At 34.9% G+C, this 55111-nt stretch overlaps 1 protein-coding gene and 1 long non-coding RNA gene across 21 annotated transcripts; both read right to left on the bottom strand.

Moving 5' to 3' along the window:
- Positions 1-9712: 9712 nt before the first annotated feature.
- Positions 9713-22808, bottom strand: LOC114265398 (uncharacterized). 20 transcript variants are annotated; one of them, XR_014348070.1, is made up of 8 exons: positions 22609-22808; positions 21667-21884; positions 21079-21568; positions 20440-20601; positions 20293-20352; positions 12127-12693; positions 10910-10974; positions 9713-9903 (listed from the first exon to the last, which is right to left on the bottom strand). It is a non-coding gene; the product is annotated as an uncharacterized LOC114265398 (long non-coding RNA). The 20 variants fall into 20 exon arrangements; XR_014348076.1 differs by having other exon boundaries at positions 21446-21568; positions 22609-22792; XR_003630294.2 differs by lacking the exon at positions 12127-12693 and having other exon boundaries at positions 10910-10981.
- A 1373-nt stretch (positions 22809-24181) lies between these two features.
- On the bottom strand, positions 24182-26663 carry LOC114265402 (uncharacterized). The gene is made up of 2 exons (XM_028206227.2): positions 25897-26663; positions 24182-25175 (listed from the first exon to the last, which is right to left on the bottom strand). The coding sequence occupies exons 1-2, from the start codon at positions 26491-26493 to the stop codon at positions 24441-24443; spliced, it is 1332 nt and encodes a 443-aa protein (XP_028062028.1). The 5' UTR covers positions 26494-26663; the 3' UTR covers positions 24182-24440.
- Positions 26664-55111: the final 28448 nt, after the last annotated feature.

The following is a 55111-nucleotide window of genomic DNA, read 5'->3' as shown; positions in this document are numbered from 1 at the left end:
ATATATTTGATAGTGCATGCACAATGTTGAGGGAGGAAGTGCACATTTTTTTTTTTTTTTGAGGAAATGCACAATTAAATTATGTTGAAAATTTATAAAATTTTAAACCGCCAACCCGATTCGCATCCATCCGTCAATCCGCTCAATTCTCATCCGCCGGATTGGCAAACAGATATGGCTTAATTTTCTCCAATCCGACGGACGGATTACGGATTGAAAGTTCCGTGGCCGTAACCTATCCTCACCCACCCCTATCATATGTGTGCATGGGTAAGACCTTTTAAATAATATGATTAGTGTCATGTAAGATGTTATATTAAATGTTATCAAAATGTTATAACCTTAATATTTTTTTCTATTTGATTTGAAAAGTAGATAAATATTTAATTATTATATAAGTGAACAAATCTTGCAATTTCTTTTAATTCATTGCCATGGCACCTATCGTATTATTAAAATGAGCCGCATCAAATTTTAAAATTTTAATATTATATGTCACATCAATTAATACGGAAAATATATAAAATTTAGTAATTTATGTAATATTTTCCATCTACAAATCTTGATCTCAACATTGGATCATGCCAGAAAAATGGTGTTTAAGTTTGCTCGTATTAAGCTCAATGAACTTTTTTTTACAAGCTATTATTCAAAAAACTTGATCTAAATAGACTTGAGAGCGGACTGACAAGCCGCCTCACATGAAGCAATGGGCTAAGTTAGTCTCATGTTAACAATTGAACAAAAAAAAAATAATAATAATTCTATTTATGCCACCCTCTTACATTCACAATTTTTTCTTTTTTTAATTACAATTGTATCCTTATCTCCACCGGCCATCATCACTATTACTATCGCTTACGATTTTTCCTTCCCATCCCCGGCGACTTTGCCACCTTCAACCATGAACCTCTTGCCCCTCTAAACACTAATGTTTGAAGGACAAAAGAATATTTTGGGCGTGTTTGGTAACGTTTACGTTTTCAGTTTATATTTATAAAAATTTTATAAACTGGTTTTTGTTTATTTTTTGTTTATTTTTAGGAAAACATAAACTACAAACGCGTTTGGTAATTGACAAAATATTTAAAAAAATTTAAAAATATAAAAAAGAGTGAGAAATGACAAGTGGCGGCAAGTGGCGGAGGAAGACGGTGGTGGAAAGTGGTGACGATGGGTGGTGGGTAGCTGGTGGTGGTGGCGGGTGGGTGGTGGGTGACGGTGGCGGGTGGTGGGTGGTAGTGAGTGGGAGGTGGTGGTGGTGGCGGTGGGTGGCGGATGGCAGGTGGTGGTGGGTGGTAAGTGGCCGATGGTGGGTGACGGGTAGGTGGTGGCGGGTGGGTGGGTGACGGTGGTGGGTGGTGGGCGGTAGCAAGTGGGTGGTGGTGGCGAGTGGGTGGCGGATGGCGGGTGGGTGGCGGGTGGGTAGTGATGGTGGGTGGGTGGTGGTGGTGGTAGCGGCGAGTGGTGGGTGGTGGATGGTGGGTGGCGGGTAGGTGGTGGGTGGTGAGTGGCCGATGGCAGGTGGTGGTGGATAATGGATAGGTGGCGGGTGGTGGTGGTGGGTGGGTGGGTGACGGTGGCGGGTGGTAGCGAGTGGGTGGCGGTGGCGGGTGGGTGGCAGATGGCGGGTGATAGTGGGTGGTGATGGTGGGTGGGTAGGTGGGTGGGTTACGGTGGCGAATGATGGGTGGTAGCGAGTGGGTGGTGGTAGCGGCGGGTGGTGGTAGCAAGTGGGTGGCGGGTAGGCGACGGGTGGTGGTGGTGGTAGGTGGTAGGTGGTGGTGACAGGTGGGTGGTAAGTGGTGGTTGCAAGTGGGTAGCGAGTGGTAAGTGGTAGCAAGTGGGTGGTGGTAGTGGTGGGTAGTGAGTGGTGGTGGCAGGTGGGTGGCGGGTGGGTAGTGGGTGATGGTGGTGGTGGTGGTGGTGCTGGTGGCAGGTGGCTGGTGGTGGTGGGTGGCTGGTGGTGACAGGTGGTGAATGGTGATGGCAGGTGGGTGGTGAGTGGTGGTCGCAAGTAAATGGCGGGTGGTGGTGGCGGGCGGTGAATGGTAGTGGCAGGTAGTGAGTGGTGGCGGGTGGATGACAGGTGGGTGGTGGTGGTGGTGGTGGCGAGGGGTGGGTGGTGGTGGCGAGTGGGTGGCAGGTGGGTGGCGGTGGCGGGTGGTGGCTGGTGGTAGTAGGTGGGTGGTGAGTGGTCGTGGCAGGTGGTGGTGGAGGGTGGGTGGTGGGTGGTGGTGGCGGAAGACGGTGGTGGAAAATGGTGGCGGGTGGTGGCTAATGTTGGGCGATAAAAAAAAAAACTGAAAACTCAAAATGGAAACACATTTTTTGTGTTTTCACTTTTTGACCAAATTTATAAACTGAGACCACTGATTTATAAATCAAAAATTTTACCAAACAAGTTTTTATTTGAGTTTTTTAAATTTTTGTAAATATAAACAGAAAACTGAAAACGTAAGTGTTACCAAACGGCACCTAAAAGTTTAAGTTTATTTTTATCTTTCCACAATAAGTGAAAATTAGTGTGCTAAAAAAAATTAAGAAGATATAATTATAACTATAGACTAACTTCAATAGTCAATTACACAATTCCTTTTCAACCTCACATGTTTTGTTTTGTTTTGGTTTTTTTTTTTTTTTTTTTTTTTAAATTTATATCTTGCCTATCATATGTAATTATGTGTATAAATTTCAATGGAACAACTTAGATGGAATATCCACTTTGGAAGACAAAATCTTCCCTATCCAATATGGCTCCTAGGGTTGTTTGTTACCCACAACTTACACGTGTATAAAGAACTGCCATCTTCACCCCACCCAATTCTTTCATAATAATGATGATTTAGTACATTCTCTGCATCAAACTTTTCGTGTAAACTAAAACATTGTGTTAATGACACCAACATAATTTAGAAATACATTATTTACTAGTTTTCTATGTGTTAAAAAATTATAAATATGATATAAATAATTAAATATAATATTTTAATAAATGAGAAATTGTGAAAGTATAATAAATGAGAAATTAGGAATATATTCTTCTATATCTACTGCCGTTCTATTTAATCTGTATATTATTGATTGATTGAGATTTGTTTGTGTTATTTGATATGTTGTTTATGAGTGAACCATTGACTTTTTAATTTTTATTTGGACCGTGATTGGTAGCTCGAAAATCAGCCCCCGAATCACCCAAAACCTCCAAAATGACGTCGTTTTGGGAGTTTTTCATATTCTCTTACCGGTAAGATAATATTTCGGGCTATTCGCGCTCTACATATTCACGCTCTACATATTTGCGCTCTCACGCATTTTTCTTTTTATTTTCTTTGCTTGAATTAGTCAATAAGGTTTGATTGACTCATACAATTTCATAAACTTTGATCAATAAAATTTCTTTGACAAAAGTCATTAAAACTTCACTGATTTCATGCAATTTTACTAACTTGGGTTAGCGAAAGGGTTAGTGAAATTTCATTGAGTTTGCTCTGAGAATTTTGTGTGTGCTAGCACTTAAATTTTTATTGACTTAATATAGTGAAATTTCACTATCTTCCAATTTTGTAAATTTTATCTATTAATTGAATTTATTTTTTTTGGTTTTAAAAACAGTAAAATTTCACTTTGCCGGAGAGTTACCTAAAATGGTCGCCGAGAAATTTCACTTCATTGGAGAGCTGTAGAAAAATGATCACCGACGATACGCACCGAAAAATTGTCATCAATGGATGACAATGGTGATATGAGAGAGGTGGTCGCTAGCGAGGTAACCGATGGTCATTGGTAGCGGTGATGGTTGTACTTCTACTAGCAAGTATATTTTGGCTGTCTTTGAACTAATAAAATATATTGACTATGGAGTTGAATAAAAAAAAACTCCTATAAAAAATTATTTTAAAATATAATTTATACTCTCAGTTAAAATGCTACTAAAAATGACACATGGTGACTTTTCAAGTATGTCAAAAAAAAGATATAATTTTATTTATATATTATATCATATATGATTTATGTAAAAACATTTTTTCTCTTTTTATTCCAAGTTCTTTGTTTTGGTGTGAAATTAATATATTGAGTCGTGATACTATGGTCGCCTTAAATTGAAATGATAAATAGAGGTATGGAATCAACTGAGCTAGCAAAAAATAGAGGGGGGAAAAAATTCAAAAATAAATTTCAACTCGTTAACCAGTTTGGACAGAACTTGAACGGCTTTACATTGAGCAGGCCTTTTTGAAAAAGGCTGCCAGACTTAAGGCACCATTTTTGAGGGTCAATCTAGCCTAATTAAGTCAATGTGACCCTTACTTACGGCCCTGTTTAGATTAACTGTGAGTGTGTCATGTGATATGTGATGCAAGTGTGTCCAATAATATAAAATAATTTCTTAAAAAAGAGTAATATTTTAAGAAAATACTTTTGTTGAACAAAATTTTTCATAAAAACTTTTAGAATTTGTAGAGATAGCATTTGAAGCATTATGAATATGGAAGTGGGTTAAGGTTGGGGTGTGTGATGGAAGCATGCATGTTAGTAGGCGTGCTAAAAACTTGGTGGGAGGAGGAGTGGAGAGAGAGAGAGAGAGAGAGAGAGAGAGAGAGAGAGAGAGAGAGAGAGAGAGAGGATTTTAGAAGAAGAAGAAGGAGAGGAGGGAGGCAGCAGCCGGCAGAGGGTGTTGTGGAGGGTGGGTGGGTAGGTGGGGGAGAGTATGGGACCCACGCCTCTCGACCTAGCCCAGCAGGAGGGAAGGGATGCTCTCCTGTCTTTGTCTCTTTCTCTGTTTCTTGGGCGTGCGGAGACTCCACTACATATCTATCTATGTAATCTCAGTATCTCTATTTATTGTGGACAGTCCACTCTCTCTCTCTCTCTCTCCATTTTATGAGACCTTCCCATCATATCCTCCATTTTCTCATTTTTTGTTTTGTTTTGATTTTTTTTTTTTCCTTTTGTTTTTTTTTGGCATAAAGTTGCCTGCTCAACTATTACATTCATGCCAATTTACCAGTCTATCCTGGTGCTGCAGAACAAATCACACGAGATTAGATATCGTTCTGACAAATAAACAAAATCCTTAAATCCATAAGGAAGAAAAAAAAATTCAAAAAATTGAATTATATTGCATCAAAGATCATTTGCCTTAAAGTATACATGCGTATTTATAATAAACTGAACCCTAATTAAATAAAGAAATAAGGAAATAGGACAATTCCTTACTAGATACGAAAATAAATAGAAAATTACCAAAATAGAAAATATGAGTTAAGTCTAAATCTGTATGCTAAGAAACAATAGAAAGGAGCCAAAACAGACGGCGCTAAAAACGGAGTTCTCAAAATAAAGTTATTCTCAAAACGAACCTTTCCTAAAATGGCAAAATCGCTAATTTGAAGGCCCAAACAAAGGGATTTGGCTAAAATCTACCGTTTATCATTGTTGAAAACGGAAATGATTTCGATTTAAAACGTCGTTTCCGATCAGAGTACCAAATTTGAGACAATTCTGAGCTCGTCCCAAAAGTGTCGCTATTACTCTTAATTTGGTTTTTTTCTTGCCTTTTGTCTATCCAATTGTTCCAAAAAATCTTTAGCTACTTGTTCTACATCATACCCTCTTGTTCTAGCAGAATACGCTCCTTCCAAATATTCAAAAAGCATTTTGCTTCCTTTTCTTTTCTTTACTTTGCAAAGTGTATTTACACATTTTTTTTTTCCTTTTGAAATTTTTATTTGAGTGAGTGTAATTGTTAAATCACATATTCCTTTAGACAAATAAAACTTCGTTCTATTTTTTATAAGCTTATTTTTTGATTACCCAAAGAAATGAAGCAACAATTTTAGATTGCAGACAAATTATTTTTTTCTTAAGAGTTTAAACTGTCACTTTTATTTTTACTTTTCTTTTTCTTTGTTTTACAAGGAATCTCACTAAACTATTATTTAAATCCAAAAGACGTTTGAATTTACAGTTCATTCTGGAGTTAGTCCTTCTAATTGTTGATAACACAATTAATAGCTACACACAATTGCTAAGAATGCAGATGGAAAAAATAAGGAGTTTCTAATTGCACCCACTAATCAAATCTCTACACCTATTTGTACAACAGTTGTATAAGTGTTACAAAGCATGTGTTATATGTAAATAAAAAAAATTAAAAATTAAAGAGTGTATTTAAAAGCACCCAAAATGAAGTGCTCATTTGGTTGTGAAGTTACCTTGTAAAAAAAATGATATTCATACACTAATTTTTTGTAAAATTTAAGAATAGAATAATATGACAATAACATTTTTGTAATTAGGAATCGTGCATTTTGATTTTCAATAAATAGATATAAATGAGACACATCATTGTGTTTAAAAATTTTATATAAAAAAATTATTTGTATAACATTTGTAATGCGTGGTTTAGTCAGGGCTCATTGTGAAGGACCGGCTCACAATTATTTAGAAGGCCATTGCTATCTTAAAAACCTATTCTCCTCACCTTTCTCATTTTGGGTCTCCATCTACATTACAAGTCAATGAAATTAATAATAATAATAATAATAATAATAATAATCCTTGAGAGCATGACCTCTCAAACAGGGGGTCAAACCTTTTTCAATAAAATTTTATAAGCCATTATCTTCAAAAAGGTCTCACCCACACCTATTATATGTCTTTATTACTTAGTATTATATAGATTACATAGATTTGTACGGCTAAGAGTGATTTGTTTCATTTCATTAATTCATTAATTCCAAACAAAGACGACGTAACACAATTGGGATTACTATATTTTCAATTACAACCTATAATTACACCCAAATAGTTATGCAAAATAAATAACATATTGTATCAATACTATGGAAACTCAGTCTTCATTTGGTAAGAGTTAAAATAGTCTGGCTTTTTAGTTTTTTAGCTATCTTAGCCTAGCTTTTTTAGCCTCATTTAGTTTTTGTTTTTGACTTTTTTAACTTTGTGAGATAAAAAGTGTAATGATTATAGTTTGAATGCGACATTTTATCTTATTGACTTATGTATCCAATTTTGTCTCTCGTGTTTTTTTAGCCAAAAAATCAAAACCAAACATATAGCTTCAGTTAACTACACCTACACCTATATCTATGGGCACACATCTACATTATATACAAGTAACTATCGATGGGTGCACACATCTACATTACATACAATTACTAGATATGAAGAACAATCTTAGAAAAGAAAAAAAAATAATAAATACATAATTTGTAAAAAAAAGCTCTCACAAATAAATAGGGAATAAAACTCACATGTATGTGGAGCTATTCAAACAATTAACCTCCTAATAAGATACATACATTTTGACCAAACAAATTATTTCAGTTAGTTATGCACATTTGATTAACACATTTAGGTACTATTTAATGTAATATCATCATATATGATATTAAAAATATCAGCAAATATCTCGACATAAGACATAATTAATGACATGTAAGATATCATATCTTGTTATAATCAAATGTATTTTACCTTAGTATTACTGAATCATTTTGTTAGATTTGACTTGAGTCATTTTATGACTATTGACTTTTACTTTTATATCTTATACCCAAAAATATCATATATTTTTAAATCAATAAGATTGAGAAAATTAAATGCAATGAAGCAAACAAACCATGATGTACTTCAACAATAATAACACAAACTGCCAAAAAAAAAATATATATATCAAAAAGGATAAGGAGATTACGGAGAAAAATAGTTTATTTTATTTATTTTTTTAATACAAGTTAAAAAAGAAAACATGGGATGAAGTAATTATCAAGAAAAGGAGGAGGAGTAGGGAAGAGGGGACAAACTCATGTCAATTTTTACGCCTTTTATTTCATGTGTTTGGTTTGGTGCTCCAAATTGTACCTTTTTTTCCAATAGCAAATAGCAAATGTGTCTAAAAAGTGTGTTGGGGCGTTTGAGGATATGGGAGTGACATGCCGTCATATTGTCTTGTACACGTGCTCAGCCTCCCCTCTCCCTCTCCCTCTCCCTCTCCCCACTCCACTATCACTATGTATGGTGTGTTGGAAGCTGACCACGCAATGACGTCTCCCCACTCCACTATCACTATGTATGGTGTGTTGGAAGCTGACCACGCAATGACGTCAACCTGATAATATCACCCTCTCTTTTTTCTTTTTTTTCTTTCTTTTTAATAATTTCCTTTGCAACCTCAGGTGTCCAAATCCATTTGTTTGTGGTAGCTTGACTTGCCTAGGCAGTTATGATCCACTACACAAGCAAATAGCATTTACCTCTATTTTTTCGTTTTTTAATGGCTGTGTTGGGACTACAATGCAAACCTTCGTTTGAGATATGAGTTCACTTTTTAATATTTCGATTTTTTTACTTGAGGCTAAAAAGTTTTATTTGAAATAAATTTTTTAACTTTTTTGAGAGAAAAAATAAAATAATTATAATTTAGATGTAACATTTTGTCTTATTAATTTTTTTAACTTATTTTGTCTTTTTATGACTAAAATAACCAAAAAAAATCCATGCCAAATATAGCAAAACACTTTAATGTTTGAATCTTGATTAAAATAATATAGTTTATTTTTTAAAATCAAGTCGTATCAGATTCAAAACAAGATGAATTGCTTTAATATAATTACTTATACCTAGTAATGAATGATACATGTGATTTTACTATATTTGATAATTGAATTTTCATAAATTTTATACACAATTACTTATACCTAGTAACGCATTGCTTTAATACAATTACTCTATCAGTGTCATGCTTGGTGTTTTTCTTTCTTACGCAACAATTGAGCTAGAGAAATAGAAAGAATTGTTGTAGATTCATCATCATCAACGTGAAACTTATAAATCACAAAATGAAATGTATTACATGTACGCATGTATATATTAACCCACTAACAAAAATTACATAGCTACCTACACTACTTAAATTTGCTTTCTTCTACACTCTCAACTAAGAAGTTACCGAGTCAAATCAATAATTAATTATTCCCTCCTCATTATGGATTTTTCTTTTCTTTTCTCAAGTATTTCTTGTATTTTATAATTTTTTTGGTGTTGAGTTTGTGGGTATGAATTGTTAGACTTGAATGAAAATTGTGTTTTGTTTGGGTCTCAATTTTTTAAGGGTCACCACAAAAAAAAAAAAAACACTTTTAGCGACCTTTTTTTTAGTCACCAAAAGTATAATTTTGGTTGCTGAAAGTATTCGCGACATCAACAAATTTGGTCGCTGAAACCCTGTCACTAAATGGTTTGGCGACCAAATCAATTTTGGTCACCTTATAAATAAATCGGCGACCAAATATTTCAGTCACCAAAAAACTAAAATTTCATCACCAAAAATTAACATTTAGTCGCTAAAAGTAGCATTAAGTGGATGACATGTTAGGTTTTAACGACATATACATGCGTCGCAGAAAATATCTTTCAGTGACTAAATGAATTAATTGTTGAATGTTAAAACTTTTGGCTACCAATCAAGTTTTGGGTCGCTAAAAAAATTATTCACACAGACTTTCAGCAACAGAATTAAAGTGTCACCAAAAGTAAATTTACAACTGAAAAACCTGTCACCAAAAATTCATTATTTAAAAAACAAAATTTACAATTTCCATGTTCAGTACATAATTCATAAGCCTATAAACATAAACAAAATATAATTCAAAGTAACACACTTGTGCAAAGCATCAAAAATATAAACTTAATTCAAAAGTAGTAGCATATTAAATATAAACAAAATATCAAATCCAAAACATCCAAAGTACAAATCCCTTACCATCCCAAACTTTAAACATGTAATTCCAAAAAAACTTCTAAGCTTGCAAATTTATAACAAAACCTATGACAAATATATCCAAAAAATCAAAATATAATCCTTTGATGCTCCTTGAACTATGTTCCATCCATTGCCAATTTGTCAAACATATGAAAAAAATTGCAATGTTAAAATGTTAATAATAAAGTTATTGGTCTGAAAACATTGGTTTCGCATTATAGATTAACAAATTAGGAGCAATTTTTCCTATGGTGAATTACAAGATTTCAATATACTAAAATCAAAAAATAACACGTAATTCACCAGTTAAAACTTGGCATATATGAACTAATTACAAGCAATATCTCTACAAGTTTGTAAATCAGTCGCATATTGTCTAACCAAAATCTAGCTCAAATTATGCCATAATGGAATACTGATTAAATCCAATTTTAAGGTTCCAAAACAAGAGCAAATATCAACTGAGTAGGCACTACCAACAGAATGAGATTTCATCCAAAATGCTACCTTTACTTTCATGACTAAATTGAAATTAGAAGGACCTAAATCTTAAACTTGAGGTTGTTTTCACTTATATTAAGGTCAAAAAGTTACTCAAATAAAAACTAGAATGAATATGAATAGTTTGATAGCATTGTGCGCACAAATCGTACTTTACTACCGATGATATGTTGTGATAGTTAGTTGTCTGATATTGCAAAAGCAAATTATGAGATGTGTGACAATTCTGGTATAGGATTATAGTGTTACATATTAGTTTAGTTATTTTTGTAAAGCATATTCATTTATTTTAGCAATTTGACTTATTTATTTGTTGAGTTAGACATAGAATTGAGATTTTTGAAGCAAAACATAGCAACCACCCCCTAATTAGCATATTTGGTCTTATCTTATTTATATATCAAATAGTTTCTTGGATCATCTAATTGTTTGTCATATCATGAATGCTCAAAACATTAGGATTTCATCTTTTTATGTATGTATGTGTTGTGATACGTTCACAGTAGTAAAACGAAACTAAGAATACAATAAGTGAATCCTGTAATAGCCACAAATTTAATAAAAAAGTGTCAAAATTCTTTAAATAAATTAAAAATGCCTTAACAAATAATCAAAGATTACCTGATGTAGTAATTGCCCCCAACGAACGAGTGTAGCTTTTTTATCTCTCTGCATTAACCGATAACCTATAACCTTGGCAATTGTAAATCGAAGTTTAAATTAAAATCGCATTATACATGAAATTAATGGAGAGTTATGGGCATAAAAAATGGAATCTTTTTTTGATCAGCAAAATAATATTTATTGATAAAAAAAACATACATTTCATATGAGATTACATCAATAGACATGAAAGAAGAAAGAAGAAAGAAGAAAAAGAGGAACAAAGCACAATGTTGGTGAGTGACGAACACAGTAGCCACACAACAAACAAGTCACACCCAATATACAAACCAGTAGCAGTCACACCCTATATGCAGAGTTTAATTTCTTGTAGCTTATAAATAATGTCACACACTGAGTACTTCAAGGAGGGGCATGAGATAGCCACACAACAAACAGCATAACAACATAAAGGAACAAAGCAGTAGTAGCCACACAAAGCAACTGCTGCAGCAGCAGCCACACCAGCAGAAACCACACCCAACAGAGGGACAAATTAGATTATACACAATAGAGGAACAAACAGAGGAACAACAGCAGCTCAACCCTTGATGCAGAATTTAACTTGATCAAAAAAGAAGGGGGAAAGCTACATGCATTACACCTCAGCTACATGTGTTATGATCTGTAAGCTTGTGTTATACTACATTTTTTTTTCTCTTTATTCCTTTCAGAAAAATTTCTTTTGTTTTCGATTTTATAAGATGCCATTTGTTCTTAAAAGGAGATACCATCCCTGAAAATATGGGAAATGAGGTTCAATCAACATGTCCCAAAGCACATCATATAATTGAGACTACCCTTTGTTCATAGTGCCACCCATGTTTTAATTATCATATATATATGGGACCTAATGTTCAATGATGAATAATGTGAAACAATTGAGACTACCCTTTGTTCATAGTGCTAACCTTCACTAATATCTTAACCGAAAGTCCAATCACTTCAGAAGGCACTTCACTCAATATAACATTAAAACTACATGATGTTTATATGGAAGATGAAGTGATAGTATTTGTTCCTTGATACAAAGATGAGAGAAGGATTAAGATATAATTTTTTTTTCTTTTTTTTTTTTTTTTGGAAAGGTAAAATTTATTCAAGAAGCAAAACAAAATAGCCCAAAGAAAGGCAAACAAAACAAGAAAACAGAAAAAGAAAAACAGAGAGCTAACCTCTACTGTTCAAAATCCTCAATGGAAGGTTCCAAGCTTGACAAACATCCTTATTAGAGGGAGAACTACCCACCCCAGTCCATGAACAACTTCTATCCCTCACATTTGTTACCACAGGATGAAAAACAACACAAGCATCAGAAGCTTTATTGCTAAAAATCCTAGCATTCTTTTAAAGCCAAATATGATAAATTGCAGCAGAAAGGGCAAGCTTAAACACAGTAACCTTGAAGCTCTTTCCTCTCAAATTTGAAGTGCAATATTCCAATTCAGCAGACCAGCTCATGGGCACTCTAGAAACCTGAAATTTCCTCAACACTTGCCCCCAAATCTAACAAAGTCGGGCATTCAAAAAAGAGGTGATCATGAGATTCATGTGACAGATTACAAAGAACACAAAGCAAATGAACCTCCATTCCCCATCTTTGAAGTCTATCCTTAGTAGCTAATCTTTTCCAGCAGCAAAGCCACAAAATGAAGGCTCGTTTAGGGACATTGTAGCTAAACCAGACCCCATACCACCAAGAAACACAAGCTTGAGGCACTCTAATAGCATTCCAAGCAGACCTAACAGAGAATTCCCCATTAACAGCAGGACACCACAACACAGAATCACCATGCTCAGGAACTTTAAATTCAAAATCACTTCTATAATATACCAACCTGTCCTTTTCCTATTCAAATTACAATAATCACCTTGTTATCATTATTAAATAGGCAGAATCTTCCAACCATTTTTAAGACCTTTGTGACAGACCAGCAACATGTATTAAACTATATCTTGGAACATCTTTTTTCCTTAAGACTTCAATAAAAGACTATTTTGGAAAACAAGGAACAATTCAGAATGAATTAAGACATAAAAAAACTTCGGATTTCTAGAATAAATCAAGGGAAAAATTGGTTAAGAGGTCATTATCAATACAATTTATCTCAAATTAGATGGTCTAGATTAATATGCACAAAAATGGTGAAATAGAACTGATCAACGTCGTACAATTCAAAATCAAGATTTAAACAAAGAGAATTCATATGAAAAAGATTAATTAATTAATTACAAAAAAAAAATGATTACAAAGTATAATAGTAACATGGTCCGGACATCTTGGAAGCTATATTTGTCAAATTCAAAACAAGCCATAGCATCAATCAATAGAGTACGTCTACCCCATTGGAGTTGAAAATTATGTGTGTTTAGGCATGTACCAACACGGCATGTGTCAGACATAGATAACTTATATGTCACTTATTCCTTTGCTAATGCATAAGCAAGAGCAACATACCCTGGATCACAGCTAGGACTTGAACCCTGAATTTCACCTTAATAGATAATGGTATAATTATATGTCACTGACTCACTTCTGATTCAAAGGAAGACTACGGATCAAACTTGGGTGGTTTAGAGAGATGATGTGGAAACAGTTTCTAACACTCGCTAGCGCATGCAGCACATGTAGAGGTGATAGACATGAGATAAATGAGAGAAATAGACCTGGTACAAAGACTTGACACACGAAAGACCACCAAAACCCCAACTCTAATACCATGTTAAAATCTAATCAAAAACCAATTGGCATTGGGTTGAAAGGCCTTTTAGACTATATGGACCAAACTTTTGTGGCTTAGAGAGATGATGTGAGACAAGTCTCCTAACACTAAAGAGTCAAGTTTTGCATAATCAAGAAAAAAACAATATTGTCCAACCTAGAAGTCATTAATTCTTCACCATACTTGCAAAGTTAGGAGCAAAGTGCATTTTGGAAAGAAATGTAGGGAAATATTGGTTTACATGATGGGTGGATGGGAAAGGTAGGTTGTATACAAAGACGATTGACTGCATTGAGAAACTACACGTGTTAATTACATTCCGTCTTTTTTCATAGGTCCTATTTGTGATGGGGAAGGTGGCCGTGACATCCGTATGGTGGTTCGTGGGTTGATTTGTATTTTCACCCCCTTAACGCCCTTTTTCAGTTAAGTTTAATGCATTTTCGGCTCTAACTCCCAAACTACGTGTGCTAATTACATTCCGTCTGTTATCACAGGTCCTATTTTTGACGGGGAAGGTGGCCGTGACATCTGTATGGTGATTCAGGGACTGTTTCGCATTTTCGCCACCTCAACGCTCTTTTTCAGTTAAGTTTAAGGCATTTTCGGCTCTAACTCCCAACCAACACATGCTAATTACATTCCGTCTATTGTCACAGGTCCTATTTGTCACAGGGAAGGTGGCCTTGACATCCGTATGGTGGCTCGGAGGCTAATTTGCATTTTCACCCCCTTCACGTTTTTCAGTTAAGTTTAATGCATTTTCGGCTCTAACTCCCAAACTACGTGTGCTAATGACATTCTGTCTATTGTGATAGGTCCTATTTTTCACGGGAAAGGTGGCCGTGATCCGTACAGTGGTTCGGGGGCTGTTTCCCATTTTCATCCCCTTATCGCCCTTTTTCGGGTAAGTTTAAAGCATGCTAATTAAGGTGTTTTGCCACAGGTTCTATGCGTTTTTTTTTTTTTTTTTTAGTTTAAGGCACGCTAACTACCCATCTCGTCACCAACCTCATCATTGACCTAAGACCATCACACTCCCATAAATTTACTTAATTCTACATCTAGAATTTGACTTGAGACTGGTTTGATTACAACATCTATAACAATTGAAATGATCAATTAAGTAAACGTACATGACGTGAGGATCACATGCATATTTGTTAAAATTTACCATCACCTACCACCACTACCACCTCACCTACTCCACTAAACCTAACCCACTACACCACTACCACCTCCACTTCACCTACTCCACCACTTCATCTCCACTTCACATCTCCTATATATAGGAATCAATGTAAACAACAACAACAATATCAATCAATAATACATAAATTCTTACATGGTATCAAAGCTATAGGTTAAAGATCTTGGTGTTCTTCGCCTTCCGGCGGGCGGCAACCTTGCCTTGACCGCCCGCCGGATCTCAACCAATTCAAACCTCCCTCTCCCTCTCGGCACCTCACTGAAACACACCACCATTGCCATCACTTGATACATACACACACCAGCTATCATACACTCTTCACTGCCATTACTTCGCAACCAAACCGTACCATACTATACCATAGTAAGTAACCATTTGCAGAGACCAGAGTGGTGAGAATGGCCACCATGAACCTCCCTTTCTATCTTCTTTCTCTACACCATGGATGACTTTCGGAGAAGCCATATACCGGCTTTCGGAAGCTGGGATTGCACCGACGATCTCCCTTTCACTCAGTGCTTCGAATCGGCGAGGCAAGCCGGCTTGCTTCGCTACAGCTACTCTACAGATCGCGATCTCTACGTCGCCGGCGATTTGTACGAGACCGACGTCGTCCCCTTCCTCCTCAAATACCAGCTCCCCAACGACGACCTCGACTCCCTCATCTCCGTCACCACTGATGAGGACCTCCACAACATATGGGTAGATCTTGTAAATTCTCCGAGCCAAGGCTTCTGCAAAGTAGGTGGTGACTTTCCTCATAGCCCCTGCTTGACCCACCACCCAACTTTCTTTTTATTTTATTTTATTTTCTTTACCAATTATTTCCTTTACCACCACTCACCCATGTGATCCACTCTACCAAAAACAAATAAAATAAATAAATAAATAAGCAAATGAATTGAACCCTCCTCGGGCCACCCAATTCACTTTTTTTATTATTATCATATACATTTTTTCATTCTAAAATATTCTCCACCCAAAATCATTATCACATTTTCCACCATCCAAACATTCTTTATCTTATATATATATATATATATATATATAAAAACAACAAAAAAAAAAAAAAAAAAAAAAAATGCCACTGATTCTCGTGGCATGTCTCTTCATGATTTTTAATATTTCAGCCTTTTCCTTCTTTATTCTTCACCTCACCTGGCATGTCTCTTCATGATTGTACCCCAAGCAGACGAACTGCACACCACACTCATTTTATTCATGTCGGGACTCACCCCGATCACCATTTTACACCAAAAAAAAAAAAAAAAAAAACCCACACACAACAACCACATCCACAGGCGGGATTTTTCTTCTCTACTCTGCCGCCGGTCTCTTCTTCTTGCCTCCGTCCTGCGCGACCCTTGACGGTGTTGCCTCCGTGCTTCCTAGACCACCAAGCAAGTTGCCTCCTCCCTGCTCTTCCACTACAGCATATGGTGAACCTCCAAATCGGAACATCACGGTGGCCTTCCGCTTCAGCTCCTTGTTTTCTGCCTTTAGCACACTTATCTCTGCTCGCGCATCCTTATACATGCGTTGGAGCAGAGCCAGTTGGGAGTTTAACTGTTGCACCTCATTTGTCCTGCTCTGCAGCCGGTGCGACAAGTTTGTGACCGCAGTCATGGTTTCCACACATGACTTTAAAGTATACTGATTGGCCTCAATATCAGTTTGCACCGCCATTTTTTGCTCCACCGACCGCATCGGAAAGTTCAGCGGAGCAAACACAGAGGTGTTTGGTTGAGGTTCCCTGGCCACCGCCCCAGTTATCTCTCTTGTTGACTCATTGAGGTCGGGAAAGAGAGTGAGCAGACCACGGGAAGATGAGGCCATTTTTCTGGGCAACAGAGTGTTACAGAGTATCTTTCTCAGCAAAACGAAGAATTTTTCAGAGGTTTCTCTCAGTTTTTTTGTCTCAGCTTCTGCCTCAGCCTCAGCCTTCGTCTTGGTTAAATAGCCAAGGCAGCCACGCGTATCGCGCGCCACTTGACGCCAGACGACAAACGGGCGTGCCAACCAAGGCACTCACGTGCCTCGCCATCATGTCCGGCACACCTTTTGATGAATTGGGCACGCCTTTTGATGGCACGCCTTTTGACAAAATTGGGCACACCTTTTGAGGGTGCAACTTTTTCAACGGTCCGACATGACCCTATAAACTGTCCCGACATTTGATTCCGGTTAGCCTTTTACAACGGTCGGACATGACCCCATAAACTGTCCCGACATTGATTCCGGTTAGCATACAGTGTCCTCTACAACGTTATGACACCACCATCCCGTGTCCTCTACAACGTTATGACACCACCATCCCGTGTCCTCTACCACGTTATGACACCACCTTTCAGTGTCTTCACCAACGGTCTGACACGACCATACAGTGTCTCCTATCTTTTTTTTCTTTTTATGTATTTTCTTGTTTTGTTCCTCTCTCCAAACTCAAGTTGGTTAGTTTCTATCCTCCTTGAGTTTGCGGGGGGCTGTTAAAATTTACCATCACCTACCACCACTACCACCTCACCTACTCCACTAAACCTAACCCACTACACTACTACCACCTCCACTTCACCTACTCCACCACTTCATCTCCACTTCACATCTCCTATATATAGGAATCAATGTAAACAACAACAACAATATCAATCAATAATACATAAATTCTTACAATATTTTTCCTATATGTGCAATGCTGCACCATTGATAAAAGCGTTGGACCAAAGTCCAAACAGAGTTTTATAAGCTAGAAAGTGTCATTTCATCAACTCTAAGCACTAGAAATGCAAATAGACTCAAACCTTGACGGCCAAGGTAATTTGTCCACAATTTTTTTTTTTAGTAATTTTCAAATAATGTTTGACAACCAAGAGTAGGGTCTCAAATTCATCTAATTAGTTTGATATAAACATTCAAGTATTGAGAAAAATGAAGAAAATGAGGACATGAATTTGATATAAACATTTAAGTATTCAACGTTTGAACGTACCAAAAGTGTAAGAGTTAAACCAGCAACGAAGCATATGGCCCTATCATTGGCTAAGAATAAAGTCATATCACCCTATAATTGGCTAAGAATAATAGATCGAGGCAAAGACATGACAAATTGTTATTAAATTCTATAAATTTTATTGTATGAATTGGAAATACAAGCAAAACCCTAAACCCTAAGCAAATTCCAAAGCTTTCAATGGAAGAAGAGTTTTGGGGGTCGCATTGTAGTTGGAGTGCTTATTTTTTGTATTTATACATGGTACAGGTATCTCAAACTAATTCATATTTCTAGAAGTATGAACATATAATATTAACTATCTTGTGAACTTTCATAATTCATTTATCTTATAACCATTGCATATTATACTGAAATGGATTTGCTAAACTTGTATGGGCCCTATCATCATATTCGCCATATTTTCCTCTTGCTCTTCAGCAAAGAACAACATGCCAATTGGGCCTATCACGTATTGGACCATTATTAACATCCGAAAAGGAAAGGCAATCATGTAGGATATAAGGTGAAGGATACGTAGTAAGCCATGCACACACAAAGACAAGCATGCAATTGCTTTTCAGACCATATTGCCACTGAAATAAATTAATAACACCTCCCTCTATCACCCACTAAAGGCGAATTGATTATCACATAAGATTCCATAATGAATTTTTTTATGGTATCTCAAAATAATTCCAACAGTGACATATATTATAAAACAGTGAATGCTTGATAAGTAGTTACATCCATATGCATGACAAAACATGTTGTGTGTAAGTCTATGGAATTCACATAAATGACAACCAAAGTTAAAACTACTTTATTTGTCTTTGTAATGCACAATAACTGATATATTGGTATTCCAGGACATGGCACACAACAAAGTGAATGGGAAGGAAACACTAAGTTTAATTGTCATGGGGAAGCTGTCCTAAGTTTAAGCCATTTTCGTCTCAAACTCCAAGCCTACGGGTCCTAATTACATTCTGTCCGCTGTCACAAGTCATAATTGTCATGGGGAAGCTGTTTGTGACAGCCATATGGTGGTGGGGGGCTGTTTTGAATTTTCGCCCCTGGAATGCCCTTTTTCGACTAAATTTAAAGCGTTTTCGGCTCAAACTCCAAGCCTACGTGTCCTAATTACATTTTGTCCATTGTCACAGGTCCTAATTATCATAGGGAAGCTGTCTGTGACAGCCATACGGTGGTTTGGGGGTTGTTTTGAATTTTTACCCCCGAAATGCCCTTTTTCGACTAAGTTAAGGCGTTTTAGAACACTTAAATTCATAAACGAAGGCAGACCCATTTTCCTTCTATTTATATTATTGCAACTCTTGTATACCAGAAAACATGTAACTGTTTTTGGGTGGCTAGCAAATTTTAGTTTTAGCATGAAATCAGGAGGATCAAATCTTAGGAACAACCATTAAATCTCCACCCTGAATTTATTTAACTTGCCATTTAGCCCAACTATGCAAAGAGTTATAACCTACCGGCTCTATTCCTTTTTTCTACTTTGACAACCCTTGTGCAAGCAAGAAATGAAACCACAAAACCCAGCTCCCAAGATTGCTCACCGTGCAGACCATGTTAGTCTCTCTCTCTCTCTCTTTGAAAAGAATACTCTATTTCTGAATTAAAGATGATCTAACCATTGGGTGTGCATATAATTCAAAGCCAATTAACTTCAACAAAAAGGGAAAAACCAAGGACGAGAAAACAAAGAAAAAGCCCAAGAAAACATGCTTCAGGAATGATACAGAGATACATGACAACAAGATCAAATACCTTAGTAGCTCACATGGAGTCACTGCCACTAACATGGATGGATCATGATTATTTTGGATACAACCAAGGTACATTACTAAAAATTCTTAGTCAATATAACTATAAGCAAGCATTAGGAAAGAAAATAATTGTATCACCAGACCAAAGCATTACGAAAGGGAAAAAAATACATGTTTAGTTAGCTACCCACAAAGACCAAGCACCAGGCCAAAGCAGCCAACAACAATATTGACGAAACACAATACATTTTGAAAATTTCTTTCAATACCTCTATGATCAACAATTTGAATCTTAACAGGTTATGAACCAGGTGTAAGTACAGAAAAGTGCCAAAGAGCAGCATAGAAATCCTTGCAACACCAACACTTTCCACAAGTTGCAGGAAGCTAAAGACTTTCAAGAGTAAATCCATAAAAATATAGACATACCAAAAGATAATTAAAAAAATGCAACAGTAGAGAACTGAAGGAGGTTTCTTTCCTCTCTCTAGATATTACCAAATTTAGAAAAGATTTTTGGTGGGATGACGTAGGTACCTAGGATGTTTTCGGTGACATAGCTATGAAATACACACACGTATATATACATGCCCTAAATATTCAACACAGTAAAATTATGGATAACAAATTACCTGAGAAAAGGAAACAAATGTGATGCCCAAGTCATTTGCAAGCCTAAAAAAAAAAAAAACCTATTTCAAAATTAGTATGATATGCTGAAATTATGGGTAAGCCTTTTTTTTTCTAAGAACAAAATAATGAGAGATTTAGTTGCATACTTGGATGCACTCATCAAGGACTCCAAATTTATGGTTCCTGCAATAGAATAGATGGGATCTTCATACTCACAATTTCAGGGTTGGGATCAAGGATCTTACGTATCAATGACTTAGCATCAGAAGGAAATTGAAGTGGACATGAAAATTCTTTTTAACATTTATCTACAGAAAACAAAGGAGAGGTAAAAAAGAATGAGAAAATTCACCAAACACAACCATTGTAAATAGAAGAAACAACCAAAGCTATCAACAAAGGTTACGAATTATAGTAAACAACCAAGGCTTAAATGATTATTCAGAAAGGTGAATTAAATCAATAAGAATTTTTTATTAAGTAAAAAGGAACTGGGAGAAATAAAAAATAAAGGTTATGGTGCAGCCACAAGTCATAGGTTGTGCACTAAAAAAAAAGAAAGATTTCAGGTGTCAGATGTTATGAATTTATTAACAACCCAATAAATTATGTATCTTAATTTGGAAGCACGACTACTATAAATTTTTTTGTATGAGTTTATGTTCATGAAATAACTTGAGTTTGGAAAACAAATTTAGAACTAATTGGCATTAAGAATTTTGTTGTAAAACAACTTGCAAATGGTTTTAAAAAAAAAAAAAAAAAAAAATGTATCCAACCATTACCTTGTCATCACACCATCAGTACACAACTGTAGGAGAAAAGAACATTTTTGGAAAGAGAGCACCTTTATTTGCTGGAATTGCTTTCTTTGGGAAAACACAAAGGCACTCAACAAAAGAAAGCAAGTCAAATAGAAAAACTAAAAGCAATTCCGCAATAATATATCTTACATGCCTGCATAGATGATGTATGGAGATTGGAGACTAGCTAGCACATTTTCTAGGATTGTGTTCCATTTTTTTCTCACTTCATATTACATGCTCTGTTTTCTTTTTCATTACAAAGTACAATCCGCAATGAATCCATGAATCTCTCTTTCTGATCAGTCTTTGAATATAAGTAGGGACAAAGCAAATACCAGTGGGATACCTCCAAAAGTACCAATAAAGGAGATTGTTCCACATTGATTGTTAAACTAAAAACTTGCTATAAGCAATCCTTGATGAATGGTGGGATTGTGAACGTTTCTTGATGAATGGTTGCAAAAGTAAACTGCATATGCAAATTCCACAGTAAACAGAACTGCCAAAGTTCCTGCTAGAAATGAAGAAGAAAGAAAGAGATACACTGTGGAAATATATACTGCTTACCTTTTGTATGTTTTGGTCCATTATGCTTTTTGTGGGGTATACCTTCTTAACGCTGTTATGCCAATCAAGAGCATGAATTATTCCCCTCATGCAGCTTGGACAATTAACCTCAACTAGCTCATCTTCGGATTCACTCCATAAGTGCTTTCCCATTTCTAACACTATAAGCGATAATCCTAAGAACTTGATAATGGAATTCAGACACTATCTCCTCCAACCTGATAGAAGTAATTAAGCGAATACCATGTAAATAATCATTTTGATCACTAAACACATGCAACTCAGATACTAAATTCCAAATAACCAACAACCCATTTCTTAAAAGCTTGTTAAATCTCACACAAAACAAAAATCAAACACTTTGTCAGCAAGCCAGAAAACTAGGCATTTTACACAGATTTTTCTTGTGGTTTTTTCTAGACCAAACCCAAACAGCAATGGCCATTGGTGACATCTTTGACCAATCCTTTCTTATTACTACTATACTTCAATCGCTCCACAAATTCATCAATGACTTGCTTCAAACAAGACATGAGCTATTCTCTCCTCACAACCCCTTTCTCATCCTCCTTAGCTCTCATTCCAACCTCCCATATCTTGTCTATAAACTTAGCATCGGTCAACTGGTCCAACCATTTGGGTACCCCAACCATTGGATATCACGAATAACCCATAAAACAATTCAAACCAATAAAACTAAAATCCATAAAACTAATTTCACAGAAATCAAACAAAAATCAAACCAATTTTGGACATCAAGAATAACATTATTTCATAGAAATCAAATAATTCAACCAAACCCATTCACGAAATCAACACAAAATTAAACTAAAAAAAATCATATAAACCTTAGATGAAGTGTGAGAGATGGGGAAATAGGGGAAGGCAGAGAGAGAGAGAGAGAGAGAGGACTGAGAGCGACAGAGAGAGAGGGACAAGAACCTGTGATTTGCGGCAGTGGAGGTGGTGATTTGCGGCGGTGGCGACGTGTGGCGGTGGCCAGCGACGTGCAGCGGTGGCCAGCGACGGTGAGGTGGTGACCGTCAGTGAGCGTGCGTCTGGTTTGGTGTATTGGTTTTTGTGTGTTTGTGAGACAAAACAGAGAAAAGATCTGTGTGAAAGAAATAAGACGGAATGGCGACAATATTTTCCTCTAAAAAAAGTTTGGGGCCTTTAGCGACTAAATAAATTTTTGTCGCCAAATATAATCAATAGCTACTAAAAGTTTGTAACTGTTAGTTTAATGTTGGCTACTAAAAATGTTTTTGTCAGTAATAACTACCCATCTACGACTACAGTTTTTTAGTCACTGATGGTTGCAATAAATAAGCCTATTTTTGGTGACTAACAAAAATTTTGGTTAGCAAAAGGCTATGTACGCTGACTAAAACCATAATTAGTAGCCTAAAATGTAAAAAAATTCCGACTAAAAAGCCTATTGACATATGTTTAGCGACTAAATATTTTTTTAGTCACCAATAATTAACATATGGCTACTAAAAAATTTTAGTAGCTAAAAGTTAATCATTGTTGACCAACAGGAAAATTTGTCGGTAAAGGTCTAACTTTTGGTGACTGGACATGTTTTAGTAGCCAAAAGTGGTTGCCAAAGGTGCAGATTGTTATGGTAGGTGAGGGTGAAATAAGGAGTTGGTGATTTGCCGGTGAATTCCAATCAATGGTGGTCATCGGTCGCTGATGACAATATGTTAAAAAGGGAAAGAAGTAAGGCATGGTCGCTGGTCACCAAAAATTAGAAAGAGAGGGACAGAGATGAACAAATAAGAAAAATACGTAATGAACTTTTGAAAATATCCAAAAGATTGTAGAACTAAATAGACTTCTATTATTTTAAATAGAATTTTCGAGTAATTTGCCATTCAAATGTCCGGCACTCTTTCTAAGATTATATGAAGTGTCAAAGCATGACAGGGTATACGTGAAAATCAATTGGACAACCGTTAGAAACTTAACCTCAAAATAAAAATAAATACATGAAGTTGCTACCAAATATATGACCTTAGTAATCCTAGGATATTACTACTTTGGTGGTGAGGGGCCAAAGGGCTGATTTGAGTGGTGGTGGTTGGTGGCAGAGTTGTGGATTGGATGGCAGTGGAAGCGGTGGGTGGAAGTGGTCTCACAGTGGTGGAGGGACGTTGTAGTTTTTGGCTCATTCTTTCATGTTGAAAATTTTTAACAAGGTAGGCTTTGTTGGCATATAGTTTTTGAGTTAAAATAGTCACAAAAATACAAAATAAATTAAAAAATTAATAAGACAAAATATCACATCTAAATAATAATTATTTTATTTTTTCTCTCACAAAAGTCAAAAAACCTATTCTAAACAAGACTTTTTAGTCCCAGGCCAAAATAACTAAAAAGTTAAAAAGCTAAAAAATCAGCTTACATCCCAAATGAAGGCATAATTAAATTAAATTGATACAATGTAAAAAAAAAAAAAAAAAAAAAAAAAAAAATTTGATTAAATAGTAAAAAAGATGCAAACACTATAGAATAATAATGAGGCATGATATGATAAAACACATCCAAATCGAATTCTCAAGGCACAGAACCTTGTTGCCACACCAACACTTGACGGTGGTTTTCTTGCTTGGAATATCATAATTACCTAGTAGAAGTACTAGGCATTTCATTATCTTACAAAAGCAAATGAAACAAACATTACTAGAAACACACACATTGGCACACTGGGCCTTTTCAGAGTTGTAGAGAAAGAAGGAGAGAGAATGTCAAGCACATAACCAAGCTCTCTAGGTCATCTGAACATCTCTGTTGCTATTGGCATCCTTTACCCCCAACTTAATTTGACAGTTTTCTACGGCTGATTTCCAATTCTTGTCTTTCAACCACCTTAGTGTCAATTGAATTGTGTGCGCAAGGAGCAAAATCACCATCACTACACACCACACTGGAACTGCAACATACAATGTGCGACGCAGTGATACCCTGTGTGTCTTTGGAGTGACCGCAACCAATGAAAATGCATAAGAAAATGCTATAGATGTAATTGACAAACACATGATCGTCGTCAAAATCCTCATAAAATTCTTGCGCTTCAAGGGCAATCCGCTTATGAGCAGCAAAATTGTGCTCAGAGATGCAACAAAACTTATCGTGTTGGCACGCAGATAAAATTGATATGACTCTGGATAAGTATAAGCAGCCACGGCTTCTCCAGTTCTATGCGGGTGTAGTGAACCTTTAGGTGAATCATTTTGCCACACACCTCCTGGAGGGCTTACGCCTGCTTGGAAAGCTATCGTTGCGAGAAGTGATGCCACCACCATTAATGCATCCCTTTTCTTTGCAAGCCACTCACCCTGATTGTCAGCCGCTTTCAAGGCTCCAGCTTGTTTGAGGGAGTTTTGAATGTCCCAATCTTGCACTCCTCTTCGACTTTGAGCTAGAATGTCCAATGCTGTATATCCGTTTATATTTTTTGCATTTACATCTATTTTGTCAATCGTGAGTAGATGTTGAACTGTCTGCAACACATCAATTTTGTCATATCACATTACATAAAAGAATTGACATTAGGCCAGCACAAAGTTGAGGGGAAAAAATGGTTATAATAATTGGAGTTCAAAAGTTTATTGGAAGAAGACTGATTTTCACATCATTGGCAAACGTCGTAGGGTTATTCAAATCCTATTTCCATCCCTAACGATGCAGTGGTTCTTGTGTACAGAATTGGGGAATTGGTTTACATGATAGATGGAGAGAGTGTTATGGTGCCTTATCACGAATAAGCTAAAAGAGTGCTATGAGCAGGTTTATTTATTGTTGTAATTTGATTGTTATTGATTGAGATGGTAGGGTAGGGTTCCATTGGTTTGAAAAGTAAAATAAAAATGTAAACAATATGACATTAACATTATTGATTAAAATTTGATATGAAACACTGTTCCAAGAGAGTGGCTAACAATTTCCCCCTTTTGTCATCGTGGCAAAAAGGCTGTTTGGTCATTTTGCACTAGGAATTATGCTTTGATAATTGGTAAAGTTCCTGCAGCTAAAACCCGCCTTATCTCCATATCAAATAGATAGTAGTAAAAAGGAAGAATTTTTTTTTTTTTTTTTACTTTTATAAATTAAATTAAATTAAATTTTGTAATGGATTGATAGTAAATCAAACAGTTTGTTTTTTTGTTTTTTGTTTTTTTTTTTTTTTTGTGTGTGTGTGCGTGTGTGTGTGTTTGGGCATACCTGGATTTGTTTATTTGCGACTGCTACATGTAATATGGTGTTGCCGTAGTCATCTGTAGCATTTATAAAACCCTGAATCTTATCTTTGAGTGTGTGGACTAATAGATCAAGAGCTTCCTTTTGATGATACTTGACGCATAGATGTAGTATGGTCTCACCGTGGCCCTGGTCCACCGTGGCAGTAGCTGCTTGGCGGCTGGTTTGAAGCAACTCTCCCATGACCTCGACCTTTCCGTTCATGGCTGCAAGATGCAGAGGATTCAAACCATCTTTATTTGGAGCAGTACACATGTTAGGTGCAGCTGGTACTAATACTTTTACAATATCGATGTGCCCTTTAGCTGATGCCAAGTGAAGAGGCGACGATCTTGTTGAATCTAAAACTTTAGCAAGCTCTGAATTTAGATTCAGGAGTTGTGTTGTGAAATCAATGTGACCGCGCAATGCGGCCGCATGAAGAGGAGTCTCATCGAAATCACAACCCACTATTAGCCTATCAAGAATCAGTGGATTTTGTGCGAGTATTTCATGCAATAATTGTGTGTTCCCCTCCATTGCTGCTTCTTGGAGCCTCTTCTTCTGCTCAATCTGCTCCATACTCTCTCTCTCTCTCTATTTCTTTTTTTTTTTCCCCCTGTGAACGAAGGGCATATATTTTTGTCCGACGACTAGTCTCTCAAGTCTTTCAAGAAAAAGACAAAGACTTGCAGGCTCAAGTCATTCCCTACGCTTTTTCTGGGAAATCATGATGATGGCTGGACGAGGTCATTTTTTAATATATTATTTTTATTTTGATTTTTAATGAGGTAAAAACGAAATAAAGAGAGATAGAAAAAAATAAAAAATAAAAAAATTTGAGGATCGAGATGTACGATTTATTTCACATCATTAATGTTGTGTTTAATTATAGAATTTTAGAATTAATTTAAAAAGAAAAAAACAAAAATTAATTAAATTAAGTAAAATATAAGTATATATATATATTTTAACATTTTATCTACTTTTCACTTTCTAAATTTATTTTCAAATTTTCTAACCAGACATAACATAAGAATAAATTAAGGTGCTTAATTAAAACTCTCAAGTATTTTTCCTAATTAATCAAGGACTGTTTGGTACTCATTAGAAATTTTATTAAGAAAAATAATTAGAAATCATTTTTTTTATGGTTGAATATTTAAGGTATGAATCTCATTATGAATAATTAAACCAATTCACATCAATATTTGTAATTGTTTGACATTTTTTAATATAGTTTTTCTGCAATTATTAATGAGCAAATGTGAACTAAAGAATTTGCTAGTTAGAGCAATTTTTACAGCATGCTATTCATCATATTATAAATTCATTTTAAATGTGGTTACACCATACAAAATAAAATCTCAACCACACAAATATGAATTAAAAAGTGTGCTGCCCAAAATAATTTAAACACATCAAGTTATTAATGTCTCCTGTGGCAAGTTTAGCATAATAATGTTGCGTTTGATTGAGAGATTTGGAAAAAAATTTTAAAAAAAAATTACGTCAAATAAGTGAAAATTTTCAAATCTCTCAACCAACCCAACCTAAGAGTATCGTGTCAAATTTTAACACCATAATTAATGTTTGACTAATGACTTTTAAGAGGTACTAGTAATATATTTGTTGGGAGTTTTGGAATGCTTACATTTAATTTGAATATTTCAATGAATTTTGAATGGATTATATATATTTTTGGCATAAAATAATTATTATTTATGATTAAACAAAGAATTTGAGTTGGTTATGCACATTTGATTGACACATTTAGGTACTATTTAATGTAATATCATCGTATATGATATTAAAAATATCAGTAAATATCTCGACATAACACACGTAATTAATGACATGTAAGATATCATATCTTATTATAAACAAATGTATGTTACTTTAGCATTATTGAATCATTTTGTTAGATCTAACTTTGGTCATTTTATGACTATTGACTTTTCCTTTTATATTTTATACCGAAAAATATCATATATTTTTAAATCAGTAAGATTGAGAAAATTAAATGCAATAAAGCAAACAAATCATCAACGTGTGTGTAGGAATAATTAAATGAAGGATATTTTCTTATCTATAAATAAGCACCTGTAGTTGTGCTTTGGCAGATAGTAATCATCGTGTTGCTGTGAAGAATTTTTGAAGAACAGGTATCGATTTTCGTAAATGTGATCTCTTTAATTTTTTTTTTTTAAAAAAAAAGCATTTTGCTTCCTTTTCTTTGCTTTACTTTGCAAAGTAGGTTTACACTTTTTTTTTCCTTCATATTTTTATTTAAGTGAGTGTAATTGTTAAATCACATATTCCTTTAGACAAATAAAACTTTGTTCTATTTTTTAAAAGCTTATTTCTTGATTACCCAAAGAAATGAAGCAACAATTTTAGACATCAAACAAATTATTTTTTTCTTAAGAGTTTAAACTGTCACATTTCTTTTTTTTTTTCTTAAATATTCAACGATTTTATATATATATATATATATATATTTTAACATTTTATCTACCTTTTGCTTCCTAAATTTATTATCAAATTTTCTAACTAGACATAACGTAAGAATAAATTAAGGTGCTTAATTAAAACTCTCAAGTATTTTTCCTAATTAATCAAGGACTATTTGGTACTAATTAGAAATTTTATTAAGAAAAATAATTAGAAATCATTTTTTTTTCTGGTTGAATATTCAAGGTATGAATGTCATTATGAATAATTAAACCAATTCACATCAATATTTGTAAGTTTTTCTGCAATTATTAATGAGCAAATGTGAACTAAAGAATTTGCTTGTTAGAGCAATTTTTATAGCATGTTTTTCATCATATTATAAATTCGTTTTAAATGTAGTTACACTGTACAAAATAAAATCTGAACCACACAAATGTGAATTAAAGAATGTGTTGCCCAAAATAATTTAAACACATCAAGTTATTAATGTCTCCTATGGCAAGTTTAGCATAATAATGTTGTGTTTGATTGAGAAATTTAGGAAAAAATTTTAAAAAAAAAAGAAAAGAAAAAATTACGTGAAAAAAGGGAAATGCAGGTAAATTTTATTCATATTTCACCTATTTATTCTCTTTTTCTTTCTAAATCTCTTTTCAAATCTCTCAACCAACACAACCTAAGAGTATCGTGTCAAATTTTAACACCATAATTAATGTTTGACTAATGACTTTTAAGAGGTACTAGTAATATATTTGTTGGGAGTTTTGGAATGCTTACATTTAATTTGAATATTTCAATGAATTTTGAATGGATTATATATATTTTTGGCATAAAATAATTATTATTTATGATTAAACAAAGAATTTGAGTTGGTTATGCACATTTGATTGACACATTTAGGTACTATTTAATGTAATATCATCGTATATGATATTAAAAATATCAGTAAATATCTCGACATAACACACGTAATTAATGACATGTAAGATATCATATCTTATTATAAACAAATGTATGTTACTTTAGCATTATTGAATCATTTTGTTAGATCTAACTTCGGTCATTTTATGACTATTGACTTTTCCTTTTATATTTTATACCGAAAAATATCATATATTTTTAAATCAGTAAGATTGAGAAAATTAAATGCAATAAAGCAAACAAATCATCAACGTGTGTGTAGGAATAATTAAATGAAGGATATTTTCTTATCTATAAATAAGCACCTGTAGTTGTGCTTTGGCAGATAGTAATCATCGTGTTGCTGTGAAGAATTTTTGAAGAACAGGTATCGATTTTCGTAAATGTGATCTCTTTAATTTTTTTTTTTTTAAAAAAAAGCATTTTGCTTCCTTTTCTTTGCTTTACTTTGCAAAGTAGGTTTACACTTTTTTTTTCCTTCATATTTTTATTTAAGTAAGTGTAATTGTTAAATCACATATTCCTTTAGACAAATAAAACTTTGTTCTATTTTTTAAAAGCTTATTTCTTGATTACCCAAAGAAATGAAGCAACAATTTTAGACATCAAACAAATTATTTTTTTCTTAAGAGTTTAAACTGTCACATTTCTTTTTTTTTTCTTAAATATTCAACGATTTTATATATATATATATATATATTTTAACATTTTATCTACCTTTTGCTTCCTAAATTTATTATCAAATTTTCTAACTAGACATAACGTAAGAATAAATTAAGGTGCTTAATTAAAACTCTCAAGTATTTTTCCTAATTAATCAAGGACTATTTGGTACTAATTAGAAATTTTATTAAGAAAAATAATTAGAAATCATTTTTTTTTCTGGTTGAATATTCAAGGTATGAATGTCATTATGAATAATTAAACCAATTCACATCAATATTTGTAAGTTTTTCTGCAATTATTAATGAGCAAATGTGAACTAAAGAATTTGCTTGTTAGAGCAATTTTTATAGCATGTTTTTCATCATATTATAAATTCGTTTTAAATGTAGTTACACTGTACAAAATAAAATCTGAACCACACAAATGTGAATTAAAGAATGTGTTGCCCAAAATAATTTAAACACATCAAGTTATTAATGTCTCCTATGGCAAGTTTAGCATAATAATGTTGTGTTTGATTGAGAAATTTAGGAAAAAATTTAAAAAAAAAAAAGAAAAGAAAAAATTACGTGAAAAAAGGGAAATGCAGATAAATTTTATTCATATTTCACCTATTTATTCTCTTTTTCTTTCTAAATCTCTTTTCAAATCTCTCAACCAACACAACCTAAGAGTATCGTGTCAAATTTTAACACCATAATTAATGTTTGACTAATGACTTTTAAGAGGTACTAGTAATATATTTGTTGGGAGTTTTGGAATGCTTAACATTTAATTTGAATATTTCAATAAATTTTGAATGGATTATATATATTTTTGGCATAAAATAATTATTATTTATGATTAAACAAAGAATTTCAGTTGGTTATGCGCGTTTGATTAACACATTTAGGTACTATTTAATGTAATATCATCATATATGATATTAAAAATATCAGAAAATATCTCGACATAACACACGTGATTAATGACATGTAACATATCATATCTTGTCATAATCAAATGTATTTTATCTTAGCATTATTGAATCATTTTGTTAGATCTGACTTGGGTCATTTTATGACTATTGACTTTTCCTTTTATATTTTATACCCAAAAATATCATATATTTTTAAATCAGTAAGATTGAGAAAATTAAATGCAATAAAGCAAACAAATCATCAACGTGTGTGTAGGAATAATTAAATAGATGATATTTTCTTATCTATAAATAAGCACCTGTAGTTGTGCTTTGGCAGATAGTAATCATCGTGCCGCTGTGAATAATTTTTGAAGAACAGGTATCGATTTTCTTAAATGTGATCTCTCTATTTTATTTTATTTTTTAAAAAAAAAAAGCATTTTGCTTCCTTTTCTTTGCTTTACTTTGCAAAGTAGGTTTACACTTTTTTTTTTCCTTCAGATTTTTATTTAAGTGAGTGTAATTGTTAAATCTCATATTCCTTTAGACAAATAAAACTTTGTTCTATTTTTTAAAAGCTTATTTCTTGATTACCCAAAGAAATGAAGCAACAATTTTAGATATCAGACAAATTATTTTTTTCTTAAGAGTACAAACTGTCGCTATTCTTTTTTTTCTTAAATATTCAACGATTATATATATATATATATATATATATATTTTAACATTTTATCTACCTTTTGCTTTCTAAATTTATTATCAAATTTTCTAACCAGACATAACGTAAGAATAAATTAAGTTGCTTAATTAAAACTCTCAAGTAATTTTCCTAATTAATCAAGGATTGTTTGGTACTAATGAGAAATTTTATTAAGAAAAATAATTAGAAATCATTTTTTTTTTCTGGTTGAATATTTAAGGTATGAATCTCATTATGAATAATTAAACCAATTCACATCAATATTTGTAATTTTTTTTTTACATTTTTTAATATAGTTTTTTTTGCAATTATTAATGAGCAAATGTGAACTAAAGAATTTGCTTGTTAGAGCAATTTTTACAGCATGTTATTCATCATATTATAAATTCATTTTAAATGTGGTTACACTGTACAAAATAAAATTTCAACCACACAAATGTGAATTAAAGAGTGTGTTGCCCAAAATAATTTAAACACATCAAGTTATTAATGTCTCCTATGGCAAGTTAAGCATAATAATGTTGTGTTTGATTGAGAGATTTGGGAAAAAATTAAAAAAAGAAAAGAAAAGAAAAAATTACATGAAATAAGTGAAATGCAGGTAAATTTTATTCATATTTCACCTAATTATTCTCTTTTTCTTTCTAAATCTCTTTTCGAATCTCTCAACCAACGCAACCTAAGAGTATCGTGTCAAATTTTAACACCATAATTAATGTTTGACTGATGACTTTTAAGAGGTACTAGTAATATATTTGTTGGGAGTTTTGGAATGCTTAACATTTAATTTGAATATTTCAATGAATTTTTAATGGATTATATATATTTTTGGCATAAATAATTATTATTTATGATTAAACAAAGAATTTCAGTTGGTTATGCACATTTGATTAACACATTTAGGTACTATTTAATGTAATATCATCATATATGATATTAAAAATATCAGTAAATATCTCGACATAACACACGTAATTAATGACATGTAAGATATCATATCTTGTTATAAACAAATGTCTTTTACTTTAGCATTATTGAATCATTTTGTTAGATCTGACTTGGGCCATTTTATGATTATTGACATTTCCTTTTATATTTTATACCCAAAAATATCATATATTTTTAAATCAGTGAGATTGAGAAAATTAAATGCAATGAAGCAAACAAATCATCAACGTGTGTGTAGGAATAATTAAATGGAGGATATTTTCTTATCTATAAATAAGCGCCTGTAGTTGTGCTTTGGCAGATAGTAACCATCGTGCCGCTGTGAATAATTTTTGAAGAACAGGTATCGATTTTCTTAAATGTGATCTCTCTATTTTATTTTATTTTTTTTTAAAAAAAGCATTTTGCTTCCTTTTCTTTGCTTTACTTTGCAAAGTAGGTTTACACTTTTTTTTTTCCTTCAGATTTTTATTTAAGTGAGTGTAATTGTTAAATCTCATATTCCTTTAGACAAATAAAACTTTGTTCTATTTTTTAAAAGTTTATTTCTTGATTACCCAAAGAAATGAAGCAACAATTTTAGATATCAGACAAATTATTTTTTTCTTAAGAGTACAAACTGTCGCTATTCTTTTTTTTCTTAAATATTCAACGATTATATATATATATATATATTTTAACATTTTATCTACCTTTTGCTTTCTAAATTTATTATCAAATTTTCTAACCAGACATAACGTAAGAATAAATTAAGGTGCTTAATTAAAACTCTCAAGTAATTTTCCTAATTAATCAAGGATTGTTTGGTACTAATTAGAAATTTTATTAAGAAAAATAATTAGAAATCATTTTTTTTTTCTGGTTGTATATTTAAGGTATGAATCTCATTATGAATAATTAAACCAATTCACATCAATATTTGTAATTTTTTTTTACATTTTTTAATATAGTTTTTTTGCAATTATTAATGAGCAAATGTGAACTAAAGAATTTGCTTGTTAGAGCAATTTTTACAGCATGTTATTCATCATATTATAAATTCATTTTAAATGTGGTTACACTGTACAAAATAAAATTTCAACCACACAAATGTGAATTAAAGAGTGTGTTGCCCAAAATAATTTAAACACATCAAGTTATTAATGTCTCCTATGGCAAGTTCAGCATAATAATGTTGTGTTTGATTAAGAGATTTGGGGAAAAAATTAAAAAAAAGAAAAGAAAAAATTACGTGAAATAAGTGAAATGCAGGTAAATTTTATTTATATTTCACCTATTCATTCTCTTTTTCTTTCTAAATCTCTTTTCAAATCTCTCAACCAACGCAACCTAAGAGTATCGTGTCAAATTTTAACACCATAATTAATGTTTGACTAATGACTTTTAAGAGGTACTAGTAATATATTTGTTGGGAGTTTTGGAATGCTTAACATTTAATTTGAATATTTCAATGAATTTTGAATGGGTTATATATATTTTTGGCATAAAATAATTATTATTTATGATTAAACAAAGAATTTCAGTTGGTTATGCACATTTGATTAACACATTTTGGTCTTATTTAATGTAATATCATCGTATATGATATTAAAACTATTAGTAAATATCTCGACATAACACACGTAATTAATGACATGTAAGATATCATATCTTGTTATAAACAAATGTATTTTACTTTAGCATTATTGAATCATTTTGTTAGATCTGACTTGAGCCATTTTATGACTATTGACTTTTCCTTTTATATTTTATACCCAAAAATATCATATATTTTTAAATCAGTAAGATTGAGAAAATTAAATGCAATGAAGCAAACAAATCATCAACGTGTGTGTAGGAATAATTAAATGGAGGATATTTTCTTATCTATAAATAAGCGCCTGTAGTTGTGCTTTGGCAGATAGTAATGATCGTGCTGCTGTGAAGAATTTTTGAAGAACAGGTATCGATTTTCTTAAATGTGATCTCTCTATTTTTTTTTTCTTAAAAAAAAGCACTTTGCTTCCTTTTCTTTTCTTTACTTTGAAAAGTAGGTTTACAGCTTTATTTTTCCTTCAGATTTTTATTTAAGTGAGTGTAATTGTTGAATCACATATTCCTTTAGACAAATAAAACTTTGTTCTATTTTTTAAAAGTTTATTTCTTGATTACCCAAAGAAATGAAGCAACAATTTTAGATTGCAGACAAATTATTTTTTTCTTAAGAGTTTAAACTGTCACTTCTCTTTTTTTTCTAAAATATTCAACAATTATATATATATATATATATATTTTTAACATTTTATCTACCTTTCGCTTTCTAAATTTATTCTCAAATTTTCTAACCAGACATAACGTAAGAATAAATTAAGGTGTTTAATTAAAACTCTCAAGTATTTTTCCTAATTAATCACGGACTGTTTGGTACTAATTAGAAATTTTATTAAGAAAAATAATTAGAAATCATTTTTTTTTTCTGGTTGAATATTTAAGGTATGAATCTCATTATGAATAATTAAACCAATTCACATCAATATTTGTAATTTTTTGACATTTTTTAATATAGTTTTTCTGCAATTATTAATGAGCAAATGTGAACTAAAGAATTTGCTTGTTAGAGCAATTTTTACAGCATGTTTTTCATCATATTATAAATTCATTTTAAATGTGGCTACCCTGTACAAAATAAAATCTCAACCTCACAAATGTGAATTAAAGAGTGTGTTGCCGAAAATAATTTAAACACATCAAGTTATTAATGTCTCCTATGGCAAGTTGAGCGTAATAATGTTGCGTTTGATTAAGAGATTTGAGAAAAAATTAAAAAAAAAGAAAAGAAAAAATTACATGAAATAAGTGAAATGCAGGTAAATTTTATTCACATTTCACCTATTTATTCTCTTTTTCTTTCTAAATCTCTTTTCAAATCTCTCAACCAACACAACCTAAGAGTATCGTGTCAAATTTTAACACCATAATTAATGTTTGACTAATGACTTTTAAGAGGTACTAGTAATATATTTGTTGGGAGTTTTGGAATGCCTAACATTTAATTTGAATATTTCAATGAATTTTGAATGGATTATATATATTTTTGGCATAAAATAATTATTATTTATGATTAAACAAAGAATTTCAGTTGGCTATGCACATTTGATTAACACATTTAGGTACTATTTAATGTAATATCATCATATATGATATTAAAAATATCAGTAAATATCTTGACATAATACACGTAATTAATGACATGTAAGATATCATATCTTGTTATTAACAAATGTATTTTACCTTAGCATTATTGAATCATTTTGTTAGATCTGACTTGGGTCATTTTATGACTATTGACTTTTCCTTTTATATTTTATACCAAAAAATATCATATATTTTTAAATCAGTAAGATTGAGAAAATTAAATGCAATGAAGCAAACAAATCATCAACGTGTGTGTAGGAATAATTAAATGGAGGATATTTTCTTATCTATAAATAAGCGCCTGTAGTTGTGCTTTAGCAGATAGAAATAATCGTGCTGCTGTGAAGAATTTTTTAAGAACAAGTATCGATTTTCTTAAATGTGATCTCTCTATTTTTTTTTTTTTTTAAAAGAAAAAAGGCATTTTGCTTCCTTTTCTTTTCTTTACTTTTTGCGAAGTAGGTTTACACTTTTATTTTTCCTTCAGATTTTTATTTAAGTGAGTGTAATTGTTAAATCACATATTCCTTTAGACAAATAAAACTTTGTTCTATTTTTAAAAGTTTATTTCTTGATTACCCAAAGAAATGAAGCAACAATTTTAGATTGCAGACAAATTATTTTTTTCTTAAGAGTTTAAACTGTCACTATTCTTTTCTTTTTTTCTTAAATATTCAACAATTATATATATATATATATATATATATTTTTAACATTTTATCTACATTTCACTTTCTAAATTTATTCTCAAATTTTCTAATCAGACATAACGTAAGAATAAATTAAGGTGTTTAATTAAAACTCTCAAGTATTTTTCCTAATTAATCAAGGACTGCTTGGTACTATTTAGAAATTTTATTAAGAAAAATAATTAGAAATCAATTTTTTTTCTGGTTGAATATTTAAGGTATGAATCTCATTATGAATAATTAAACAATTCACATCAATATTTGTAATTTTTTGACATTTTTTAATATAGTTTTTCTGCAATTATTAATGAGGAAATGTGAACTAAAGAATTTGCTTGTTAGAGCAATTTTTACAGCATGTTATTCATCATATTATAAATTCATTTTAAATGTGGTTACAGTTTGCAAAATAAAATATCAACAACACAAATGTGAATTAAAGAGTGTGTTGCCCAAAATAATTTAAACACATCAAGTTATTAATGTCTCCTATGGCAAGTTAAGCATAATAATGTTGCGTTTGATTGAGAGATTTGAGAAAAAATTTAGAAAAAGAAAAAGAAAAAATTACGTGAAATAAATGAAATGCAAGTAAATTTTATTCATATTTCACCTATTTATTCTCTTTTTCTTTCTAAATCTCTTTTCAAATCTCTCAACCAACACAACCTAAGAGTATCTTGTCAAATTTTAACACCATAATTAATGTTTGACTAATGACTTTTAAGAGGTACTAGTAATATATTTGTTGGGAGTTTTGGAATGCTTAACATTTAATTTGAATATTTCAATGAATTTTTATTGGATTATATATATTTTTGGCATAAAATAATTATTATTTATGATTAAACAAAGAATTTCAGTTGGTTATGCACATTTGATTAACACATTTAGGTACTATTTAATGTAATATCATCGTATATGATATTAAAAATATCAGTAAATATCTCGACATAACACACGTAATTAATGACATGTAAGATATCGTATCTTGTTATAAACAAATGTATTTTACCTTAGCATTATTGAATCATTTTGTTAGATCTGACTTGGGCCATTTTATGACTATTGACTTTTCCTTTTATATTTTATACCCAAAAATATCATATATTTTTAAATCAGTAAGTTTGAGAAAATTAAATGCAATGAAGCAAACAAATCATCAACGTGTGTGTAGGAATAATTAAATGGAGGTTATTTTCTTATCTATAAATAAGCGCCTGTAGTTGTGCTTTGGCAGATAGTAATCATCATGCTGCTGTGAAGAATTTTTGAAGAACAGGTATCGATTTTCTTAAATGTGATCTCTCTATTTTTTTTTTCTTAAAAAAATGCATTTTGCTTCCTTTTCTTTTCTTTACTTTGCAAAGTAGGTTTACACCTTTATTTTTCCTTCAGATTTTTATTTAAGTGAGTGTAATTGTTAAATCACATATTCCTTTAGACAAATAAAACTTTGTTCTATTTTTTAAAAGCTTATTTCTTGATTACCCAAAGAAATGAAGCAACAATTTTAGATTGCAGACAAATTATTTTTTCTTAAGAGTTTAAACTGTCGCTTCTCTTTTTTTTCTTAAATATTCAACAATTATATATATATATATATTTTTTTAACATTTTATCTACCTTTCGCTTTCTAAATTTATTCTCAAATTTTCTAACCAAACATAACGTAAGAATAAATTAAGGTGTTTAATTAAAACTCTCAAGTATTTTTCCTAATTAATCAAGGACTGTTTGGTAGTAATTAGAAATTTTATTAAGAAAAATAATTAGAAATCATTTTTTTTTCTGGTTGAATATTTAAGGTATGAATCTCATTATGAATAATTAAACCAATTCACATCAATATTTGTAATTTTTTGACATTTTTTAATATAGTTTTTCCGCAATTATTAATGAGCAAATGTGAACTAAAGAATTTGCTTGTTAGAGCAATTTTTACAGCATGTTTTTCATCATATTATAAATTCATTTTAAATGTGGCTACCCTGTACAAAATAAAATCTCAACCTCACAAATGTGAATTAAAGAGTGTGTTGCCCAAAATAATTTAAACACATCAAGTTATTAATGTCTCCTATGGCAAGTTGAGCATAATAATGTTGCGTTTGATTAAGAGATTTGGGAAAAAATTTGAAAAAAAGAAAAGAAAAAATTACGTGAAATAAGTGAAATGCAGGTAAATTTTATTCACATTTCACCTATTTATTCTCTTTTTCTTTCTAAATCTCTTTTCAAATCTCTCAACCAACACACCCTAAGAGTATCGTGCCAAATTTTAACACCATAATTAATGTTTGACTAATGACTTTTAAGAGGTACTAGTAATATATTTGTTGGGAGTTTTGGAGTGCTTAACATTTAATTTGAATATTTCAATGAATTTTGAATGGATTATATATATTTTTGGCATAAAATAATTATTATTTATGATTAAACAAAGAATTTCAGTTGGTTATGCACATTTGATTAACACATTTTGGTCTTATGTAATCTAATATCATCGTATATGATATTAAAAATATCAGTAAATATCTTGACATAACACACGTAATTAATGACATGTAAGATATCATATCTTGTTATAAACAAATGTATTTTATCTTAGCATTATTGAATCATTTTGTTAGATCTGACTTGGGTCATTTTATGACTATTGACTTTTCCTTTTATATTTTATACCCAAAAATATCGTATATTTTTAAATCAGTAAGATTGAGAAAATTAAATGCAATGAAGCAAACAAATCATCAACGTGTGTGTAGGAATAATTAAATGGAGGATATTTTCTTATCTATAAATAAGCGCTTGTAGTTGTGCTTTGGCAGATAGTAATCATCGTGCTGCTGTGAAGAATTTTTGAAGAACAGGTATCGATTTTCTTAAATGTGATCTCTCTATTTTTTTTTTCTTAAAAAAAAGCATTTTGCTTCCTTTTCTTTTCTTTACTTTGAAAAGTAGGTTTACAGCTTTATTTTTCCTTCTGATTTTTATTTAAGTGAGTGTAATTGTTAAATCACATATTCCTTTAGACAAATAAAACTTTGTTCTATTTTTTAAAAGTTTATTTCTTGATTACCCAAAGAAATGAAGCAACAATTTTAGATTGTAGACAAATTATTTTTTTGTTAAGAGTTTAAACTGTCACTTCTCTTTTTTTTTCTAAAATATTCAACAATTATATATATATATATATATATTTTACATTTTATCTACCTTTCGCTTTCTAAATTTATTCTCAAATTTTCTAACCAGACATAACGTAAGAATAAATTAAGGTGCTTAATTAAAACTCTCAAGTATTTTTCCTAATTAATCAAGGACTGTTTGGTAGTAATTAGAAATTTTATGAAGAAAAATAATTAGAAATCATTTTTTTTTCTGGTTAAATATTTAAGGTATGAATCTCATTATGAATAATTAAAGCAATTCACATCAATATTTGTAATTTTTTGACATTTTTTAATATAGTTTTTCTGCAATTATTAATGAGCAAATGTGAACTAAAGAATTTGCTTGTTAGAGCAATTTTTACAGCATGTTATTCATCATATTACAAATTCATTTTAATTGTGGTTACACTGTACAAAATAAAATATCAACCACACAAATGTGAATTAAAGAGTGTGTTGCCCAAAATAATTTAAACACATCAAGTTATTAATGTCTCCTATGGCAAGTTGAGCATAATAATGTTGCATTTGATTGAGAGATTACAGAAAAAATTTAAAAAAAAAAAGAAAAGAAAAAATTACGTGAAATAAGTGAAATGCAGGTAAATTTTATTCATATTTCACCTATTTATTCTCTTTTTCTTTCTAAATCTTTTTTCAAATCTCTCAACCAACACAACCTAAGAGTATCGTGTCAAATTTTAACACCATAATTAGTGTTTGACTAATGACTTTTAAGAGGTACTAGTAATATATTTGTTGGGAGTTTTGGAATGCTTAACATTTAATTTGAATATTTCAATGAATTTTGAATGGATTATATATATTTTTTGCATAAAATAATTATTATTTATGATTAAACAAAGAATTTCAGTTGGTTGTGCCCATTTAATTAACACATTTAGGTACTATTTAATGTAATATCATCATATATGATATTAAAAATATTAGTAAATATCTTGACATAACACACGTAATTAATGACATGTAAGATATCATATCTTGTTATAATCAAATGTATTTTACCTTAGCATTATTGAATCATTTTGTTAGATCTGACTTGGGTCATTTTATGACTATTGACTTTTCCTTTTATATTTTATACCCAAAAATATCGTATATTTTTAAATCAGTAAGATTGAGAAAATTAAATGCAATGAAGCAAACAAATCATCAATGTGTGTGTAGGAATAATTAAATGGAGGATATTTTCTTATCTATAAATAAGCGCCTGTAGTTGTGCTTTAGCAGATAGAAATCATCGTGCTGCTGTGAAGAATTTTTTAAGAACAAGTATCGATTTTCTTAAATGTGATCTCTCTATTTTTTTTTTTTTTAAAAGAAAAAAGGCATTTTGCTTCCTTTTCTTTTCTTTACTTTGCGAAGTAGGTTTACACTTTTATTTTTCCTTCAGATTTTTATTTAAGTGAGTGTAATTGTTAAATCACATATTCCTTTAGACAAATCAAACTTTGTTCTATTTTTTAAAAGCTTATTTCTTGATTACCCAAAGAAATGAAGCAACAATTTTAGATTGTAAACAAATTATTTTTTTCTTAAGAGCTTAGAGGGGGTGCAAGACAATGCACACAACAAGCAAGAGAATGCACACAACAAGAAAGACAATGCAAGTTATAGGAGATGCAAAACAATGCAAATAACGAGCAAGACAATGCATGTTATAGGGAATGCAAGACAATGCAAATAACGAGCAAGACAATGCAAGTTATAGGGGATGCAAAACAATGCAAATAACGAGCAAGACAATGCAAGTTATAGAAAATGCATGACAATACAAATGAAACATGCGAGACAACGCAAGGTAATGAAATGCATGACAATGCAAATGACGTATGAGACAACGCAAGGTAACGAAATGCATGACAATGCAAATGACGTGCGAGACAACGCATGTAATGAAATGCATGACAATGCATATGAAGCATGCGAGACAACGTATAGTAATGAAATGCATGACAATGCATATGAAGCATGCGAGACAACGCATAGGTATATGATATTCAAACAATTCTCGAATATCACAATGTATAAAAGTATACGAAAAGGGATACACCTCATGCATATCGAATGCCGCACCTGGAAGACATTGTTCGAGGTCAACACGAGGCCGGTTAAGCTTCAAGAGTGTACTTTCTTGCACTGTCTTGAGAAATGAAGGTGCCAATCAACAAAAATGGCCCAAACAAGGGTGTGGAAGGTGCATCGACCACAAGGGGAGCCCATCGGCCATCCATCGGCCAGAAAAGGAGCTCATCGGCCAAATATTTAGCCGATCGGCTAACAATTTGGCCGATCGGCCAAAAGTGGCAGTTTCGGGGCAGTTTTGTCATTTAGCCTCGGGTCTTTAAATATAAGGTTCCAAACCTTATATTCTCACTTCACCCTAGCTCGAAAAACATTTCTCCCTCTCTCTAGGTGATTTTCTTCGCTTCGATCCGTGTTTTTCTCCCGTTTTAGAGCCTTTTTCAACGTTCGATTCGCGAAACCCTTTTCGTTTCACACACTTTGAACCGAACAAAACTCAATTTCGGTGTCCTTTTCTTGGTCTTTACCACTTGGGGTTTGTTTCCCCCGAGTTTACCTTGATCTTTGTGCCTTTTTCCACACTCTGACCTTTTCTCTCATTTTTCACCCTCTCGGGGTTGACTTTTCGCATTCTTGCTCATTTTCTGCATCCTCGGCCATTTTCACACTCTTCTTGAGATGGCAGATGACATTCTACGGGGTGGGACTCCCCCGGAGATGGATGTGGATCCTGAGGTTGAGCTCTTGCCTCTTCGCGTCCGACCATTCGATCCGGTGACCTACAGGCCGGCGATACACGTGTTGCCTCCCGATGGCATTCGCTACTTCAGGAGTTATGCGCGGGGCGCGCCACTGGAGCTTTTGTTGTGCGAGCCAGAGTCACATTTGTCTTACGGCGCCGTTGAGGTATACTTCTTCTCTGTTTCATTTTCTGCAATGTAGAACATCTAACTGCGATAGTCGATTATGTTCTTTGATTTCTTAACCCAGATACACTGATATATCATATGCTGTAGTTTATTGTGAGCACACCCGCACCCAATATTTGTGTAATCTTGAACACATGCACACACACTGCATATTCAACTACTCTGAACGCATTTGAACACTGTATTTCTAACATTGCTTCGCAACTGCTTGTTTTGAACACAGGGAGATTCCCATGCCTTCCGGGGGTATGGGAACACCATCGCCCGAGGTTAGTACATAGAGCTGCCCGATGCAGTTCATTAGATTGTTGATCAGGTCGGCCTCGGCGTTTTCTGCAGGGGACTCTTGCGCCTCACTGCGAGTAGGCCTCTTCTGGGTGCACTAGTGGAGAGGTGGTGGGACACCACCGACTCCTTCCACTTTTCTGCCACAGGAGAGATGACGATGACCCCTTTCGACTTCTCGATGCTCACTGGCATCGGGGTAGGGGGTGATCCGATCCCCTTCGATACTGACATGGATGAGTGGGACGCTGCCCAGATCTACATACTCGACGCTCGGCCACCTCTCTCCCGTCCAGGATTCGTGAGGTATTCTTGGTTCGAGGACCACTTCAGGATTCAGGCGCCTACGACCCGGGAGAAGGTGGAGCAATATGCTCGCGGCTTCATTATGTTCTTGCTGGGGACCACCCTCTTTGCCGACCGGGCGAACACCGTTGCCCTCTACCTGCTGAGTGCACTAGTAGATGTGATGCGGATCTGCTGCTAGGACTGGGGTGGTGCAGGCTTGGCCACACTCTACGGATACATGAGCTCGTCCTCTCGCTGCAGCGGACAGTTGCTTGGAGGTTACTGGCGAGCCTGAGAGGTATATCTTTCTCTTTCTATTTTACAGTTCTGCTTTACTCTATCTGCACACCTCACACACTACACACATGCAATCTGCTTTACACTGGCTGTACACTGCACACACTGCACACATGCAATCTGCTTTACACTGGCTATACACTGCACACATTCTCTGATTTCTGCTTTATCTGCATTCTGCTTTGTCTGATTAGCGTACTCATCGTTACTCTGCTACATTCTGTAGTTGTGGGTGTATGCCCACTTTTCGAGGCTTGCCCCAGTGCTAGATGTGGAGGCACTCCCCATGGTTCCATACTCTCATCGATACGATGTGAGGTGTGAGCGGAGGCCTAGGGAGTCTTTCTTGTTCTTCCGCCGATACTTCGACACCATTACCGCCGCAGAGGTATTTCAAACCTTTCAGTTCATTTAAGCTTCACTTTGCATTGTACTTTCGATAATAGATAACAAACTGTATGTCCTGTCATTTGCAGATCACCTGGCAGCCTTGGGCGGTGTTGCCGGATACAGTGAGAGATAAGTACGGGGGTGCTTAGGAGACTGCCCGCTTCAGGATTCTACTAGAGGGCCCAGTCTGCCAGGCATGGTACTTTGGGGAGCACTTCCTACGGCAGACCCTCGGTTTGCCAGAGCAGATAGTCCCCAGGCCACTCTTACCTATACGAGGGACACTGAGCGGTACACTCCGGAAGAGATGGCGGATTACACGATCGGCTGGGATTCAGACCTTTTCCGATTTAAGGGCGACTACGCTGAGTTCATTGAGACCTACCTGATGCGGCCTCTGACCGGTGCTCGCCGAGTCGATAGAGAGAGACCTGCTGTGCCAGCGGCAGGAGCAAGAGCAGGAGCACCGAGGGCAGCTCAGGCCCGTGGTAGGAGTGGGTCTCGGAGGGGACGAGGAGTTGGGTGGCCAGAGCTGCCCACCATGATGACATGCCGAGGACAGGGTGGGGAGACTTACTAGATACCCATCGCTCCTCCTTCGGCTAATCATGAGCTTGTCGGAGTTTACGGCTCGACCCCGGTATGACTTTGCATTATGTATAGTCATTGCAATTTGTTTGATATCCCGCGGAATATTAATTACTTCAACACCTTTGCAGGCTTCCATCGAGTACACTCATCAGTCTCTGGAGTTGACGGCCTCTGTGATGGGGATGCTGCAGAGGAGCCTGGACCTACTGACTATCTATGGTATCCCGGTAAGTTCTTCCAACCCCAGTCCCAAACTTTGCACACTCTGTTCCATACATGATCTGATGCATCGCATTTATAGATACGGCACTTGATACATTGTACTCATATACCACTCACGGCACTGATACACTGTAACTCACAGCATTCATACACTCCACTCAGCATTCATACACTGTACTCATACACATTGTTCACAGCATTCATACACTGTACTCAGACATTACATTTGGTATTCATACCCTATTTTTTTTTTATAGCATAACTGATGCATTTGTCATTTTTTCTTTTCAGGCCCCATTCCAGATATCAGCTATAGGGGGTGCTCCAACTGGACCATCTGTACCTGCTCGCGGAGCTGGGGGAGCCAGGCGCGAGATGACTATACATAGCTGGGGCAGAGACAGGTGCACCCATGCTGAGAGCAGTTCGCGAGAGCCTACTCTAGATGACGATGAGTCAGATGAGGAGGTAGAGTCTTCTCAAGGTGACGTTGGAGATAGCTCGAGCTGAGACTCAGACGGCAGAGTTGGTGGCGATGATCCTGGACCTTCGTCTAGGAGGAGGACGAGGATGGACTCCCGTGCTTGAGGTGACTGGCGCTGATCCAGACATTGATTCAGATGTTGCTCCTTGTTTTTGCGTTGTTCAAACATTTTGTTGTTTTTTCTCCTTTTTTGCTTTATTTTCCTTTTTACTAGTAGTTTTGCACATTGCACTGCTTCATGCAGGTTTTGCTTTCCTCAAAACTATGTACTTTTTTGCAAAAGAAAAATGAATGGAATGAAACAGCTGTTTTGTTCAAAAAGTGTTATATTTGTACATTCTGTGCATCGCATCGCATTACATAACAATGTAAATGAGATTGAACTTTGTTTTAAAAACCAAACAATCGAATTGCATTAATCAGGTAGTGAGCTAACTAACGACAAAACAACTCGATAAACAAAACAAAGAACTCAACAAGTTAACCAAATGTAAATACAACTCGATAAGCAAACAAAGACTTAGAGAATACGAAACACAACTCAATAAACAAAAGTGCACCAACTCGATAAGCAAATTAAAGTAACACAGGCGCAACTTCGCAAAATCATCACCGGAAGGCACTTGAAGTGGAACCAGTCACAAGTTCTCAACATATTAAGCATTTAGACAGCTCAGAGGATAAGAGGGAAGGCCATCGGCCAAAGGAGGAGGCCATCGGCCACAAGAAATGGCCATCGGCCATCATTACTAGCCGATCGACCAAAAATGGTGGTTGGTCGACACTCTTTTTGGACGATCGGCCAAAAATGGCAAAAACCACCAGAATGTTGACACCTGTCTTCCAATCACATCTTATTTTCTACAAAAGCCCCAGCTTTGTAGTTTGCTCATTTCAGCACTGATTTGCACCAAATGGAAGAGCTTCTTGTTCAAAATCTCACAAATTGGATTGCTACCTTAGATGACTCAAAAAAGTTAAATTTCCGGGGCTTCGGTATAAATGCACTATTCACGTTGGGTTGCACTCCACTGCGTTTTCCATTCCTCTATGCCGCGGTGAGGTTTTGAAATCCGGTAACACATGTCTTTAGTTTTGGCGGATAGAAGGTGTGTCCCACTTTCGAGGACTTCCAAGCTTTAATGGAATCCGAGCGCGATGAAGAAATCTTGCCTTAACACCGGTTCGGCCACGTCCAAGCCTTAGGACGGATGTGCGGCCTTAGTTTGCATGACGCTCGGTCATTGATTCGCGACAGAGAGCTGGACATTCCGAGCTTGGCTCATCGGTTTTCTGATGCCAGTGACCACGGCGACCATCATTGGCGGGATAATCGGCAACATGCGTTTTGCTTGTACATGTTGTCCCATTTCTTGCTTGCCCCAGGCTCTGGTGGGTTTAGCACCCGTTTGATCGAAGTCGCCGAGGGCTTGAAGGAGGGTAAGAACTGTATCGCCATGACACTAGCCGAAACATTGATGGGATTAGGCGCTTTTCATTGCCGGGAGACGACTAGATTTGCGGGGAGTCCACTACTATTACAGATAATGTTTCCCACCCCATCTCACATATGTTTCTCACATCACTCGGCCCTCAGGCTTGATTTTTTTTTTCAAAACCCTTTGCTTACTTTTTCTCTCAACTTACACCTCTCTATTCTTTAATCTCTCATATTTTATCCCTCCTCCAGGTATGGTTGATGGACAAGTTGAGAGTGGTGGACTCATGTTCGGTATATTCAGCTCGTAGCTATTTCTTCCGACGACGCTTGGTCGATGCCCCGGATGAGGGATGGTGGTACAACTGGATGTGTAGTTTGTCTGCTACTAATATTGCCTGGCGCTGCCCTTGGCTCAATCTACCGGCCATGAGCTACAGCATGACTCGCCAGCCCGGGATCCAGTTGATCGGCTTGACACACTGTGTCTTCTATTTCTCATTCCGGTTCCAGCGCCAGTTCGGATATGATCAGATTTTCCCAGAAGAGGGGATTGAGTGCACTGCTACATTTCCGGTCCGAGGCACACAGCTAGCCCAATATGCCACAACATGGAGGACGAGAGAGCTTCTGGCCCCCGTCCCCACTTTTAGCTGCACCCTCTCTAATGAGTGCATAGATTGGCTTAATGAAGAGGCACAGGTCGGGCCCATTTTGGCATCAGAAGCTTCGACCAACTCTGAGAGCGGACGCAAGAACACCTGACTATGTCCCAGATTTATTTGCTTTAATCAGAACTTTCAAGTTTTCTTTATGAATGTAATAAAAGCAACTTCAATTTGTATTCACGAGTAAGAGAACTCTATATTGAAATCAATGATATTGAAGGTTGTGGGTACTGAGAATTTTCCGTTTGGTCTAAAAATGGTTTAAGTTGTAAAAAGATTAATTTGAACAAAATCAACTTTTATTAAAAATTTTCAAAATCATTTTCGATATGGATCAGAACTAGACACGCCTGAGATCTGTCACTAAGATGCACAACCCTGGATCCGAACAACTGGAAAGTTGTCCCTAGTCCGAATAGCACTGTACTGGAGATCACAACCGAGCTCTTGAATGCTGAATAGACAAAGATAACCAAACATGATCACATGGACAAAGTTGATCGGGGAAGTGTTTATGGCTGGACTTCAGGATGAAGTTGCCTATGTATCCCAAAGATGGGAATCAAGCCTTACGTAGTTCGGCTTGGGTTCACTTGAGTATTTACGCTCTCCTTTTGCGCTCTAACTTTTGTCAAGGCCTCCCTTTGCGGGTTTTCAACCTTACGAGCTCAATTTTTATAATTTGAAATTTTTCATGCTCTAATTTTTGCCTAGGTCGCCCTTTCGGGTTTTCGGCATAGCGAGCCACTTAGGGAAAGTATTTCTTCAACTTGTCCATGTTGATCGGTTGGGAGGCCATCTAGGTCCATTAGAACGACAGCTCCACCAGACCAAATAGACTTGATGATGTAAGGACCAGTCTCGCAATGACGGAACCTCAATTTCGATAGGAAGAACGACCTCTATTCCATAGACCAATGAATACGGAGTCGCCCCAGTAGAAGTTCTAATTGAAGTCCGGTAGCCCCACAGAGCAAATGACAACTTATCTGGCCAGTCTCGGTAGGTTTCCACCATCTTCTGCAGTATGTGTTTGATGTTCTTGTTGGCGGCCTCAACTGCTCTGTTGGTTTGCGGCTGATATGTAGACGACTTATGAAAAGCCACGTTGTACTTGTCCAACAAGTCAATCACTTCCTTCTTGAAAATGGGAACCATCATCTGAAATGATCTCATTCGGGACCCCATAACGATAGATGATGTTCCTGATGAACTTTGCAACATGCGAAGCCTTCAACACCGCATAAGATTGGGCCTCAACCCACTTCGTGAAATAATCTATCACGACCAGAATGTACTCATGCCTATTGGACCCCTTCGGAGTGACAGCCCCAATTACATCAATCCCCCAGACTGAAAATGGCCATGGCGAAGTCATGTTGTATAGCTTCGACGGCAGAATGTTCATACGGTTTGCATGGATATGACATTTGTGGCATCGCCGGACAAAGCCAATACAATCCTCCTCCATGGTGGACCAGTAGTAACCCTATCTAAGGATCTTCCGGGCTAGCATCACCCCGTTCATGTGCGCTCCACACTCTCCTCCATGGATGGCCTCCATTAAGCGCTTTGATTCTTCAGCGTCAACACACAGTTTATGCATCCCGAGATGACCTCTCTTGTACAGTTTACCCCCACAGACGATGAACTAAGCAGCCATTCTTTGAATTTCCCTCTTATCTTTGGCATTTGCCCTTAGTGGATACGCCTATTTTTCCAAGAAGTTCCATACATCGTAATATCAGGGATTCTCATCTTGAACCTCATCTATGGCAGCAATCAGCTCGTAGGCCGGCATAAATTTCTGATCGATGATGATTGGACACATCCGGACTCCAAAAGGGATGTCTATCATAGAAGATAGAGTTGCTAATGAATCTGCGAACCTATTGTTCTCTCTTAACAAATGAGCGAAGTTCAACTTCTCAAACCGAGGAATCAGCAAGTCCAAGGCCTGATGGTAGCTTCTCATCTTTCCTTCTTTGACTTTCCAATCTCCTTTAGCTTAAGATACAACGAGGTTCGAGTCCCCGATGACGTCCAACCGTTTTGCCCCTAGTTCTAGGGCGGCTTCTAAACTAGCAATACATGCCTCGTACTCTGCTTCGTTGTTCGAGACTTTGAACTGGAGTTTGAATGCTAGAGGGATACGGGAATTATCGGGTGCTATCAGTAATACCCCTATCCCATACCCGTATTGGTTTGACGCTCTGTCAAAGTACATCTTCCATGTTTCGTCTTCGACATGCAAAATGGCCTCGTCTGGGAATAGGTACTCAACTACTTCATCCCCTTCAACTGGGTGATCGGCTAGGAACTCCGCTACCGCTCTCCCCTTTACTGACTTGCACGTCACATACTTAAGATCGAATTCGGAAAGTAGAAGCAACCAACGAGCCAGCCTACTCGTAAGTGCCGATTTCTCGAAGAGATATTTGATGGGATCTAATCTCGAAACTAGTATTACAGAGTGAGCTAACAGGTAGTGTCACAGCTTCCTGGTAGCCTATACCAAGGCTAAACAAGCCTTCTCCAGCGGAGTGTAGCGGGTCTCGTATTCCAGCATTTTCTTGCTTAGGTAGTAGATAGCTCTCTCCACCTTGTCCTCAGACTCTTGTGCAAGCATGCAGCCCATTGTAGTTTCAGTCACTGAAAGGTACAAGATCAACGGTTTCCCCGGCTTAGGCGGTGATAACACGGGTGGGTTCTGTAAATATTGCTTAATCTGTTCAAAAGCAGTTTGGCATCGGCCGTCCCATTGGAATTTTGTTCCTTTCTTCAGGAGACTAAAGAGTGGTTCACAAGTCAAGGTTAATTTTGCGATAAATCATCTTATGAATTGCACTTTACCCAGAAAGCCTCGCACCTCCTTTTCAGTCCTTGGTGGTGGCATTTCTAAGATGGCCTTGATTTTGGAAGGGTCGACTTCGATACCTCTCTGTGTAATCAAGAACCCCAGCATTTTCCTTACTGTAACACCAAACTTACACTTCTGAGGATTCAGCCGCAGCCTATACTCTCTGATCCGTTGAAAGAACTTTTGCAAGGCGGTGTAGTGGCCCTCTCTTTCCTTAGACTTGACAATCATGTCGTCCACGTACACCTTAACCTCTTTGTGGATCATGTCATGCAATATTTTGGTTGCAGCCCGTTGATATGTAGCTCCGGCATTCTTCAGCCCAAATGGCATCACCCTATAACAATAGGTCCCCTACGAGGTGGTAAAAGCAGTCTTCTCCCGATCTTCGGGTGCCATCAATATCTGATTGTAGCTTGAAAACCCATCCATGAATGAGAGCAATGCATGCCCAGCAGTAAAATCCACTAACTCATCAATATGTGGCAGAGGAAAGTCGTCCTTCGGACTGGCTTTGTTCAAATCCTTAAAATCCACACATACCCAAATTCTGCCGTCCTTCTTCGGCACCGGAACTATGTTGGCCAACCAAGTTGGGTATTCAAATACCAACAGGAACCCTGCGTCAATTTGCTTGGTGACCTCTTCTATGATCTTGATAGCCCAATCTGGGCGGATCCTTCTGAGCTTTTGCTTGACAAGTCGGGCCTCTGGGTCAAGAGGGATCCGGGGCTATACAATCTTAGGATCGATTCTAGGCATGTCTTCATGGGACCACGCGAAAACATCTTTAAAATCTTTTAATAAAGCGACTAAGCGCTCGTGCTCCTCCGAAGACAACGTGGACCCAATCTGGTGATTTCATTAACCAGCGGTTTTACAAACCTCTCCTTCTCTTATTCTAGCAAATATTTCAAAACCGGAGGAATTTCTTCCTCGTCGTTTTCAGCGAAATTTTGAAAGTCATGATTAATACAATAAATCAACTTCGATACAACATTGATGTCATGCATGTAGAGAAAAATTTTACTGAAAATGTTTTCGGAACTATGTTAGGCATTGATGGAAAGAATAAGGATACAGACATGGCACGGTTAGACTTGGAAGATATAGGTATAAGGAAAGAGCTATGGCTAACACAACGACCCGATGGATCATATGTCAAGCCTCGAGCAATCTTTTCATTGACACCTACAGAGAGGGAGAGTTTCTTTGAATTTTTAAAAACTGTCAAGTATCCAGATGAGTATGCGGCAAACATATCCAAATCAGTGAATGCAAGAAATGGTAGACTAACAGGCCTAAAAAGCCATGATTGCCATGTACTAATACAAAGAATTCTTCCCATTGGAATGCGTGGTTACGTGGATAAAGAAATTAGCACGACACTTTTTAAGTTAGGCAATTTCTCCCAAGACCTATGCTTTAGGACACTAAGGCGGAGCTAATTGGAGAAATTAGAGGAACGTATAATACACATTTTATGCAAGCTTGAAAAGATCTTTCCTCCAGCCTTCTTCGATGTGATGATCCACTTGGCTGTTCATTTGCCTCGTGAGGCTATTCTTGGAGGACCTATACAATATCGATGGATGTACCCAATTGAAAGGTATTTTTTACACTTATACCTGTAAATAAGATTTACGTAAGTGTGTTGCATATGTAATTATACTCCTAATTCGATATCTCTTGAAGGTTTCTTGGAGCATTGAAAAAATATGTGACCAACTGAGCTCGACCAGAAGGTTCAATTGCCGAGGCTTACATTGTCAAAGAGTGCATTACTTTTTGTTCAATGTATGTTGATAGGATTGAAACCGACCAGAATGGAATGAAGATCGCGGTGAACGTCAACAAGGGTTGACAGTATTTACAGAAACTGCACGTCCAATTGGTCTAATCACACAAGATGCTGACATGTCTCAAGAAATTCGTGGTATTGCTCATTGGTTTGTGTTGTACAATAGCCCAGAGATTGAAAAGTATTTGGAGTATGTGTTTCATCGAATTATGTTTATGCTTAGCTTTTTTATTTGCGAAACGACGTAGTAATCACTTTTTTTTTTTTTTTTTGAGTAGGGAACACAAAAATCTATTACAAACTCAAGCTGGACATGACATAACCCACATACAACGACAAGAATTTCCCAAGTGGTTCAAAGAGCGGGTAAAACATTTATAATTTTTTGACATTTACAACTTTAACAAAATTAAAGTTTTATGAAATGTCCTCATTCATAAATTATTTACTTATCGTTTGTTATATGTAATTGTAGATAAATAGATTGAGAATGGAAGAGTCATTAGAGGCAACTGATGAATTGTGGTCATTAGCAAATGGTCCTAATTTGCTAGTGAAAAAGTACTCAGGTTGCATAATCAATAGCAGTCGGTTCCATACTCAAGATCTAGACAACCGTCGTATGAGTTAGAATAGTGGTGTGCTTACACACGGGGATCATGAAGGAAAATTGCATGACTTCTACGGTCACTTGTGCAAGGTTTTGGAATTTGACTACATATGTGGTAAAAAGGTTGTTTTGTTCCAGTGTGAATGGTACAACACCGGTAACACTGGTAGAAACAGAACAATACGATTTGATACATATTGCACAAGCATTGACATCACAAGTCGGTGGTACCAATCTAACCCATTTATCCTACCTAGTCAAGCTAAGTAAGTCTTCTATCTAAATGATACCAAATTGGGTGAACCTTGGAATGTTGTACAAAGGGTGCAACATAGGGGTGTCTTTGATATTCCAGACACTAGTGATGGAGAATTATTGGATCCTTTAGAAAATAATGATGTGTTCCAACAAGAAAACATTACTGATGTTGTTCAAATTGACATTGACCCAATTGTTCGATACTGTAGGGATGATGTTGAATTCAATGTTATTTCGGAAGTAGTCATCAGATGCGATAATGGAAGAGAATAGAGATGATGAAGGAGATGAAGACCATAACATTCCTGATGTTGATATGGATCCTGATATGGATTATGATATGTAATTTTTAGTAAATCACTTTATTTTCGAACAGATGTTATTAATTGATGTAATTTTTATTTTATACGATTATGTTACTTTCTTTTTCTTCTTTTATGTAATGGTGCATGATGACATTGTCTATATTTTTCAATTAAAGTTGAATTATGTTATATAGTTGTAGAAAATGGTTCGAGGCAAAAAACAATGGTTGAAACCAGGTGATTTGATAACTAAGAAGCTAACAGAATACGAGAAACAAAGAAATAAGTGAATCAAGGAGAACTGTGAGGTAATGAACAATCTTGGAGTGAAGAATATTACAAATTCTTTAGGGAGTGCAGTTCAGCCCAAATGTGCAACTACAAGGGAAAAGGGAATTAGGGTTGAGGTAGATGATGATGATGTTGAGTATAACCTGTCTGAGAGTGAGGATGACAATGATGATGAGTCATTGGGTTCCTTTGACCGCGAGGTATTATACACATTATTTTATATTTGTGTGTGAACATGTCTTTTACTTTTTACATTTCTTCTTCACATATCTTACACATCATATCTTTTTTAAAATATATTTTAACTGTTTTAAATATCATTTTCATTGTTTCATTATGTTCTTTCAGGAACAACAGATGGCACCAGGACTACGTTTACGGTCTCATTCAAGGCCATTAACTCCCACCCCAAAGGAAAGGATAGATCCCCCAACTGAGGAGGTCGGTACCCAACCCTTACCACCTCATAATGTGCAACCTGAGGACAAGGTGACTGCATCTACCATCGTTGGTAAGTTTGCAAAGTTGTTTTTAAGGTTTAACTTGCATTTGTTTACTTACTAACTCAATTAATATTATATCCTTACAGCATCACATGACAGACATGGTCATGGCCCGACATGCGGTATACAGGCCCATCGCATTGTCGAGAAGGATGGGAAGATGTTAGTTCCTATACCTGAACAGTTCCGTGCACCAGTAGGAGACAACGCCTCCAAGCTAGTCTCCAAGATTGGTATAGAGGTTTGAACGCAGTTACCAGACCTGAGCGTTCGTAGGTGGAAGAAGGTGAATGTTGCTGATAAGGAGCTGATGATCCAATGCTTAGCGGTAATTATTGACAATCTCTTTTCATGTTTAGGCTCTGTTTCTTTATAATTTTTAATTTTTTTTTTCATTTTGCAGGATCAGTTTGATCTACAAGGCAATCGGATTGGTGTAGCCAAGGATTTAGACACACAGTTTGGTCGACGATTGAGTGGTTTCACCTATAAGTTGCACAAACAATACAAGCAACTTAAGGATGCAAGAGGAGAGGATTACACGAGAAGCCACCCACTTGCAAGAGTTACCCTCAATCAGTGGACATCTCTAATTGACAAGTGGAATAGTAAAAAATTCAAGGTAAAATGTTTTATGTATGTTAATTGTCAAAAATTAAGTTTTTTCTTACTAATGTTATCTTTTCTTGTTTGTATTGGTGTTTCAATTGTGTAGGAACAATCACTAGCTAATGTGAATAATAGGGTGCAAATGAAAACAAAACATCGATGTGGATCAAAATCAATCCCGGTCAGGGTACATAGCTCGATGCGTTTGAATTAACATTGACAAACAAATGAAGCAGATAATTGCAAATGGCAAAGTGCCTGATTTAGCAGAATTTTACAAGTCCATCCATTACAATTCGGACACGCATGAATGGATTTCATTGGAGAGCCAAGTTAATTATGTATGTACAAGGCAATGCCTTTCAATTTTGAAAATATTATTTATTTATTTTGCTGTGTAGGGTAGAATAACTAATACTTGTTTGATTTATTTCAAATTAATAGGACAACATGATACAGATGCAAGCAGAACACCTTTTGCAGACTAGTGCGATCCCATTGACCCCAGAGCAGTTGTCAGCCAAGGTGCTTTAGGCAAGGGCAAATTATGTGAAAGGACTCGGTATGAGGCCTTCTTCTTCTGTGAATACAACTGTTGCACCTACTGAAAATAGTGACTATGTTCAACACCTCGAGCTGCAAATAGCACAACAAAATGAACAAATTGCAAGGTTTGAAAAGACAGAGAAGAAA

The sequence above is a fragment of the Camellia sinensis genome, chromosome 13 (genome assembly GCF_055761805.1).
Source record: "Camellia sinensis isolate YWXY chromosome 13, ASM5576180v1, whole genome shotgun sequence".
NCBI classification, from domain to species: Eukaryota; Viridiplantae; Streptophyta; class Magnoliopsida; order Ericales; family Theaceae; genus Camellia; species Camellia sinensis.
The sequence above is the reverse complement of the archived record's forward strand: the minus strand, read 5'-3'. Positions and strand labels throughout refer to the sequence as shown.

Bases quoted from the DNA above. Each gene is read 5' to 3' on its own strand.
- LOC114265402 (XM_028206227.2), bottom strand. From the start codon at position 26,493: ATGGAGCAGATTGAGCAGAAGAAGAGGCTCCAAGAAGCAGCAATGGAG. The intron at 25,176-25,896 runs GTATGCCCAAAC...GATGTGTTGCAG, and splicing joins TCGCAAATAAACAAATCCAG to ACAGTTCAACATCTACTCAC.